This window comes from Monodon monoceros, unplaced genomic scaffold, assembly GCF_005190385.1.
Source record: "Monodon monoceros isolate NGI ecotype Baffin Bay Population unplaced genomic scaffold, NGI_Narwhal_1 Super_Scaffold_8, whole genome shotgun sequence".
In the NCBI taxonomy this organism is placed as follows: Eukaryota; Metazoa; Chordata; class Mammalia; order Artiodactyla; family Monodontidae; genus Monodon; species Monodon monoceros.
In genome coordinates, this window is record NW_021703785.1 from 438,022 (window position 1) to 506,833 (window position 68,812).

A 68,812-nucleotide genomic window follows, 5' to 3' on the forward strand; every position below is an offset into this window, starting at 1 on the left:
GTGGCTTCACTCCCTGCAGCCCGGAGCCAAGGTCCCTCCCCGCCCGGGCGCTTGTGGGTCCGGAGCCACCGAGGGGATCGACGTCTGGGACCACAGACCCCTGGCTCGGTTGGACGCTACGGTTCTTAAACTCTGGGCAGAAGAGGGACTTGCTGCGGGACCCCAGGCGGGTCAGTGGGCCGGGGTGCGGGTTGGGCGTGCAGTCGGCCCTTCATGCCTGCTGGCCGCGTCTGGTTTCCCCTCCTTGGACCGAGCGGACAGCAGCCTCGAGCCCTGCCGTCACGTGAGGAAAGCGGAGGCCGGGCACCTCGAGCCTTTGCTGGACGAGGGGCTTCTGTCTCCAGGACGCCCCTGTCCCAGGGCTCGCATCTGAGTGCAGAAACCGTAGGGGGCGCCAGAGACATGGAGGAAAGAGGATTTCCTCCTTGTTCCTGAGCACGGTCCAGCCTTGTGGAGGCAGGGGTTCTGGTCAAGCGTGGAGCCCCCTCCCGCTGGTAGCTCCGAGCCGAGTGCCCACACGAGCAGCTCTGGGGCTCAGCCCCTACGCCCCGTTCAAGTCCCAGCCCCAGTTCCTTTCTCCTCTCCTGCTTTTGCCTGGTACGGTTTGCACTGGGTTAAATGCCCCCTGAAGGGCAGGACGCCGAAGCCCCACAGAGCAGCAGCAGAGCCAGCACGGACACAGGGGAGGGCACGTCCTCCCCCCAGAGGCTCTAGCCCAGGGGCCGCAGAGGCTCCTGTGATCAGACAGTATCTCCACCTTGACCGACATTTCTAGGAGCAACAAAGGTGGAAAGAATAAAACAAGTGAAGGTATTTCCATGCTGCGATAGGGGGGCTGACCTGGCTGCGGGCAGAGGGCAAAGCCCACGGTCAGAACCACGGCCCTGCTGCCAGAGGTCGTTCCCAAGCAACACGGCTGCGGGCATTTCAATGTCACGTGTCTTTGCCCACTGAACCGAAAACACCAAGAACATAAAACCAAGGATCCACTGGAAAGTCACCCGGAGAAGGAAAAATCCCTCCTAGAACCCATCAGACTAGGCTGAGGTTTCCCTGGCTGGAAGGGACGCTTGTCCATCCAATACTGCGCAGCTTGGCTTGTGTCATCTTTTGATGCATCCGGGGTGGGCATGCAGGGAAGGGCGGCCAGATGGGCAGGCGCTGGCCCTGACCAGGCCGGGCTGGGCGCCTCACACGCGGAACCCTAAGTGCCTGTAGGGTCCGCGCAGGTGTCCCCAGTAAACGTTGACAAAATCTGTGCCAGTGAGCTCGCATCTCCCAACAGACGCCGCGAGGGAGAAACGGGACTGGCAGGACCTTATCGGATGCAGCAAAATGAACAGGTGATGAGGTGACGAGGCTGGGACGGCAGGTTTGGCGTCAAGCGCCCACACAGGGAGCTCTTGGTGGATTTCACCTGGATGAGCCTGAAGCCAGGCCTAGGCTTTGCCGCAGCGGCAGGCAGGCTGGAAGCGGGGAAGCCAGGATCTGGTCTCACCCCACTCTGGTCCCTGATGGTTTGTGATCTGCACTAATATCCTAACATAATTCTCAGCATAAGTAAACATCTCAGTGACTCTTAAGTGCTTAGATTTTATGGAAAGGCCCTACATTGATACACATAACTTTTGTAAAGTAATGAGTTTGCCTCTTTGCCTTTGTGAAGAGGACCGCCTGTGTTTAGGGGGAGTGTGCAGGAGCTCGTCCTGTTACCCGGCTCCAGCTGCCGCCCGGGGCGCCCCTTCCTGCCCCTGCCTGACACCCAGGCCGCAGGGATGCCTGCTGGGCCTCTAGCAGAGCTGAGGTCTCGAGTGGGCTGTAGAGGGTCCTCCTTATGCAAAACAAGACCCATCTGGGTCTAACGAGCCTCAGAAATAAGAACCGTCTTCCCTGTTCCCCGCACGATCCCGGCAGGGAGCACAGTCAGTCGCGTGAATTCTCCTTTCATACACCATTGTTTTACGTGACATTCAAACTAGGTTTCTTTGGTGAAAGATGGTCTCCCCAAGTCGCACAGCTGAGTGGGACTCGTCCTGCAAGAGCTGGCTTTGGGCACAGGGACACTGGTCCTGTGGTCACGCTAGGCACCCCCCCAGGCCCCAAATGCCTGCCACTGTGATGGCGAAGCCCCGAAAGGGAGAGCTTAGCCGCAGAGGCTACCGAGCAAAGCCGTGAGGAACTGGGACCCAGACTAGTGAGTCTGGTGACGGGGCGGACAGGTGGAGGGACAGCAAGCCCATCGGGTCAAAATCGGGCTAAAAGGGAGACAAAGGATGCTTCAAAAACTAACTTCACGCTGCCTCTCAGTGTGGCCACGGGCTCCATCGCAGCCAATGGAATTACTCCTCCTAAATTCTGCTAGTTTTGTTATTTTTTACGATATGCCCAAAGCAAGTCAAACAATTAGGGAGGATTGGCCACTTAAGAGTTTGACCTAAAATTCCAAATCGACGAGGAGTGACCTCGCTGTGCTCGTGGCTTTTGGAGCTGAAGTTCCGGGACAACAGGAGGTGGGGCCACGTCCTGGCCACGGAGGCCACAGAGGCCAGGGCCACGCTGGGCCCATCGGATCAGGCCAGCCTGGAAACACTGGGCTTGCGAGCCCACGTTTAACAAAACACAGTCACATCTCGCTTTACAAATACTGCTTTTTTTTTTACAAATTAAGGTCTGGGGCAGCCCTGTGCGAAACAAGTCTGTTAGCACATTTTCCCAGGAGTGTATGCTCACTTCGTGTCTCTGTGTCACATTTTCATAATTCTCATGATATTTCAGACTCTTTCATTATTATTATATTTGCATGGTGATTCGTGACCAGTGATCTTTGATGTTACTCTTGTCACTGTTTGGGGTTTTTTTGGGTTTTTTTTGCGGTACGCGGGCCTCTCACTGTGGTGGCCTCTCCCGTTGCGGAGCACAGGCTCCAGACACGCAGGCTCAGCGGCCATGGCTCACGGGCCCAGCCGGTCCGCGGCATGTGGGATCTTCCCGGACCGGGGCACGAACCCGTGTCCCTTGCATCGGCAGGAGGACTCTCAACCACTGCGCCACCAGGGAAGCCCCTACTGTTTTTGGTATTTTTTAGGAATGAAGTGTTTTTACTTAAGATCGTGGGTTGTTTCTTTAGCCATATGCTACTGGCAACAGACTGCAGGATGGTGTAAACATCGCTTTCATGTGCCGGGAAGCCAAGAATTCTGTGACTCCCCTCGTTGCGGTACTGGCGGGAGGCGGGGGGCGCTGCAGGGACCAAAACAATCTACATGCTCTGACCAGTGACCAGGTCCTTCCTGCCTCGTCTGTGACAAATAGCCTTCCCTAGGCCAAGGGGCCAGACGCATCCACGCGTGTCCTCCTCTCTAAAGAAACGGTCCACATGCTCAGAAAATGTAGTGAGAAGTGTTTCTGGATGTGAGGGCTGGGAGTATTCTGTCTGTTGGACAGAATTGCGTTCCCAGCCGGCAGCGGGAGAGGAGGCCACGCCTTGTTTAGACTCAACCACTTGCCTCCCTCCCTCTCTCCTCCGTCCCTTCTCCCTTCCCCTCACCTCTCCTCCCTCCTATCCCTCCTCCGCCATCTCTTTTCCTCAAACATCCATGACTGTAACTCTGTAACTCTGAGACAGACTCTGGTCTGTCTCTCGACCAGGATTTGATTGGCTCCAAGGCCACGCTCACCTGCTTCCTCAGGTGTGTCTGGCAGTGGGCAGGTGCATGTGGGGCCCTGGTCAGTAGCCATTGGTCTGTTCTGGGCATGGCTTCACCCAGGCCATGGCTGCTGGGCCACAGAGGGCCCCCCCCTCCAGGGGTCTCTCAGCAGAGAGGCTGCATCTTAGGGGCGCCTGCTCTGCGGGCGGGGGCCCACACAGGGTGTCCCACAGAACAGACCAGGCTCGCCTGGATTCTCCACGAAGGCTGACAGTCGGGGGCCTGGACACCGTACACAGGACACACGCAGCTGCGGGACGCGATTGGAACAGAGCACACGCAGACCTCAGACCACTTGCAGGCCTTGGAAACAGCATTTATATTTGAGCTGGGACAAGTTTTCACTCGAGTGCATGGGGACCAGGAGTGCAGCGCTGAGGGTGGTGACCCTGCCCTCGCCGGGGACACACATATAAATACAAACACAGTGCGTTTCCTCGAAAGTGGTCCTCACACGGGGGCACCTGCTGCAGTCCCCTTGATCATAATAGTGCTAACGAATTAGGAGGAAAATGAAACTGTTTTGTAAGTGATGTCACCAGAGCAAGGCGGCTCCGGCAGGCATTTTAGCACGGCTTGGTGTGTGGCTTCACACAGGGTGAGGTGGCCTCAGCCACCAGGGCTCCCCGCCACGGTCCGGCCTCTCCTTGCCCGGATGTGCCCAGGGAGGGGAGGAGGGCTCGGGCATCTCCAGGAGGTTGGCCACAGAAGCAGGGTTCGTAGAAGCTGCTCTGTTTTCTAACAAGCCAAAAACGAGTTTTCAGTCTCCACCCTCTGCATCACGGTGCGTAGGGGGGAGGCTTCTCCCCGGGGAGGAAGTGGGTGAGGGCGAAGATGGGGGGGGCATTCGGGAGGGGCCGGCAGCTGGAGCCGGGCTGGGACGGAGGCTGCACATCCTCAGACAGAGAGAGGTCGGAGCCAGGTGAGGCCGGGAAGCCACCAGGGGGCTGCAACCAAACAGAAAAAGCCTCCTCAGCCGATGGAAGCCCGGGGACATGCCCAGTGCCACTGGCGCCCCTCAGAGCCCACCCTGGCCCGAACCCCCAGACCCAGGCCCTCCTGGTGGGAACCGCTCCCTGAACAGCATGCATTCCCAGGGGGCCGCAAGGAGGCCCCGATTCAGCCCTACTGGGCCCCCTTCTCGCCTGTGGGCACATTGACATTCAGGTCTTGACATTCAGGAGGGTGGCTGGTGACATTCAGGAGGGTGGCTGGTGACCACCTGACACTGGGATGCACGGACGTGCAAACGCTGTCTAAGGAAGAGGCTGCCCAGCTCATCTGGGGCCCTGGGTTTACTCAACACTTCATATTTTACAGAAAAAAACAAGAACATCAACATTTTCCACATAGTGTGATGGTGAATTTTATGCATCAACTTGGCTAGACTACGGTGCCCAGATGTTTGCTCAAACTGTCTGGATGTCATTTTGAGGGTGTTTGGTAGCCGTGATGAACATGTAGACCAGCAGATCACCCTCTCTGGTGTGGGTGGGCCTCGTCCAATCAGTTGAAGAGAAAAAGACGGAGGTTCCTGAGGGAGAGGGAATTCTGCCTCCAAACTGACCAGGCTCAAACTGCAAAATCTGTCTTCCTGGGATCTCTAGCCTGCGGACTGCACTGCAGATTTTGGGCTCTCTCCCTCTATATATCTATATCTGTATCATCTCTTTCTATAAATATATCTCTACCTGTGTCTACTATGTGCACACATGCTATTGGTTCTGTTTCTCTGGAGAACCCACACTAATACACATAGATGCAAAAAGTGATTCTGCAAAGAGAATGTTGGGGCATGCCACAGACTTTAAATTAATAAAATTTCCAGTTTTCCTCCACCCGCCAACAACCTCTTAAATTTCTTTTTTTTTTTTTTTAACTTTTAGAGGTTAAAACTGCCTGCTTAAAACCAACATTAAATAAAGCAAGCAACCCCTTCTGTGATGGGACACAGGCGAGTGTATGCAGGCTCTCGTCTTCGGTGGGGCCAGGTGGTTCCTTGCTCTCTGCTCAGCAGGTGCCCAGGGCCCAGGGATGCTAGCCTGCCTGCCCCCTCCCCCTGGAGGAACCCCAGACCTCGGGCTTTGAGAGAGAATTTCCTCACAAGCCAGGGCTCTAGGGATCCAAGGGCTCTAGGGATCCAAGGGCCCTGGGCCCTTGCCCACCTCCATTGCTTTCTTTCTCTCAAACTCACACTTCTTTCTGACCTCAGGGGACAAATGAAACCTCTAGAGAACATCCCTCAGATCTGTGGGTCCCCAGCTCCCACCAGGCATGTGTGTGGTCAGTTCTTTACCAGAAATGAGCAGCTGAGAGAACCAGGGAGTAAACCACACTGACCATGGAATAAACCAGTGGGAACCACAAAGGAGCCAGCTGGAAATACATGGCAAACCAGCAAGGATTACAGGGTAAACCACCAGGAACCACAGAGCAAACCACCAAGAATCACAGGGTAAACCACCAGGAACCACGGAGTAAACTAGCACGGACCACGGAAAAAACCACCAAGAACCACAGGGTAAACCACCACAGACCACAGAGAAAACCACCACGGACCACAGAGAAAACCACCACAGACCACAGGGCAAACCACCAGGAACCACGGAGGAAATTAGCCTCTGTCCACACAGGCAATCCCATCGGGGGGCAGACAAAAAGCCTCTTAGTTACAGGATGCAAGGTCCTTAGTTACAGGATGCAAGGTCCTTAGTTACAGGATGCGAGGTCCTTAGTTACAGGATGTGAGTTAATCCTTGGCGTGTCCTTGTTCCTGCACTTCCTGACCAGGTGGCCCTGGGAATAAGGAAGGTGGGTTTTCTTCGAAGGCGAGTGTTCTTTTTTTTTTTTTTTTTTTTTGCGGTATGCGGGCCTCTCACTGTCATGGCCTCTCCCGTTGCGGAGCACAGGCTCCGGACACGCAGGCTCAGCGGCCATGGCTCACGGGCCCAGCCGCTCTGCGGCATGTGGGATCTTCCCGGACCGGGGCACGAACCCGTGTCCCCTGCATTGGCAGGCGGACTCTCAACCACTGCACCACCAGGGAAGACCAAAGGCGATTGTTCGTTTGACCAGCTGCTCCAGACAGCCCCAAGAGCGGCTCACTCCTTCTATTATGCGGCAGTGTTTCCCGCTGCTGATGACTGGACAGGACACTTGCAATATCCCTTTCCTCCTCTGATGGGAACGGAGTCAGAAACATCAATCTGTCGTTTCCCTCCCGACGAGACACAGCATCATTGATTTGCCATCTCCTGGAAATCTGATTATTGACGTGTATGTAATTACGCTCCTACATGTGCCGGTGATAAAAGCTGTTAGGCCCTTGTAGAGGGAGCCCAGGCCTCCCGTGGGAGGGAGAATTGGGAGCATCTGCTGTTTGTGACGAGCCAGAGGCCCGAAGGTGGATGAGGCTGGAGTACGACACCGGAAGAGAGCCATGTGTTCTCCAGCACCAGCGGTAAGGAGGGGAGACCGCGCCCGCACCCTGCAGCCCTGTCTCCTGGGGGAACAGAAGCAGGACACCTGCCAGTGCCTCAGGTCAGGACCCAGAGCAGCAGGCACCGGATGAGGTGCTGTCCTCCCTGGGTCCTCCCTGCGGCCAAGCTTGCGGGAGGCTGGTGCCAAACCAGCCAAACGCCGGGGCTCAGCCAGGAGGAAGGGCCCTGCGGGGATCGCCTCTGCCCCCTAGCCACGCCCCAGAGCTGCCTGGAGTCCCCGTGTGCGGGCGTGACTGTGGGGCCTCGCGGTGGACGCTGGGAGGACGGGAGACAGCGGCCCGCGGAGCACGCCCATTCCTCAGCGTCCGTGCATTTCCAAGCTGGTGTTTGAGACCACAGGTGGCCAACCAGCCATGGGTCCGGCCCTCCCTCCAGCTGTGGTCTCACGTTCTGGGTTCAGCAAACTAAGCAGATGAGGGGCAGAGCACAGCCCAGGACACAGGCCACGCCCAGATGACGTGGTCCTTCCCGTGATGGGGACCAGGGAGGACGGCCCAGAGGTGGGATGCAGGTGACGCTCCCAGGGAAGACGAGGGCCGCCAAGGACGGCCACCTGGGTGTCGGGGAAGCTGACGTACCCGCCGTGAGAAGTGACGCCACCGTGGGTTACTGGCAGCCAGCTCATCTCCTGACGCTTGGGTAATTCCTTTTCATGTCTTAGAAATGGGAGGACTCTCGAGCCAGGCCCCTCCCTGACTCAGGACTCAGCCTGCGGGTCCCCGTGCGGCCAGGGCGCCTGCTCGGGACTGGTGGGGCGGCTAAGGGGTTGCCCCTCATCGGCAGGAGGAGGCCTCCCATGGCACAGCCCGTGGGCCACCACTCCTCGGAGACAGACGTGGCACCGCCCTCAGGCCAGGCCGCTGTGGCACAGCCTCCTCTGGGAATTCCAAGGCCCCCGGAGCCCTGGGCGCACAGCCGCCAGCTTCACATTCACGGCAAGCGGAAGGAGCCAGGCGCAGAGAGGAAGGACTTGCGCCTCCACGGGGAGGTAGAGCGGCCCCTGAATCCCCGCCCAGCGGGCCTGCCCCGGGCAGGACGAGGCTGCAGGCTTTCTCAGCTCGCCACACCCGCTGCGCCCCGGGGCCCAGAGACCCCACACCCGCTTCCAGCCCCACGAGCTGTCAGGCCTGGGGAGGCCACCGTGGACCTCGCTGGCCGGACTTGTGCCACAGCCCCGGGCGGCCAGCCGGGCCGAGTCTGCGGGTTCCTCTGAGTCATAAGGGGCCGCGGAGACGGGCACCACGCTCCCCTCAGCCCCTCCTCAAGTCTGGCCGCCGCCTCTGTCCCTGAGCTGGTGGATACATACACCTGTCCTAAACAGCCGCTGGCCCTGAAAGTTCTCAGGCCCTGTCAACATCACTCCTCGAGCGCTGGGACCCCAGGCAGCAGGTGAAGATGTGTGACCTCACAGCAAACGGCCGGGCTCTCAGCACCCCACCTGCCCACGCACACAGACGCAGCCCCTCCGGTACCTTGACCCCGCGAACTTCCCAGAACCGCTCAGGGGCTGCTGTCATTGACACAGACCAGAGAACGTGCCAAGGCCACTGCCCCGCCCCCGCCAAAACAGAGGCCGACAGGCTGTCTGGGCCAGAGGTGCTCACCTCTGCCCCCCGAGGACACAGGGCAACATCTGGGGACGTCCTGGTCACCACAGTGGCAGCTGGTCGGGTGGGACGCTGCTCTATGAACAGGCTTCACCCCCGCGTGCCCCCTTCCACAGCAGCCCCAAGGCCACCAGAGTTGTACTAGGGTGAGGCCTGTGCACCTGCCGCTTTCGTGAGCGCCGGCAAGCCCTCGGCCCTACTCAGTGACGCTGCCCTGTCACAGGGGCCCGGCAGCTGGCACATCCCCGGCTGCTCTGGCCAGGAAACTGCAGCCAACTCGTGTGGGACCTGGTCAGGGGTCAGAAAATCTCAAGGCCCCAAAAGACGTGGCTGGCTGGGTCACCAGGGCCACACGGAGCAAAGGATGCCCCAGATGCCCCCGGGGATGCCGAACGTCCTGCGCGGGGCCTGGGGTGCCCCGCCATATCCCTCAGTCATCCCACCCCCTTTGCTGGTCCACACCAGCTGCATCACCCCATTGTCTAAATCGGCAGGGGGAGCCGTAGACCCCCCGCCCCCTTTTCCTTCAACCCAAGCCCCCCACCCCTGTGTCCCACCCGAGCTGCACTCCCTGGATGACAGCTGCCTGGGACGTGAGCACCGTCCGGCCCGGGGACGCTCGGCCTACCTGGAGGGGCAGCGGGTACGACGAGCAGGTGGGGACAGCCGGGGTCACCGGGCAGAAGCCCGTGGAGGCCAGGATCTGCTGGGCGGGGTTGTAGAGGGCCTGAGGTGCTGTGGACGGGCCGTAGGCCAGCTGGGACAGCGGGACCTGCCGCAAAGGATGGAGACATGTCAGCCAAGCCCTGCTCTGGGGAGCCCCGTCCGGCAGCCGCTCAGGAAGGCAGAGTCCCCAAGTGAAAGATTCCGAGTCCTCCCACCAACCTCTCTCCGACCAGAACTAAAGCCCAAAAACTGGGTTTCTTCTTGCTTTTCCTTTTCCTGTTTGTCCCGGGATCCGCCGAGAGGCCCAGCTAGGCCCAGGCTCTCTTGGGTTTTTTTTGGAAAAGTGAGGAAACCCCATCTGTCTGCTCCAGGAGCGTGTGTCATGGGCATCCCCGAGGGGCGCTGATTCCAAAGATGCCCCCGGCTCTAGTCAGCAGGGCCCTCTCCCCACAGGGGCTCCAGGTGGCATAGGCCAGGGTAGGGCTCTGGCCACAGGGATTTCTAGAGAAGCACAGCCAAGACCAGAGCTTCCCAAACTCCTCCAACTCCAGCTTCCTTAGCTCATGGGAGGCTCTGGTTCCCCAAAGGAAAACAGAACGTGGGCCCTGATTCTTGACCTCTCACCCGCCCCCAGAGAGGACGGGCCGTAGGACGGACCCCTCTCCAGAGGCAGGCCAGCCGCTCCCGATGGGGGCCTTGGGGGTTCCCAGACCAGAGGTGCATCCTTCCCTAAGAGCCCAGAACCTAGATTCCGCCTGACACCCACGGGGCAGGCCCTGCAGAGCCAGGAGGGGCTGCGACAGCATGGGCAGCAGCACAGACGGAGCATCTGAGAACTCATCAAAAGCCCCGGAGGTGCCAGAGCAGGGTCCTGAGGAGGGGGGAGGGCAGCGAGCCCCCCAGAGCTGCCTCGCCGCCCCTGCCCTCGGGGCGCAGGCAGCCCAGGAAGGAGGAGGCCTGTCGCGCTTCCTTCATGCCTCAGGCTCAGTGCTCCGTCCTTTCCTACCAGGAGCTCTGGTCTGCGCGGCGAGCCAGATTAACTCCGCGGAGTGAAACAGCGTGAAAGCAGGGAGAGAGGACGGAAAACTCAAGACGGGGCCCAAGCCCAGCCACCTCGATGCCTTGATGCCTTATTCACGAACAAGCACAGCTGAGGGCCGACTGTGTGCGCCCCGACATGGCCCGGTACCACCGGAGCTGGGCCCAGGGCTGCGGAGAGCGTTTCGGGCCTGAGGCCTGGCTAAGGGGATCCGGGCTGAGGGGGCTGGTGAGGGTCGTGGGTCGAGGGTCCAGACGGCGTCATGGGCTGGAGAGGAGCTGCCTGGCCTGGCTCAGCATTTCGGGGCCTGGGGAGGATGGGGTGGAGGTGTAGGGGTCTCCCAGAGGTGGCCTCACTCTGACTATGGCCACTCTGCGGGGGACGCTAGGTGCCTGCACTGCCTGGTCTTGTCCTGACCCCTCGTGCACCCTCTCACCTCCGAGCCTCCCATGACGGCAAGGAGACCCCAGCTGGGCCAGGAGGACTGTCCACCTGCAGCTCTCATACCTGAGGCCAACGCAGACCCTTCCTCAGCCAGGCCGGGCTGTAAGCATGGCCACGTTGCCAGGGCAACCCCACCTCGGGAGACCCTCTGTAGACCCGAGACTCCACGCTCTGCCCGCCCGCCCACCCAGCACCCCACGGGACGGAGCCCTGAGTGCCCAGAGCTTCGGGTGGTTAGTGACGTGTCTTCGTTCCTTAAGATAATTCCTAAATTATAAGATCCATGAACTTACAAGAGCATCTACTCGTAGGTGTAACATTTAAGGAATCACCTTGCTCGCTTCTTACAACACCCCTGAGCTCTGGGTGTGAGAGAGGAAGCTGTCCAGAGCGGGGCTGACACGGAACTCTGTGTCCCGCGTGACAAGCGGCCTTTCTGGGGCGTTGCTACATTCCCGAGAGAAGCTCCAGCAGTTTTATTAGAAACTCATGAGCACAGGGCCCTCTTCTGGAAAAGCCACCGGGCTAACGGCCATCCCTGGGGACAGCCAGCAGACTCCACCTGGGCTCCCAGGGGCAGGACCCGAACAAGACACTCTGTGTAGCCATTGAGTCTAACCTCGCTCTCCTTGAGAATCTGCCAAGAGAGAAAACTCCGACCTGGCCACAGCACGAAAAGCCCCACCGAGGGACCCCCCAGACCGCACTGTGGGCCCTGCAGACCCCAGGCGGCCCGAGGGACCCCCCAGACTGCACTGTGGGCCCTGCAGACCCCAGGCGTCCCGGGGGCAGGCTGTCCGAGGGACCCCCCAGACCGCACTATGGGCCCTGCAGACCCCAGGCGTCCCGGGGGCAGGCGGCCCTCGTCCTTGAAGGACGGGATGCTTGTTGTGTGCACACGGAAAGACACCTTGCGACCGAGCAGGAGCTGGGCCCGGCGTCTGCACCACGCAGAGTGGGAGTGGGGCGGGGGGTCGCCAGGGTCTCCCGTGGTATCTCGGGCTTTGTCTGGGGTCAGGAAACCTCCAAGAAACATGTCACTGATCTCAGGAGGCTCCAGGTGAGGCTGAGAAATGCGGCCAAGGGCCACAGTCTCTGGGGCAGAGGTAACAAGCCACCCCTCGGCAGTGTGGGCTGTGGATGGGGTCTGGCCTGCAGGGGTTGTTTGCACGTGCATTTGCACTGTCTCCTCGTTAAAACCAGGCGATGGATGGGTGGCTGCTGGTCTGTGGGCGGCTGTGGCCTCCCGTGCGGCACCTCCACGGATGAAGTGTCAGGTCGCGGGAGGTGCCATCTGGGCCCCGCGCGAGAACACGGCTTGGAACAGCCGGTCCCCTGGAGAGGACGCTGCCCACGGAGAGACTTGCAGGGTGGCCTCAGGCACGGGCCCTGCAGTGCGGTCCCTGCCCAGGGCCGCCCAGATGCTGAAGCACGTTCTCGGGGGCTCACTTTGGAGTCACCTGACTTCGGGAAGCCGGGCCTGAGCCCCAGATCTACCGGATTGGAGGCGCTGGGGTTCCGTGCTCAGCGGGCCACCAAGGGATGGACGCGGCCGTCAGGCGCCAGGTTCGGTGCCCCTCTCTGCCGCTGAACTCGCGCTCCCTGGACCGGCTCAGGTGGCGCGAGCCTCGGGGAGGAGGGACTGAAGTGCCCCCAGGCTGCGGTCAGCACGGCTGCCGCCTCCACGAGCCCACGTCCCCATCGCTGAGTCTGCCCAGTGCGCGGCGGGCGCTACTCACCATGTCCTTGAAGGCCCCCAGGACGGCCGCGGTGACGACGCCCAGGAACAGGCCTAGGACGTTCAGCGCCGCCGAGGCCCAGAGCAGCCGATATAGGTGGAGCACGTCCTGGCAGCCGCGGACGCCCACGAACTCGTAGTAGGTGGGCGGGTGCTCGGTGCTGTGCGGGGAGGGGCTCAGCGTCACCCACGGCTGCAGGGGGGCCACCTCGCCTCCTGAGCCAGCGGGGCAGACGCTCCGTGTACTGATGGGCCGGGGGCTCTGCTGGGAGGGCCCAGGCCCTCAGGTGGCGGAGGGAGGCCCTGGGGGCAGGGCTGTCCCAGGGAGCCCAGAATCCACCTGGGAGGGGGCCCAGGTCTCTGAGCAGGACAGCCTGCCCCAAACAGGGGCCCCGGCAGACAGAGCCCCGGCCCGGTCACCCTCGGAGCCAGCAGGGCTTAGCGGCTGCTGGCCACCCTGGCAGGGAGCACAGAGGGGTGAACCTCGGAGGGGGTCCGTCTTGGGCCCGTGGCCTGGGCCCCGTGGTCGTGGTCTGTGCAGGCTCTGGACCACAGCCTCGGGTTGGAAATGGGGTGAATTCCTGCTCTGGGGGAAGGGTGTTGCAGCCTACACCCCTGGGGTCTTCAACAATTCAGGGAGGGGTCTCCAAGAAGCAACACTAAACTCCCTGTTGGCTTTAATGTAGGTATTCAAGCTATTAACACAAAATTTAAAAGACGATGTGGGGAGGGTTCTGCTTCCCAAGGAGCTGGGACCTTGCACTGGTCCGGACGACAGGTGAGAAGCTGGACAGACTGAATAGAGCGGCCTTCTGGGCCCCATGGGACGGGGGAGGACACAGGGCAAACCGTCGTCCCCGTCCCCAGACCGGAGAGACCAGCAGGCAGAGACAGGGTCCCAGCCTTCCGGGTGGAGGCCCTGAGGGAACCAGCACCCGGGGAGGAAGAAACGGGTCACCTGTGCCGGCCACAGCCCACAGCAGGACAGGGCTCCCCAGGAGGCCTCCCCTGCCCCCCACCTCCCGGCAGCCCTGAGCCTCGATCCTCTCATCTGTGGAACGGAGCCCATGCCCCGGCCTCACAGGATGTGTGAGGGCTGAATGAGATATGGGTGCAGCGTGCAAGGACAGGGATGCAGAGCGGGGCGGGTAAGTCCGGGGACGTGGGGCTCGCGGCTGTCGGGCTCCCCCTGCTCACCTGTGGCAGTCGTAGAGGTCGCAGCAGTAACAGGTGTTACTCTTCACCTTCAGTTGGCATCTACCATTCAGGGAGTGGCAGGTGACCTGTGAGCAGAGAGTCCGGTCAGGTGCCCCTGTCCTCAGGCCGCAGCGGGCAGGGGCCTCCCTGGGCGTAAGGACCCACCCCTCTGCCCCACGAGCCAGGCAGCTGCCTCCCCTGAGTCCATGTTGACCTGCCCCTTCCTCCACCCAGTCCAGGTGCAGCAGGGCTGGGGGGGCCACAGGGACCCCCTGCAGGGAGAGGTAGAGGACCAGGCCAAAGCTTGCTGGACGAGGTGAGGGGCGGGGGGTCCCCAGGAGCCTGCAGGTGGGCACCCCTCAGGTGGGAGCCCCTTCCTGACCTCCCAGAGGACAGCTCCCGGCCGCCCAGTCTGACCAAGCCAGCCCTTCCCCAGGTCACACGGAGGCCTCCCCTCCTTGCCCCGGCGCTTTGTAACCACCCCCGTGTGGAAGGTAAGTGGGACAGAGACCACCCAGCTGCAGAGAGAGGACGGGGACCCTAGGGAGAAGGACTTGGAGGGAGGGCCGTGCACGAGTGAGGACAGACATTCGAGCAGGCTTGGGGTCGCCTGAGAGGCCAAGCACCCGGGGCAGGTCGGGGGCAGGTCGGGGGCAGGTCGGGGGCAGGTCAGGGGCAGGGCCTGACCCCAGAGGTCCTTGGGGCCTCCCTGAGGCCCCGGCCCCTTTAGCGGCACCTCAAGCCACCCTTGGGCTTGTAGCCTTTCTTTCAGGGTTCTGTGGGTAACTCCCGAAAGCCACCCACATCAGGAGTGGGAGGGCTTGAGCAGAGGTCCTAGAAAGATTAATCTGGGAAAACAGTCCCGATAGGGCAGAGACCAGAGACAGGCTGCTGGGAGCCATGGAAGTGAGCCCGTGTGACTCAGGCCTGCAAGGGGGCTGGGCAGACGGCCCGACAGGTGAGAACCGAGGGACAGCGAGGGGGGCAGGGGAGCAGTCAGGGCAACGCCGGGCTCTGAGCCTGGCAGCCAGCACACGGGAAGGTCGGAGCCACAGGACGGCGAGCTGGAGGTCGCGAGACCTAACCCTGATCCTGACCCAAGGTGCCCCCTGCTGGGAGGCATCCCTCCCTCCTGGGAGGTGTCACCTCTGTGACCCCAATACCGCACGGAACACACTGTGGTGAGCAGGAAGGAAGGACTGAGCAGCACGAGGGCGTGGGGGGCCCGGTGACCCCGCTGAAGAGGACGAGTCCCCAGGGCTCCCTCCAGCAGCACAGGCCTGGCCTTTGGAGAAGACGTGTGCCGCCCCCTGTTGAGGGGCAGTAGCAGAGGCCCCTTCTCCCCCGCCGCCAGCCACGCGGCCTCAGCCACGGCGTCTGCTGCCCGCCCTGCGTGCCTCCTTCCTGACATTTGTGCACAGTGTCAGAGGCCATGTTTAGTTAAACCGATAAATCTACACAGAGCTGAGTGAGACGGCAGGACAGAGGGAGCCATGCAGCCACCTGGGATGGTCCAAGAGGAGACGCCGGCCACTCTTAGAAACAGAAGTGAAATCACCCTGCAGACATCCTCGGCCCAGGGACAGCCGGCGAGTTTGGGGCCAGTGTAAACGTAGCATCCTAGATTTTAGTGCACTAATTACATCAATAAAAAGCTCATCGTGAAAGCCGCACAGACGGGGCCGGTGGACTCGGGGCTGCACCACAGGCAGTCGGCAGCTGTGACTCCGGAGTGAAGCACCTCACCGGGCGTGGTGAGCACGACGTGAGGGCGTGCTGGGGACAGAACGTCAGATCTGGACCAGGGACACAGGTTAACAAGCGGGACCAGCGCTGCACTCACCTCCGTCTGGTAGGCGTCGTGCAGGTAGCCGACCCCACTGGAGTAAAACTGGCACCTTCCTGCGGTGAGGGGCCTGGGCTCCTAGAGACCAAGAACCACAGATGGAATGGGACAGCTTTACCCCCATATCAGGAGGGACCGGAGGTGATTTCAGATCTGTCGCCGCAGGCTCTGAGCCCAAAGGAGAGAGGCCAAGGCCAACGGACCCCTCCCAGGAGGAGTACAAAGAGCAGGAAGTACCAGGGCTCATCCCAGAGCAGCTGGGCTCCTGCAGCCAGGAAGCAGGGAAGCAGGCACCCCATCCCTGCCGACCAGGGGACACAGCTCCCTCCATCGGTCAACACAGGGCAGCTGAGGGAGGTGGTCGTGCTCCCGTACAAGTCTCAACAAGGAGACCCCCTGGCTCCTGCCTCTTTCCCTCAAAGCACAGCAATTTTTCCACGAGGGAGGGAGCAAGGTGGGTTTCAGCCTAATCCACTCATCCATCCAACCAGCCAACCATCCACCTGATCACTTACTCATCTATGTATCCATCCTTCTATCCATCCATCCCCCTCCCTCCATGCACCCATCCACTCACCAACCACCGGAGCGTACATTCACCTATGTGCCCATCCAACTATCCATCCGTGGGTCTGTCCCCGACATTCATAGGGCAGATGGCGCCAAACCGTAAGGGCACCCGGGAGGGCCTCCTGGCTCTGGAGCTGGGAAGGGGGCCACTCCAGGCGTCCTGTGCAGCCCTGAAACAAGGCAGGGCCGGTCTCGCTCCTACAGAGGGCCGGGGAGGCTCTTCCACCCGGGAAGCCAGTGCGTTTGAAGGGAGGGCTGAGGGTGCTGAGGCCCGAGAAAGCCGCCCGCAAGGCCGAGACCCCACCTCTGTTGCCCCCAGGAAGGTGGGGCTCCCTGAGGCTGCCTCCCAGACGCGGGACCTCATTCCCCTCTGCTCGGTTGGTTACAGGCAGAAAGGAGGGCCTGGTCCAGACAGAGGCTGAGCCCAGAGGCTGGAATCGACCAGAAGGGCAACACACCGGCGGGCACAGGCTCACAGGCCCCTGAGGATCGGGGTCGTCGTGGATGTTCATGAAGTCTTCCCAGGCCTGGTGGGTGCCAGCCTGCCGGACCCCATCACACCCGACACGTCCACAGTGGGCTGGATGACAGCTCACCTGCCCTGGGGGTGAGGACAACGTAGGGGTCGTCCTCCACACATTTTTCTACCCCAGCTGTTGGCATCTTAAAGCTGTAATCTCGGAAGTGCCGATAGCCAGTTACAAGCTGCAGAAAAGGGCTTTATTTTTTTTATTTATTTATTTTGTTTGCAGTATGCGGGCCTCTCACTGATGTGGCCTCTCCGGTTGCAGAGCACAGGCTCCAGACGCGCAGGCTCAGCGGCCATGGCTCACGGGCCCAGCCGCTCCGCGGCATGTGGGATCCTTCCGGACTGGGGCACGAACCCGTGTCCCCTGCCTCGGCAGGCAGACTCTCAACCACTGCGCCACCAGGGAAGCCCAGAAAAGGGCATTTTTAATTGATTCTCCATAGTTCAACCACAGCCATCTCCCTGCAGCTTCAGGCTATGTGTTTTCAACCTGGAAACTCAGCCCCTCTGTTCACTTCCAAGTCCCTGACTGGCAGGCCAGCTTTGGCGGGACAGCCGATCCTGGGCACACTGGCCACATGCAGCTAGAGAAAGCTGAAAACCCATCTAAGGAAGAAAGAAAGAAAAGCACAGGGACGTGGGGACTGAGCTCCACACCCTACACCCCGGACAGGGGGTGCTCGTCACACCTGAGGCTCGAGGGAGGCTGCGGGAATCAACCGTACTTTAGTTGTAAAACCTGACTGGTTTTAGTTGTAAAACCTGACTGGGAGGGTGAAACTGCGCCTTCCTTGGCCCTTCGCCTCTCCTGGAGAGGAATCGGTAAGGATTCCCAGGGCCAGCACTCTGTAAGCCTTTTATTTGGAAATAATTTCAAACTGACCGAATAGTCCCAAGAAGAGCGACTGTAAAGCTTAGCCTAACGTTACCACCAGGGCCGGCACTTTTTATAACCTAAGAAACTTCATAAGCATAAAACCACTCAGAGTTCAATGTTAATTGACGTGAACGAGCGCACGTAAAGCCCTGAGCTCGTGTCGCATTCCCACCTGACAGGACCCGTTGGGGCCGCAGAGAAATGCCAGTGGGTCCTTCCCGGCCCGGACGGGGCGCCAGGTCAGGGTTGGTGGACAGAGCAGCAGCGCCCGGCCCTTCCTTCTGAGCAGGTCCTGGCCACCGCCCCACGGTTCCAAAGCATGAGTGTCTGACGTGGCGTGTCCTCCCCCCGCTTCCCCACCGTTAGGATGACAGAGGCAGAGGGACCTCATGGGCACAGCGTCCAGTGAGGAGGTCCCAACACACGTATTTGAGCAAAAAGCCTGGGAAGTCGTGGGGCACTGGCTCTGGGACATCTTTCATCTTACTGATTAAAGAGGGGCCTGAGAAGTGTTAGTGGGAAGTTGAGGACTTTGGTTCTAATGATGTGATGGCTGAGGTAGGGGGTGCATGTTGGGTCAGTTTTGGAGGAAACGAGGGGAGGGACAGGAGAAAAGACTGCGATTGGCCAGCACAATCTGTATTCGTCAGACTGTGAAGGTCACCGAGCTGCGTCCTGCAAGAGGAAGTTGAACTTCTGAATATTTCTTAAACCCACAGAGCAACTGAGAACAGAATGAGGGAGACTGGGAAGAACTCACGATGTGCCGTGCAGCGAACACGCCGTCCACGATGGCACAGCAGAAGGCGGCCACCACGCCGAAGCTGACGAACACGATGGCTGCCACCAGCTGGAAGCAGAGACAGGAGAGGCTCAGTCTCATCAGAAATCTTCCCCGAGCGCCCACCCACTCGAGGCCCCCTGCCCCGACCCCCGAAGTTGCTCTGCAGGGTCCTCACTTCCCACCACGGCCTCTCCAGAAACCCTCCACGACGGCCGGGGCGGCGCCCCAGGCCGGATCCCACTAAGCAAGACCCGTCCTGGTTGCCTTGTTTATTTCACAGGGTCAGAGGCAGGAGCTCTTGGATGGGGAGCTGTGGTCCCCCCACACGGCCTTGTGGGTAATGGTGGGCCTCCCAGGGTATTTAAACAGTTTGCAATCTCTTGCTTTTACAGACTCTGCTACAAAGACCCTAATTACATTCTACATAAAAGTCTGGGCTCACACATGCGTGTTTCTGCAGGACCATCTCCTGGAACACAAATGGAGCTACACTTGCCAGCAGGACAAGGTAGGGGGTCTCTGCACGTCAGAATCTGAGGGGGCATGTGTTTCGCTCCCACGGCCCACGGCCAGACACCCACCCCCTGATGTCCCAAAGGACACAGGGCTCGCTGCTCGTTTCTCGGTTCTGCCATCTGACGGCAGAAAAAGCCTCGCTGCCACTCCATGTGCATTTCTCTGTTATTATCAAGGCTGTGAACCTGTTCTTACATCTGTTGGCGATTTCTTTAAATCTTTTTCTCTCTCTCGGGGAACAATTTCAGGTTTACCAAAACAGACAGCAAAAGTGGTACCAAAATTCCTGTACGTCCTGCCACTGGCGACACCGAGTGTCCCCCCTGCCAACCACGGCAGGACCCCCGTGGCAGCCACGAGCCGCGCGTCAGTGCATTCACTCCATCCTAGAAGGTGTGTAAGGTAACCGGGATTTCCAGCCCAGACCTTGTGAGCAACAAGCTGCAAGCTAGAGCACGACGCACGCGTGCAGGTCGTCTGCCTCCAGCCTGGAGAACACGGCCAGAAGCTGCCTCCCACCACCCGCATTCCTTGGTTGCCTCTTTCTCCGTGGCCGAGTCAGGCTCTGGGGTTACTGACCTGCACGGCCTCACCCTCCCACCCTCGTCAGCCTGAGGGATTTGTTTCTTCAACAAAGCACAGGGATTGGCATGAAACGTGGGCTGGTTTGACAGACTGCAACTTTGATTTCCGTTTTGACGTGAGGCTCCTAGTGGCTACTCAAGGGACGGAATGGGCGGGAGGGCCACACAAGGCTGTCCCAAGGGGGAGGGTGGCCGGGCTCCCTCCTCGCAGCCCACAGGCCTGAGGCCCAGCCCCACATGTTGCTTCCAAGTGAAACCTGTCCCCTGACACCTCACGTCAGAGCTGTCGCCCAGCCTTGTGGGGGTCTCTGCCCTGCTGACCCCTTTGGTCCTGTGTCCCCATCCGGAGAAGGAGCCGTGCGGCTGACCTCTCCATGCGCCGGATCCACGCCCTGAAGGTGCTGTGTGGATGCAGGTGTGACAAGCCCGGCTGCTGCCGTGGGCCCTTCCCCCCATGTGACACTTCTGACAGTAACGGAGAATTGATCAAAAGGGACCTTGGGGACCCCCTGCGGGGAGCCATGCAGAGAACCCTGCCTGTATCTGAACAATGGCAGCGACCTCGCCTTGGGGCTCTGCGGAGCCCCGGTCAGACCCACGTTCCGCCCAGGTGCTCTAGGTCTACGAGGCAGGAGCTGCCCTGAGACACGAGGGGGGGTCCCACCCCAGCAGGGCCTCGATGCCAAGCAGGGAGGCCAGGGGCAGACCCTCCCTCATTTTGGGGGAGGAAGACCGCGTGGTCCCTTTCCGTGAAGTTACTGCACACAAATGCAACGCGGCTGGCTAAAGAGTGGTGGGAAAAATCACTGCAGAAACCACACCGAACCGAGCCTTCCCAGGCTTGTAACTGCCTTGTGACAAACTACAGGAAAACACATAAAAGACTCAGAAGGCACTTTTCCGCTGTCCTGGGAGCCAGGCAGGCCCGCGTCTCCAGCGAATGAAAGGCCTGCGTCTGCTCTGCCTGCCACGTCCTCCCGCTTCCTCCCCGGACCTTCCAGCCGCCCCGGGCTCGCGCCCTTCGCACAGAGACGCTCAGCCCACGGTTCATGCTTCGTAGATGCTGGAGCGCGAGGCCGCCCCGTCTCGTCTTAGCATCGGCCGGAGAGCAGGGCAGCTCCTGTGACTGACCGTGAGGGCCCTGGATGCCGTAGCCCGACGGGAAGGAAGCTGGGCAGAGCTTCCGGCCAGAGGGGCCCAACACAGAGACGCAACCTGAACAACATCGCTTTGGAGCTCCACGTCCTTCAGCATGGGGCACCCATCTCATCCTGACACCCCAGCCGCGTAGGGAGGGAAAGTACCGGTTCTGACCTGGAACTCCCACCCCAGCCTTACGGAGAGGCGACAGCTACAGTCAAGTTCAGACGCAGCCCCGGCCCCTCCCAGACCCCCAAGTAGTTGTGACCTCAGGAAGGGAGGACGACTTTCTGGCACAAAAGCAATGGGAGGGACAAACTGCTCCCCCAGCAAGTGTTCCCCAACACCTGCTTTGTCCCAGACGCTGGGCTGGCACCAGGTCCAGCCGTGCACTCGGTCCGGGATACCTGCTCCTGCAGACAGCCACGGAGCCTGCGGCCTGACACCCCTGGGATGGCACCGTTCCCCCTCCCCACCTCCCTCAGGGTCATTGCCAGTGTCCCTAAGGAGTGGAGCTGTCCCCAGCGACGGGTCTCCTAGGACCAGTGGGTCTGCGGCTAGCCTGGTCACCGGGACCTCGTCAGAAGTGGGTGTCTGCCCAGCCCTGTGTGCTCCAGCACGGGTGCTGGTTCAGGAAGTCCACTAAGAACTGCAGTCGCCTGAGACGCTCCCAGAAGTGGCCCCTGAGGCCCTGTTGCTTCTCTCACCACCAGCGGGTGAGCAAAGCCATCGTCGGACCCGCTGCCCTGGTGAGTCTTCCACGCACCGACTCAACGCCTCAGAGGACGCCCTGCTCCACGCTGGCCACTGGCCGGGTCCGCCCCAACTGTGGCTCGGTCACAGTCTCGGCCGAGAGACGCTCACATCACACCTCCACCGGATTTCATCCAGGTCTCCACAGACAGCACACAACTTGCAAAGTGTCTCCTAGCACACAGAGCTGCCCATAGCTGGGTGTGTAAACGTGTTCTGACTCTGTTTGCACACGTCCCCACGACTTGAACGTCCTCATCAACCTTCAGCTGACTCTGCTCGGCTGCCCTTCCTCCCACTGCCCTGGAAGAAGTAAAAGCCAGAGCTAGCACCACCTCACACGTGGTAAACTTGGCTCTGGGGTGACCGCACGCGTGCTACTGCCCGGGAACCACCAGGGTCCAGTTGATGGCGCTGGGAAAGACATTGGAAGTTCTCTCCTCCAGCGCTTCGGGCTGGAAATAGGAAACCGGCCAGGACGAGCAGCTGCCCCTTGGCCGAGGCCTGCGTGTCCTGGTTTCGGTCACAGCCGCCACGTCCTTTCCAGGCCTCGCTGCCCCTCGAGCAGCCTAGTGGTTTAACAACGTTAGCACAAGGACCCGCTCACGCCCCGAAGGCCCCTCTCTAACACGAGGGCTGCCGGGCCCGACAGATGTTGCAGACAGGGTCTGTCTGTGACTCTAGCAACTAAGGAAGGCACTAGATTAGGGTTGGGACTGTGTCTCCTTGTCCTGTCAGGGTCTCTTCTGGGAGAAGAGCAGCTGTTACTCAGTGGGGGAAGGTCATCTTCAAATCTCCGCTGGGCCCACAGAGTTTACTACATTCCAGCAGGGGAAAGTGATTTTCAAAAACAAACACCAAACAGATAAGGATGTGATAAGAAGGAGGCTGCCTGGAGCCAGATGAAGGTAGAAAGTGGAGGGGAGCAATTAGCCCCGACCACAGGGTCCGGGCAAGAGGCGACGCGGCTAAACCAGGACCGAGGGAAAGTGAGAGCTGTGAACACACACACTGAGGAGAAGGCGGTAACACCTTAGAGAACTAGAAGAGAAGAGCAAACTTAACCCAGGACCAGCAGAAGCAAGGCACTAGGAAACGCTTAAGCAGAGATAAAAGAAACAGAGCAGAAAAGCAGCAAAGGGAATCGAGGTAACTGCAAGTTGGTTCTTTGAAACTATTAACAGAATTGACACGCCTTGTTTGGTGGTTCTCAGCCTTATCTGCCAAGAGCATCCACCTTCCTGTCCCGGCCTGGGGATAGACCTTCCAGCTCTTCTCTGCCTTCACTGCCTCTCCCCTGTCTGCCCCAAGGGGCCCCCAGCTGCATGTACAGGTCGAAGCCCCATGAGTTCAGGGTCTCCCCCACCCCCCAGCCCCAGCCCCCAGCTCAGCACCGGGCAGCTGTTCCAGGAAGCATTCGTTGAAGAAAGAACTGGATGGGTGTGCAGGCCCTTTGGTGGAGCACGGGGTTGGAGGTGGGACAGCGTGTGAACCTGGTCACCACCCTCCCGCCCCTGCCTGCCAGGAACCCCATCACTAGTGGGCCCTCACGGGGAAAGCCCAGCCCCCCCTGCACAGCCTCCACATGGGTCACCGTGGACCTCGCAGGCTTCCTCCCCGATGGCCCTAAGATCCCCCAGCACCCCAATGTCTGCCTGCCCAGCCCTCGAGGCCTTGCTGTCTCAGCCCCGCCCAGCTCAGTCCTGGCGGAGCAGAGGCCAGCTTGGCTTCTACACGGGAAGGTGAAGGGCCGAGGAGACTCCTGTGATGTCAAGACCTGGAGCAGGGGGTGCCGGAGGGCACAGCCAGGACCCCCTAGCACAACACTCGAAGGAGCAGAAGCCCAGCAGACGGAGGCCGGTACCCTAATCCTCTGTAGGAAACGCGCTTCTACCGCTAAGTGACGTCCCATCGGTCCTTCTAGTTCAGGGGGTTTTAAACTATGTTCCGGGAAGATTCCAGTGTATGCGTCTGTGTGTGTATCTCTGTGTGTGTCTGTGTGTCCATGTGTGTGTCTCTTGTGTGCGTGCGCGCGCGTGTGTGTGTATATGTGTGTCTGTGTGTGTCTCTGTGTGTCCGTGTGTGTCTCTTGTGTGCGTGCGTGCGTGTGTCTGTGTGTGTGCGCATGCACGTACATAAGGCTGGGGGTGGGCAGAGGCGGCAGTTAACAAGCTGCTTTAAGCCCTTAACTTCTCCATCCCCGGCCGTGGGGACCAAGCTAGACTGCAGAGCTGTTGGTGAAATCAGGGACTCTGATGTCTGGGCAAGGAGAAAGCAAGAACTCATTCGTCAATGGGAAAATATCAAAAGCTGACTCCGCTGAGGGCATTCTTTGGACATCACTGGAGACTAATGCCATAATGGATAGAGATCGTGGACGAGCCATTTGTAATGATTAGATTCCACCCCTTAGCTTGAGCAGAGTAAAATGTTTACAGACAAAATGATACCATGTCTGGGACTTGCTTCAAAATACCACTCAAGATCGGTCATGAGTCGACATTGGATGAAGTTGGGAGATGGATACAGAGGGTTTATTATACTATTCTGTCCACTTCTGCATATATTTAAATTTTTCTATTGCAAAAACTTAAAATGAAGAGAAAGCAAGGGAAAAGAGAGCGTTCTTACAAACCTAGATGCATCTGAAACAAGCACTGTCTCCAGCTGACGTTTTCTCAGCTTCCTATTGTTTCCTTTGCTGCAACTTGAATGTTTTGACTGACCTCCGTGCTTCAATACAATAAGTAACAACGGCTACTAGTCTCCGAACACCCGTTACGGACCAGCGCGGCAGCATGTTCTCGCGTGCGTTGACTCAGATGCTCAACAATCCTGAATGTGAAGAAACTGAGGCTCACGACAGTCAGGATGACAGACATACTAATGGTTGACACAGGTTTCGGCTCTCACGAATATTAACTTAAATGTTAGATAGTGAAACACGTGTTTATTGTACAAGGTAATTCTGGAGGAATGCTTTCCTGAAAGGGCCGAAATGAGATTCTACGGGCAACACACGCAACCTCAGGCAGAAAGCTCTGGTCTATGGAACCTGGTGGCCCCGTCTTGCCTGGGGTTCAGGGTGGCTTCCTGGGAGGCTGGACCCTGTCTGGGGGCTAGGGTCAGTTCTGGATTTTTATCCTCCCACTCCAAGGCCCACATTTCTTTTGCCAAAGCCAAAGAAATAGAACTCCAGCAACTATTTTGGAAAGGAAGAAGTTACACTATCTCTATTTGTAGGTGACATGACCTCATAGACGGACAATCCTCAGGAATCCACTAAAAAACTTAGAACTAATGAGTGAGACCAACAGGGTTGCAGGATATAAGAGCAACATGCAAAAATCAATTATATTTTGGGTTTTTTCTTTGCGGTACGTGGGCCTCTCACTGTTGTGGCCTCTCCAGTTGCGGAGCACAGGCTCCGGACGCGCAGGCTCAGCGGCCATGGCTCACGGGCCCAGCCGCTCCGCGGCATGTGGGATCTTCCCGGACCGGGGCATGAACCCGCGTCCCCTGCATGGGCAGGCGGACTCTCAACCACTGCGCCACCAGGGAAGCCCCTCAATTGTATTTTTATACATTTGCAATGAACAATCCAAAAATGAAGTTAAGAAAACAATTCCATTCACGGTAGCCTCCAAAAGGATAAAATACTTAGGAATAAATTTAACAAAAGAAGTGCAAAACTTCAACTCTTAAAATGACAAAACATTGTTGAAAGAAGATCTAAAGAGATGGAAAACATCCCCAAGTTCATGGGGCGACACTCCCTCAACTGATCTACAGATTCAATACAATTTCTATCAGAAGCTCACAGATCACAGAACAGACTTGAGAGTCTAAAACTAAACACACACATCTATGGCCAAGTGATTATCAATTAGGGTCTCAAGACCATCCAACGGAAAAAAGGACAGTCTCTTCACCGAATGGTGCCAGGACCACTGGGTAGCCATATGCAAGAGCTTGAATGTGGACCCCTATCTCACACCACATACAAAATCAACTCAAAATGGACCAAAGACTTCAATGTAAGTGATAAAACTCTTAGAAAACATAAGGGTAATCTTCATGACCTTGGAGTTGGCATGAGATTCTTAGAAATGGCACCAAAATCACGAGCAACAAAAGAAAAACTAGATAAATCGGGCTTCATTAAAATTGAAAACTTTTGTGCCTCAAAGGACACCACCAAGAAGGTGAAAAGACAATCCACGGGATGGGCTAAAATCCTGGCAAATCATATATCAGATAAGGGACTTGTGTCTAGAATATATAAAGGACTCTGACAACTCAACAATAAAAAGGCAAGTAACCCGATTTAAAAATGGGCAAAGGACTTGAATAGACATTTCTCAACGACAACCGGAAACAGATATACAAAAAGCCAATCAGCACATGTAAAGAGGCTCAACATCTTTAGTCATCGAGGAAACACAAATCCACGAGGAGACCCCACTTCACACCCAACAGAAGGGCCAGACTAGAAGCAGACGACAGCACACGCTTTCCTCTACGGTAAGTCTACGCGAAACATTTTGAGGAGCTGCCACGCTGCTTTTCAAAGTGGCTGCATCACTTCACATTCCCGCCAGCTGTGTGCAAGTCTCCACCTTCTCCACACCTTCACACACCCGTGAAAGCCCAGGGCAGCCACTGTGATCCTGGTGATACCTCAGGATGATGGCCGGTGCAGGTAGAGGCGGACACGCCGGCACAGTCTGTTACGATGATTTGGAGATGAGACAGAAAGAGCATATGGTCCAACCGCATCCTCCCTGAACCCTCTCAAAAATCAACACTGGCTGGCACAATGATTTGGCAAAATTAACTATTTTGAATTCACTAAGAATTAACTATTCTCATAGCTCTCTTCCCCAAAGCACTGCATCAACACGACAGATTCCAAATTGAAATGATCAGTAAAAGTCAGGTTTGTAACCTGACTGATCACAGTTGGCACTCATACGTCCCACAGACAAACAGTTGTAGACGTGCCCTCTGCAAAGACCTCTGAACCACGGTTCTCCTGGTTTTCCACTGACCCCTTCTCTCTCCTCAGTCTGGGAGAGCCGTCGTCTCACCCCAGATGTAGGAGGAGATGCCAGGCTCCCTGACTCAAGGGCAGACGTTCATACACGCGTGTTTTTGCCTGAACCTTATACACCATGATTTAAACTAAATACCAACATTCCCAACCCACCCCATCCCCTAAACTTTTCTTCCCGTGGCCCAACCTTAGCTGCTAAGACACCGCATGAGGTTGTAGAATGTACCCTACAATCCCAGGGGTGATGCTCACTTAGCTTAAGATGTGAATGGCACCCACTCAACCCTGAGTCCTGGGGTGTACAGTCCACAGCCTGGGAAGCTAGCCACTGACCCTGGGGGTGCTGGATTGGGGCAGGGGCTTTCCCAGGAACACCCACAGCTATAGGGGCAGCACTCCCCACCCCCCGCCGGCATACAGCCCCACGAACCACATTTGAAAGAAACAATGTACATTCTTACCATTTGCTTTCTATTCTCCACCAGGTTGATGCCAATAATTCCTAAGAAAGATCCGAAGCCCAGCTGACACCAAAGAAAAACAAGGGAGAAAGTGCTCGGGTTACACGCCTGGCAGCCTAATGCCCACAGGGAACAGTGACCACCCACCTCAGGACATCCTATCAAAAAGCAAGTCCAGCCATCCCCCCCTCACAGAGCCCGAAGCATTAAGCGGCAGGTAGATTCATGCCCGTTGGGGTGGGCTTCTCGGGATCCATCGAAGCCAGTGATCGGGATAGAAGCTGCTGAAACAGACCTGTCTCATCTTCCGTGTTCAAATGTTTTAACTCCTACGTCAGTTTAACTCTCGATTCCGGGAAATGAGTGTCTCGTGCCCCCCACCCAGACAGGAGAACTTCCTCGTGGTGACCCGTCCTCCACGCCTGGTGGTCAGGGAGAGGCCCATCTGAGAGCTTCTCCTGGGCCGTCGTGGGAGGACGGCTGACCCCTCAGGGAGTATCATAGGAAGCTGGAACCAAGGGTGTTTCCGACACGCACACGGCTGACAGCCCTTAGAAATGAGCTTTTGACTCAGGTGAGCAGGCAGACATGTAGCCTTGGGGCAGGAAGAGGTGGGATGGGGGCTCCAGCCCAGGCAGGAGGGGCACCCAGGGGCTCCTGGGAACCAGTCCACTTGTTCCTCGGCCTGGGTGCAGGTGACGCTGCGACATTGGAGAAGCACCACGACTGTGCTCATCTCACATCACCCGAGTGTGCCCAGGGGTGCTGGCGGCCTCATCCCCCAACACCCGCCTGGGAAGAATTCCTAAGCTTTCCCTCAGCCTGAAGAACAGAGCTCCAGCAACGCCAGGGGAGGCACCGCTCAAAGCAGCCGGTGACAAGCCCCTCTCAGAGGCACAGGGCCGCCCCGAGACCCCGCACTGGAGCCCACCCAGTGGGTGACCCTCAGCTCTGCCCGGCCCGTCGGATTCTGAGTGACCGTGCGAGGCAGAGGCAGCAGCCTGGGGACAGCCGCGTGACTGACTCACACAGCTGTGGCATCTCTAACCATGGTGCCAGATTTAATGCACTAAAAATGAGACCTATTTATGTCCAAGGATGTCTTTACCTGCAAGTATTATATCTATGGAGATGGACGTGAATGCACAGATGTAGTTTTCACCAATAATTTAAGAATTCTCAAGGAGTGAGGAAAGATGAGCATTTTCTTCAAAATATCACAATCTCACTCCAACATAAATGTATTAAAATATATCTATTAAGTCTCACTAAGTTGCATTTTTTTGGATTTGAAAAAATTCCTCTTTCCAAAATGTTGAGGTGTTTACACCTTCTCACCCAGTTTCTTCCTGAGACCCGCCCTTGCTATAAGTCTCAAGGTCGGATGCCATGCGTCCACAGCAGTGACTTTTATCCACATTTTCTTTGAGCAAACCTCATCTGTTATGTCCACTGTTTGCTTTCAGAACCGTTGAGCTGAAGCCAATTTCACTCTGGTTCTCGCCCAGGAGTCAGGTTCTCTACAGAGCGAGGCTCTGAACACACCCAGGATGTTCTGAAGGTGACCTCCAGGTGAAATCCTGAACCAGTGAAGCGTAGAGAACACTGCAAAATCCTACTCAAGATTGACCTTCTCTGCCGGTCACCTGGGGGATGCGTCCTCACAGCCGCCAGCCTCCACATCCCTGGCTCCCCTCCGGTCCAGGACACGGGCTGGGAAGCAGAGTCTCATGGAAGCTCACTGAGAATACTACCTGCACAGACACTATTTATGTAGGTTTACTCAGAAAGTATACACAGGAAGATAATGTAGATTTATAAAGCACAGATAAAATCTAAAAATAAAGAAAAATAAAAAGAGAAAATGAATACTTGTAAAATATTTTCATCCTTGTTAAAATGTTATCAACATCATGACTAACCTGCATAATACCTCTAGTGAGAGTAATGAGATTAAATAAGCTTCATTTGTTAAAATCTTGGTTTAGCACTTTGTGACACAGCCCCTCAGGGCTCTGGTGCATTTGCAGGGCATCGTATCTGATAAAAAGCAATTTCACAGACGCTCCCTGAGTGTGATGCAGACGCTTGGAGCAAATTTTACTGCCAACAAATGGACACAATTCCAGAGTTCGGAAGTCTGGAGGATTCTGGATTTGGGGGCCGCTGTTGCCAGGTCTGGCTGGGCTGTGGGTTTACCTCGTGGGGTTATTGCCCAGAAGCAGAGGTGAGGACCACGTCAGCTCGTTTTCCTGCTGATCCCATGCGGTCCCACGAACGCACCTTCTATCCAGGTTTCGTGGCATCTTTTAAAGCTGAGTCCGGTTTCCGAGGGGTGGTTTGCTTAGCTTGGTCTCACGGGGCTAAAGTCCAGGCGTCACAGGGCTGGTTCTCTGGGGAGACTCTGGGCCAGGGCCTGTCGCACCTCTTGCCTCCGACCCCTCTCCTTCTCCTCCCCCACCTCTCAGGACCCTGTGCCCCACGGGGCCACCTGAGCATGCAGGATAATTGCCCTAAACCTCCACCTCGGGGGGCTGGGGTGGAGCGTGTCAGCAGCATACGGACATCTGTGTCCCCACGGCCCCCAGGCCCCCCGACCGGCAGACCCCAGGGACCGCGCCACTCACAATGATCCCAGGGTAGTAGCCGCCCATGGTCACGTTCTCCGTCCTGGTGGTGGCAGCGAGGCCGACGGTCAGGATGGAGGTGGACACCACCAGCAGAGACCCCACAAACCACAGGGAAGTCTTCTTTCTCCTCGCAAACCCTTCTGGGGGAGGACAAACAAGGAGCCAGCTGGTAAGGGGCTGGGCTTGGGGAAGGGGGCCCAGGACCTCGAGCGCATCCCGGGTCAGCCTGGCTCTCTGCTGCAGCCCCGCTGCTCGCTGGCAGGAGCCTGGGACGTGCTCCCCAGGGACCACCACCGCCTGATTCTTCCCCACCCATCCCCGTGCTTAGAGCGGGACCCCTCGCCACCCCTCCGCCCACCCTGAGGACTCACCGTCGTCTCCTACAGGGCACCCAGACCCCGCCGGTACCCCTGCACGGCCACCCTCCCCTGTGGCCCCCACCGCACCCAGGGGTTTCCAGGCACTGTCACCACCCACACGTCTGGATGATGAGCCCCGTGAGAGTGGGCGGGGGTCCTGCCTCGTTCCCCGCTGCGTCCCTGCCACCTGAGACAGTGCCTGCGCACAGCAGCTTCTCAGTAAACGTCAGGGGGTGGCTGAGCCCTCCCCGTGTTCCAAGTCCCCCGACGGCCTCCGTCCTGGCTTCACCCCACACGGCAGCAGTCACGCTGGCCGCTTAAGGAGCATCTGCTCCGCGCCTGGTCTTACTGAGCACGTTACCTGCATTAACAAGCACCCCTGGGCCTTGCCAAGTCCGTGACCCTGGACCCTGCCCTACTCCAAGACTGCGCAGAGGACCTCTGCACCCTGCCCTGGACCAGGCCGAGCAGGTCCCACACAGAGAGGGGGCACGCGTCTCTCTGCGATGGCCAGCACGTCCACGCTGCTCCATGGGTGCACTTGTGCCCCCGTGTCCACACCGAGCCGTTCCCCGGAGGGCAGGCATCCTGTGTTCTTCCACTCCTGTACCTGGCTCAGCGCCAAACACGCGAGTGATCAAATGGGAAGGGGTGGAAAGAAATTATAAAATTGTGCAGAGCCCGCCGCTGCCCACCTGCACGTCCGTTACCCTCTCCCCTTGTCAACAGGCCCCAATTATTGGATGTGGAAACACGCCAGCTGAAAGATGGCATTTTCCAGCCTCTGCTCCAGCTGGGTGATTATGTTCTCAGCAAATAATCTCCATCTCAACAAGGAATGTTGGGTGGAACCTACAGGAAATCTCTTAAAGGAGCCAGTCCCTTTGCCTTTCTCCCCTTCATCCTTCCCGCTGCCTGGAATGTGAACATAAAGGTGGAGCCCCTGCAGCCATTTTGCACCATGAGGGAACCTTGACAGTAGAAGTCACACACAAAGAGAGGCAGAGCACAAAGACAGCCCTGGGTTGTCCACCTCCAAACTTTTGATTAGGTAACAGAATTAAATCTCTAGACCATAAACCACTATTGTGGATGTCCTGGTATCTGTAGCCAAAGCTAATTTTAACTGTCACAGAACCCAAGAAAGGAAACCTTCCATCACTGGTGCCTTCCTCCCTCAGGCCTTGACTCCTGGATTTTGTGTGAACCGTTCTTCCTCTCGTGTGTCTCAGGGAAGGCAGGGAAGCCTCACTTACAATAACCGTAATTGTAATCATTATTACAGCAGTTCGATCGCAGATACGCCCGTTCCTACGTAGCCGTCAGCAACCGCACAACGGAGGCAGAGACACAGGCCGGGCAGAGGGCGGGACGAGACCCCGCACTGAACACAGCCATGCTGGTGTGTTTCGTTTGTTGGAAGGTTAACCGTCTTCATCCCTGTGACTCCAAAACAAAACAGGACGAGAGAAAATCGTGGTGCTTCTTCCCACACCGAAGCTTTTTAAATTGACGTGTGTGTGTTTGGCGGGGAAGCGGCTGTTCATTTGACCTCAACCACTGTCTCAGATGACCCCGGGCCCCCGGCCCAGACTGTGCCTTTGAAGATTTACACGCCCGTCCGCAGTCTCGTCAGCAAAGTTTAACGGCAGGTCAAGGTCACGCCACCCAAGAAAGGGATTGTCACGCACTCAGAAATAGATTACACACAACTCTGAGTCAACGTGCTCACTCAGAATCACTTGGCCAGCCCGGGAACGCCGCTTCTACCCACTGGTCTGGTGAGGGCGAAGCTCTCAGGAAGGTCACTTCATTTCCTGCGAGGCCCTCACCTCCCTTCACCTGCTCTTTCATTGCTGTTTTCTCGTACTTTTTACTGCAAATATATAAGAACTGTTGAGGGTGAACCATCTATAGGAGTGTCTACAGAAGCACAGCCACAAGTGCTAGGAGACGATTTACACCTTTGGGACCCAGCGGCCCTGGGGTCCCCTTGGTGGGCTTTTCTCTTGTTCACTATTATTCACGGCATCTTACTTGCAAAGTCGTGTGCATGCAGACAGCAATCACTTATTTTTCCCTTGCATGTATTTAGAGCCTGAAACCGAGGATACAAGTACAAGTTGGTTTGCCCCAGAGTCAGAAAGATCAGTGGTTACAGCCGATCTGGGGTGTCTGTAGGGAAACGGGACAGAAATGGCAAAGCCACTTCGAAAATGAGTGCGTGAGAGGAAAAAAGAAGGCTCCCCTCGGGCGACATTCTGCTCTGGGTGATTAACTTTAGAAAGGCGGGTACATTGGGAAAAAATGGACACAAAAGTTGAAAACCACCTTCTTCTATGTTTTGGAAGTTAGTGAAGCTGCTACCATGGAAGTTGATGAGACACTCATGCCAGGGCCATCCAGCAGTCGTGGGGGGTGGCATTGCAACCTCCGCCCGCCCACCCGCCCCTAGGGGTCACCCTTCCCGTGCGCCGCCCGCCCCGCCAGCCCCCGAGCCCCTGCGGATGGACCCAAGGCAGCACCGCCTCCTTATCAGATCTCCTCAACTGTTCTTCCCGAGGTTCCGTCCCCATCTCCGCTGTAAAATGTCTTTTAAGAGCAAGAAGCCTCTTGAAACTAAATTTTCTGGGACTAAGTATTTGAGAAAATTATCAAATGCCCTCCTCCTCAGAGGACTTCTTGCTGTTTTCCCTAATTTAATGCGTTACGCGTTTATTTCTGCTCAGAATAACTAACTGAGGCCCCAGCAACTGCTTCAAACCACAGTTCCGGCCCCTGGGCCTTGTCTCTTAGCTCCTGTGGGCCCGTCTGGAAGACCCCCTGCGGGGATATTCTGGTTCCGAAGGTTCTTGGCTCCGCTTTGACTTGTCCCTTTAGGGCGGTCGCGTGATGAGCGGGGACCTGAGGGGCCCCACCAGACAAACAGCTTTGCTGCGACCTTGTCAAGTCCGTTAGTGACATTCTGACAGGTCACGTCAAACATCTCTTTTGGGACCGTGTAAAGCTTCCTAGGAGCCATTTTCAGTATGACTTCACCAGGCTTTCCCTGTATGACTTTCCCTCTGAAACTTCTCCATGACAAAGATCACAAGATGCAGGCTGTCCTCCTTGTCACGATTCGTACTGCGGGTTCCGAGTTTACTGTGAGGTCTGGAGAGACAGGCAGGTGGGAAAGGGATGCTTCTGAGCGACCTCATCCCAATGACACAGACTGGAATATTTTGATTCCAGGTACAACAGGGGTGACAAAGAGAGGAGTCCCAACCTTCAATAGTCTTTATAAATAGAGGGTTTTGCATAAAAAATAAGACAATGAGAAATAACCTCGAGAAAAGGAGGTAGGGTATCCTTCTAATTGCCGTAAGACATATGCATTTTTAGGTCAAGTTTCGGAGAAAAGGGGGTCCACGCTGAAGGAAAAAAACAGAATTCCCTGAATTGTTCCCTCGACCTTCCTGTCCCATTAGCAGGAGTCCTACTGTGCGTGTTGTTACAACTGAAGCATCCTTAAGGCGATGCCCTGACTCCTAGTTAAAATCTCTACTATTAGGCTTATAGCACTGGTGGCAACTTACACGAACGCTGCCCGAGCTGTCGTGGGGCTGCCAGACCTGCTGAGTGAACGCGCACGGACCCCCGCCCTTTCCGAGCCCTGCAGAGGGAGGACCCTGAGAGCAGGGGCCGTGCGGATCTTGCTTGATGCCGGGTCCCCCAGCCTGTATCTCCTCATGCTGAATGAATGAGGGAACTTCGGTTTCCTGATCTGCAAAGCGCGGGGGTGGGGTGGGGGGGGTATGACAACCCCCTGCTTGCCTGCCTCTTCACTGTGATAAGGATGCAGTGAGAGAACATCCGTGAAATTCCAGATGCGTGTCTATGCGCATAATGGACATGTGGTCATGGGTGGTGCTAACGTTAAGGTGAATCAGCACTTACTCCTACCCGGTGCTCTCCACCTGGGAGCGGAGGGAGGGCGTCTGGGGCTGTGGGCCTGAGGCCAAATCTGCATCTCACCTGCCTGCTCACTGTTCTCCTGACTCCAGCCTGTGCAGAATGTCGCTCCCCAGGAGCCCCACCAGCTCCCTGCACTTGCCACCTCCCCTCCCAGCCTCCCCCCAGCCTCCCCTCCCAGCCCCCCCTCCCCCCCCCCCCAGCCTCCCCTCCCAGCCTCCCCGCAGCCTCCCCTCCCAGCCTCCCCCCAGCCTCCTCCCAGCCTCCTCTCCCAGCCTCCTCCCAGCCTCTGTGGCTCCACGACCAGGTGCAAGGATGGAGCAGACCTAGGGGCTGCCCCCCTCCACACCTTCTCCATTTAGTGGAGCTGAGAAGGGGGCGTCACAAAGACCCGGGTGGGGGCAGTCACCTCGTCACCCCCTCCTTGTCAGGAGGGCCGGGCCTCCCAGAAAGAAGAATGAGCTCATTTAATCATTTCATCTCGACAGCAGCCCTGGGGGCTAAGCAACCGTCCAGGGAAACAGACAAAGGCACAAGGACGTGCCCTGAGCCAACAATTCCCCTTTTATTTTTCTTTTACACAGAACACATCCCCCAAGGGCATGAGTGCAGACACGTAAGGTAGAAAATACCCATAATCCCATCCCAGTTACACTCCTGTTTAGTATTTTTAAATAAAAAACCAACTCTCAGTATTTTTTAAATTTAAAGTTCCTCCTCAGAAGAAAATTCTAAGTCAAAAATGCTATTTTTGAAATCAAGTCATTCTAATATAATGATGGTAATAATTGTAAGTAGTTAATAACTAGTCATAACAACTAGTTGTCATTATAATAAGTAACTGTTTTCCAGGAGGATGGAACACGTGCAGCTCAGTCTGTCACAGAGCATTTGGCTTTAGAGAGTGGTGGGTATAGAATTGTTTCTTTCAGGAAGAAGCCAGATGCCTTGATTATCATTTAAAAATCAAGCAACATCACTAATCTGGTTTTTTTAAAGAGACTTTGCAAAGCCACTGCACACAGGGCTGGGAGGTAAACCCCTGCGTTCTCCACTGGACCCCCTGTGAAGCGGCAGCCTGACCCCGAGGCATCACCACCCCTCCGCCCGTCCGTCAGAGCCCCGCTCGCCGTGGAACTACCTTCTTTGGCTGCATCGGGCTTGGTGGGAAATCCGCGAATTCGAGATTCCGTGAATTTATGGGGGAGAAGCCTGGGGAGGGCGCGGATGAGGCGGACAGCCGCGCCAAGAATGCCCTAAGGGCCTTGGTCACTTTCAAGCAGGAAGAAGCCACCTGGCCCCACTAAATGACCTTTTCTTAGAAATTTTTGGAGCCTGAAATGGGGTGGAAGAGATGGCAAAGGAGTGCGTTGTAAGGTTTATGCGGATCGTCGTCTATTGTTCGTAGTAAAGGACAGCGGAGAACGAGACGGGGAGAGACAGGCGCAAAGTCTGGACACTCAGGAAAAAGCGGAGGGCGAGGGCCTGTGCCCGCGTCCAGGGGCCCCGGCGGAGCTCGGGCGCCGGAAGACCGGAGCCTGGCTCACCTGTGCGCTCACCTGTCGTGTCCAGCAGGGCCAGGGGCCCGGGCACCGGCGGCGGGAGCGGCTGCATCCCGGGGGCTGCTCCGGGGGGGAGGGGCTGCTTGTTCTCCCGCTGCGACAGCGACCGTGGGGCGCGGCGGCCGCGAGGACCAGATGCCCGAGCACCGCCCCTCCGGTCAGCGTCTGTCCGCTCGCCTCCTACCTGCGCCCCGCCCCTCGCCCCGCCCCCCTGCCCCCTCCCGGTTTTCCCGGAGCGCAAAGCACCAGGGAAGGGAAGGCGATGCGGCCGGGGACTGAGAGCCAGTTCCCACCCACCACCACCACCACCACCCCCGCCCCGCCCCGCCCCGGACTTGGCACAGGCAAACCTTTAAGGCTGGGACGGTAATAGTATTGAGGATCTGGGGGAAGGAACCCGCGTGCGCTGCTGGTGGGGTTACGCCCGCTGTGACCACTTTGACAGCAGTGTTTGGGAAAGTCGAAGATGGGTCCCTACAAGCCAGCAATTCCCTGCTTAAGGACAAGCCCAAGACCTGTGGTTCCAGGCCCAGCTGCCCTGAGAATCAGCTAAAGACCTTCTTTTCAAAAATTACTGCTGTCGGCCTTCCCTGGTGGCGCAGTGGTTGAGAGTCCGCCTGCCGATTCAGGGGATACGGGTTCGTGCCCCGGTCTGGGAAGATCCCACGTGCCGCGGAGCGGCTGGGCCCGTGAGCCATGGCCGCTGAGCCTGCACGTCCGGAGCCTGTGCTCCACAACGGGAGAGGCCGCGGCAGTGAGAGGCCCGCGTACCGCAAAGAAAAATAAATAAATAAATAAATAAATAAAAATTACTGCAGTCCTGAGCCAACCCAGACGGGTCCAATCAGAATGTCTGACAGTGAAGTAATTGTTAGGAGCCCCAGTCATTCTGAAGGGGTTCCACTGAGGCAGAAAAACCCTGACGTGTGAGGTTTGCACACAAAATATGCTGCACAGCTCTGTGTGTAACGGCAACGAACACCAGGACGAGGGATAGATTTACGTATCCAGTGGTTCACTACGTGGTTAGGCTTCCCGCACCAGCAGGAAAAACTCAAACACAGCGTGGGGCAAAACCGCGGTTCGTGGTGTCGAGGTGAGTATACCAGGCGTGGAAAGCAGTACCATTCGCTCACAGCGGCCCCACCGCGGGCTGCATTGGGCACCCACCCCACATGCTAGACACTGTGCCCCGCACTCAGGAAGGGCCGATGGACAGAGGTCCTGGTGCAGCGGGCACCCTTCGGAGAAGAGACAGTGGCCAATAAATATAATCACCGAGGAAAATGCAGGAGGTCAGGGGTGGGGGGGTGCTGAGACGGCCACACCTGCTGCGGCAGGAGGGAAAGTGCGACTCGGAGAGGAGGGCTCAGGTCACTGGTCACCAGAGGAGACGTCCCGCCCGCCCAGAGGGCGTGAGGTGGGGCCGCTCGGCTGCCTGGGAAGGAGCCCCTGGGCAGAGCAGGGGCAGGCCTGGCATGCAGTGGGCGGCAGGAGGTCTCACCGGCGACGCCAGGGCCCCAGGGGAGCCCACGTCAGAAGGGTCACTGAGAGGGGCTGTAGTGCAGCACGATGGGAGCCAGGAGGCCGGCAAGGCGGTTAGGATCCAGGGAGACGTGACTGTGGTGTAGAGCGGGCGGTGAGACGTGGTCACACCAACCCCAGACCGTGCAGACACACAGCGGTGCCCCCTAAACACCTTGACTGCAGCCCAGCGAGCCCGAGTTTGGACTTCTGGCCCCAGAATTGCACGAGAATAAGTTGTGTTGTTTTAAACACAATACACAGTGGCACGTGTGAGGCTTAAGGGCTCTAAAGCAGAGCCTCCGTCTGGGGGGCGGGGGGGGGGGGGATAAGCAGATCCCGCTGGGAACAGGCCTCGGGGCTGCTGCATCTCCTTCCCCAGCCCACCTTCAACACGAAAGGCTGAAGGAAACCAGAACATGTCGCCCCGAAGTATGTGCGTCTTTGACATAAAAATTATTTGGAGCTGAAGGCTCTGAAGGAGCAGGAAAAGTTCCCCCTTCTGCCTAAAAACAGGAAATAAATTCTCCTTTACCGAGACCGACTCTCACCGGTCGAGAGGCGGCCCAGCGGCATCTGCGGGCCTCACCCCTTGCCTTCCCTCCCGTACCCGATGCCCTTGGAAGCCGCACCTGCTCCCCTGCCCTGTGTGTCTGAATCCGCCGTTTTCCCGGGAGTCGCTCCCCAAGCTGTGTGCTAAGCTGCTTTTCTCTTGTTACTCTGCCTTCTGTGTGGGGGTCTGAGCCGAGAACTCAGGGTGGAGGGAACATCACTCCCCTCCCCCACGAGGCCCCCAGGGGTGCAGAGTCCCCAGTGCGGATGACCCTCCGGGGCCCAAACAGAAGCGATGACGGAAACCACGACCAGAGAGCAGCAGCAGTAGGAAACACCTCTGCGAGCTCACAGGAGACGCGCCCGTCGCGCATCGCCCAGGAGGGTGTAGAAGACAATCGCGCAGTGAGCGGTTGCCGTGGAGCCGTCTATTCGCCCATTTGCTGGAAGTGAAGGGTAACCCATAACATTTTCTGACAGCAAGCAAGTCTGATTCGGTTGCCTGCTTTGAAAACCAGACCCGACTCTGCCGACAGGAGCCCCGTGTGTGTTGGGAAGGAGCCACACGGGGTCCAAGTGCTCTGTCCACACTCGGCCCTGCCAGCCTGGCCGCTCAGCAGGGTCACCCGGCCGTGGCCGTGCGTGGCCGAGCTCGCGGCCGCACCCCGAGGGCAGCTGGGTGGGCTGGACCTGTGTGTCGTTCCAAAGGTGCGCTGAAAATATCCTTAAAAAATGTGCATGTGTTGCCAGAAATGATACCTTTTTCCAACTAACACGTTGACCGCAGGAGATTTTAGATGCCAACTGGAGCTGGGCAGGTTTTTGGGAATCCTTTCAGGGCTCCGTGAGCAGGGGATCGTGAGAAAAGCATGGCAGGTGTTAGTGTGCCCCCCCCCACGAGCTCCCCCTGCCCAGGTGAGGAAACTGAGGCCCAGGAGGCTACTCGACGTGACTAGAGCAGACCCGGGCCTCCTCCAAAGCGTGCGTGTGGACCTGGCACGGACATTTTTAGAACTCAGCCCCAGGCACCCCCGGCAGGAGACCAAGCAGCACAACCACAGTGTAGGAGGCACTGGCTCTGAGGCTGACAGCGACTGACACCTGATCCCCCCACGGAGGCCTGAGGACGCCTGCATCCAGCCCAACTCTGCAGGGAGCCGTAGTCGGGGATCAGGGTATTTTTAAAACGTAATGTAATTTAGCTCTTGCAGAGGCAATTATGAGACGATGAGGAAATCTGTCTTCTATTGGTCTGAGGACAAGCAGCGGGTCTGGACCAATTATTACTGACGTTAAGAAGATAATTGATTAAAACAGTTATGAACCCTAGTGCCAAGTTCCTTCCTGCTCAGTGTAATATGTTTGAAGTATCCTTAGTCCCCTGCCTCCACTTCCCTCACCTGAACTCAAGTCCCCACTCCCCCCAGAAACAGCCACATCCCCTCAGAGGGTCTCACCCAGAGGTCCTGAGTTGACCTGGATTCACCCTTCAGATGGGCGGGGCAGGTGGAGATCGGGGCTGACGCTGGTCGAACACCTATCAGATGCCTCTCCCTGTGATCACCGCTGCTCACGTCTGCCTTTGTTAATCGGTACAATGTTCTACCCATTTCACAGATGAGGAAACTGAGGCACTGAGAATTTAAATAATTTTTCTGAATTGAAGTAGCTGGTCAGTGGCTGAGATAAGATACGAACCAGGTCAGTTCCATGTCAAGTCGTAATCACATTCTCCAAGTGGGAAAGCACGTATTTACTTCACTACGGACACTTAATTTAATCTTTCGTTCGTGCAGTCAACATTTGTTGAATTTCCTCTATATGCAAGATACGAGGAGAGCCGTGAAGACAAGTCATACAGACCTGCCCTTCAAGGGCTGTAAAAGTGCGAAGCAGGAGAAATAAAGCGCACACTGTGTTATAAAGCAGACGGTGATAGTAGCACCGGTGAGAGCAGTCACCGTGCCAGAGAAGGAGCAGGGGTCCCGGGGGCGCGACCCGGCCCCTGCGGAGATCCAGGCCTCCCCGGTGACCTGCTCGTGACCCTGCCTTGCATCGGGACCCCCTAGGGGCCATTAATAATCCTGGGGCCTGGACACTCGAACCAGGGCCTCTGGAGGGAAACGAACGTCTGAGGTGCCTGGGTGGTCCCTGAGCAACAGGAATGGGAAGCAGGCTTTCAGGCCGAGGGGATGCTGGGGGTGGGGGGGGTGCGCACGGTGTTGTGTCCGGCTGCCTGCGGGGGTAGCTAAGTCGGGGGGCAGGCTTTCAGGGGCCCAGGAGCAGGGCTGGCGGGAGGGCCAGCAATCACCGTGAATCTGAGGATTCTGCACTGTAGGGTCTCCCTGCATCCTCCTCACGCCCGGGCAGGGAGGGACTCTTCCCAGCACGAGGTCCAGCGTGACCCCAGCTGCCCCTGGAGACCCGTCCAGCACGGAGGAGCTGACGGGAGGGGCTGGCTCGGCCCCACACTGCGAGAAGAAGGACTCATCTTTCCACAGGCCCCGTCAGCCTGACGTCCTCGCAGGCCCCGCACGGCACAGGTGCACACACGCCTGGCTGGCCCCCTGCTCCCGTCGGGGCTCCACTCTGTCACAGTGGCAGGTGAGGGTGTGGGCACATCTGGCCGTCGGTCCTTACGGCCTGCCCCCGGGGGCCCCCCCGCCAAGCTCAGATGGCCTTTGGTGGCTGGCAGCCAAGGCTGGCCGGGTGCCGGCCCACCTCCCCTCGCCCTCCGGTCACTGCCTCCCAGTTACCTGGCTTAGGCTTTGGAGAAAGCAGAGACGGGAAGTGCCCCAGGGATTTCCGCCCATCCACCCTGCCCTGCCTCCCCCCTCCAAGGATGAATCTCACAGGCTCCAGCTGGAACAGGGGAGAGGGAGAGGAGTCTAGAACTTAGTTTCTTAAATTACGATCAGGGTGATATGAAAGTACATGACCAGCTGCCCAAGAAGGGAGGCTCAGCCCTCGATCCCGTGCAGGCGCGGGTGGTGGGCAGGGTGACCCTGGCGCTCACTCAGTCCTGTTATGAAACTGAATTCATCACGGCCCTTCTTTTGTTCCCTGCTTAGAACCACGTCCCACTCACGGCAGGCGCCCAGGAACACTTTGCGGATGGAGACTGAACGAGCATGGCCCACACCCCTCTCAGCACCTGCTCCGACCCAGGCGGGGGCCCCAGCTGGACGCACCCCTCTCCACGGGGTCCTCCCGGCCCGGCCCCCTCGAGGAGACCCAGGTGGAGGACCCTTCTCCCCAACCTGTGTGAGCAGATAGGGGTCAGCAGGCTCTGAAACCAGGACCAGCCCTAAAAAGAGAGGGATTAAAAGACCCCTAGGAACCATCCAGGAAGCTCCCCTGTCAGCCACAGGCCAGGCGGGGTCCAGATCCAGGGCCCCTGGGCCCCTGCGCAGGCAGGACCCCTGTCCATTGTGGGAGCGCGTGAGAGTCTGGTCTCGGGCTTAGGGGCCCCGCGGTAACCGAATACCCTGCGATGAGCCGGGAATGAATAATGCAGACCGGAGGCCGGGGAGACTCAGGGCCCCGCCTGCCTGTGCCCGGCGAGGCGGCCAGCCAGGCGGGAGATGTTCTCAGGGACACAAACGGTGTAAGTTGCAAACACTCCTGGGGCTTCGCGGGAGGCCTGTAACCGTGATCTCCCTGCCCCTCTAGTGAGCCCAAGCAGGGAGGCTCACCTTTCCAGGCTCTCAGTCCCCACGGGAAGCGGGAAGCCCCCCACCGGCTGACTCCCCGGTGAGGAAGGGGGAGCCTTCCCGGCCTTGGATTGGCCACCACAGCTTGCCTGCCGTCTCCTGGGACGTGCAAGCCGTCGCCCTGAGAGTGAGGCCTTGCCCCTCACAGGCCTGGCCTAGCACCCGCGCCCTTACCAATTCTGGTGTGTCGGCGAAAGGCGGCGCCCTGAGCGTCCAGGACCCACAGGGCTGGGAGCGCCCAGGCTGGCCACCCCCGTCGTCACACCCCGAGGCCCTGGACCTTCATAAGCTTTCTCCCCTCGGCCCTTTGTCTGGACGTAAGGAGCGTGAACCTGGAAAAACAGTGTTCTACCGTCACTGAGGGACTGAGGTTTGGTTTCCACAAAATCAAATCAAGCCTTCTTACCTTCATTTGAAATTGTCTGGGTAAAGCCTGGGAGCCTATCTCATGGTTATTTTAATCCCATGGCCTCTCAAACTCTTCTTCTCTTAGCCGGCAAAATGCCTGTAACGTGGACGCTGTATTTTCACTTGGGGCCCACTTGTGTGTCTAAACACTCGCAGGAGGGGCTGGGCCCATCGTGAAATAAGAGGAGGTGACCTCAGCCTTTGCTGAGCTCGGGTTGGGTAATGATATTTGCAGTTATATTTAGTTAGTTATTGTGTTGATCAGAATCAGCCCGTATCGCTTGAATCACCCCGGAAAACCCATGGGGCTGCCTCTCCCAGGCTGCAGCTCCACTCAAACAAGTGGAAGAAAGGGGTTTATATGTATAGACAGCAGGGCCTGACGGGCTACCAGGAGCAGCAGAAGGAAGCCACACGGGACCCACCCAGACGGGGAGCAGAGCAGAGGTGCAGACCCAGGGGCCGCAGGGCTGTGCCAGCAACTCTCTGAATCTGGAGGGAGATGGGGACAGAGTGTGTACATGTATGTGTGTGCATGAGTGCATGTGTGTGCATGTGTTACGTACGTGTGTATCTATGTGTACATGTGTGTGTTGTGTGTGTACATGTGTGCACGTGTCCATATGCATCTGCACACATGTGTATGTGATTTTTTTAACATCTTTTTTGGAGTATAATTGCTTTACAATGCTGTGTTAGTTCCTGCTGTATAACAAAGTGAATCAGCTATACGTATACATATGTTCCCACAGCCCCTCCCTCTTGCGTCTCGCATCCACCCTCCCTATCCCACCCCTCTAGGTGGTCACAAAGCAGCGAGCTGGTCTCCCTGTGCCATGCGGCTGCTTCCCACTAGCTATCTACCTTACGTTTGGTAGTGTATATATGTCCATGCCACTCTCTCACTTAGTCACAGCTTACCCTTCCCCCTCCCCATATCCTCAAGTCCACTCTCTAGTAGGTCTGTGTCTTTATTCCCGTCTTACCCCTAGGTTCTTCATGACCTTTTTTCTCTTTTTTCTTAGATTCCATATATATGTGTTAGCATATGGTATTTGGTTTTCTCTTTCTGACTTATTTCACTCTGTATGACAGACTCTAGGTCCATCCACCTCACTACGAATAAACCCAGTTTCGCTTCTTTTTATGGCTCAGCAATGTGTGTATGTGATTTTGAAGGAGAGTGTGCACCAGGACCATATCACAATCTAGAGAGTCTGCCGTGTTTTTAAACTTTTATTTTTACCCTTTTCTACTTGGATGGAAATTGCATTTTTTGTCTTTTACAAAGGAAAAGTCGCGGTGAAGGTGTTTGCAGATTCTCCATAAGGAAATATGCGCTTGTGGGGGGCCCACATCCTCACCACAGTTCACGTTGGAACGCACCAGGATGGAAAGGTGGGATCTCCTCTGGCTCGTGGCACGGGAACGACGGCGAGGGCCAAGTGCCTGAGCCCAGCACCCCTCGGGGATCCCGAGGCTTGTGCTCGGAGGATGAAAGGGCCCAGGGACGAAGGCTTCTCCACAGAGGGCCCCCCAGCTCTGGCCTGGCGGAACGCCCGGGCAGCCCCGTTATCCAGCCTGGATGGCGTGTCCCTTGCCCAGGGGAGCCGGGGAACAGCTGGAGTGACAGCGAGACCCCTCAGAGTGTGCCCGGTCAGGGGGTCTGCACCCGAGACATCCCACAGCAGAGGCCCCCGAAGGCCCATGAAGAAACCCCACAATGAAGAGTCACCATAAGCATGAACCCAGCAGACGGGAACTGCCCTGTGCACCCTCCGGCCTCCCGGCCTTGCCCCCAGGCCCCAAGGCTGCGGCTGGACGGGAGGGTGGAGACGTCCCTCCAGCCCAGCTGGGAAGACTGGAGCGGCTGGGGTGGCTGGGGTGGCAGTCCTCCCGGTGGGGCATTTTACGTTAGTGCTTTGGTTGCTCCCCACGGTGGCCGCAGGGCGCCTCTGGGTCGGGGTTGACCAGCGGGACACCGGCGCATCCAGGCTCCTGCACCTGTGCAGCGGTGTCCGTATCACAGTGTGGGCGTTGCCAATTCCTTTGTTTCTATGTGAAAATTTAAGTTTCAAAGTGTTTTAAAATAAAAGTGAAGTGACTCCGCGACTTTTGCTGCCTGTGTGCAACTACATGAGGCTGGCTTGAGTTTTACTGGGGAGCGGGGGGCACCCCTGAGCAGACCTCGAGAGAGAGACAGCGGAAGTCACACGTAACTCGCTTTTGTGATTATATCCCCGCAGACCTGCTAGTTCGTGGAATAACCACTCATTCGTAGGTTGAGTAAAGCACCTGCAACAGCTGTGCCAGATTTAGCCAGAAACGTTGAATCAGGTTTTAGCGTTAAGTATGTCCCACGCACGAAAAAAGTTACTTGTTGTTCATCTGAAATTCAACTGTATCCACGCCCTGTGTCTCCTCGGGCCGTCCAGGCATAAGATGAAAGCAGAGGGGTCCCCGCCGGGGCTGCTGGTCCCACAGGAGGGGCTGCACTTCAGGCGCCGTGGGCCCCGGGCAGGCACTGGGACGGCGGCCAAAGGCCAGGCCACACCCACCCCCTGAGGTTTAAATCACTCTGCTCAGGGCCATGGGGACCTAGAGCAGATTAAATGGGTTTAGAAAGACCAGAAGGGGTGTGTCTTGCACCTGAATGTAGTGAGGTGAGATTTACAGCTATTAGATAATCCACGTGTCTCATCCTAGGACACAAAACCGGCGTCAGGGCCGACCCAGCGATTGATCCTGCCGACAGCCCGGCCTCCCTTGGCCGTGGGCCCCCATCTTAGCCTCCCAGGCGATGCTCACGTGGCAGTTTCAGGTCACAGACCAAAAGCACGGGACGGCTCTTCAGGGCTCTTCCAGGACATTGTGGGTGCAGCGCACAGGAGAGAGGGTCGTCCTGCAGGTTTATTCACCAGGAGAGGGGCTTTAATGCCCTCGGTGCACAAGGGACCCGAAGATACACTTGAAACATCCCCACCAACAAGCCGGCCTCTTACACCTGACGGCTGTCTGAGCCACAACAGCCCGGGGCCAGCCTCCTGCAGTGGCTCCAGGCCAGCGGGGCCACTGGTCCCAGGTGGCTGAGCCGCAGCCTCCAAGGTCGTGCCCCTCAGGGTCACTCCTCTCCCGAGGCTGCTGGGGGAGCAGATGGCAGGGGTGCTAGCCACACTCAGCGTGACACTCTGAGGGCAGAGGCGCTCAAGAAAGGGAGGGGACTGCTCCCGGCCGTCAGGCAGCAAACCCCACGCAGCAACACCAGCCCTCCTGGCCCCAGGAGGGAGGCCAGGAGAGGGCCAGGCCTTGCAGGACAAGAGGCAGAGTCGGGGTGGGAAGCAGGTGCTGGGTGCGGGGAGACAGCCGCTGGCCCGTCCTGTCTGCCGGGGGTGGGCAGCTTGTGTCCAGTTGTCATCAACCGGCGATGGTCTCAGGATGAGGAGAAGCCAAGGGGGTGACCGCCGCGGTCAGCGTCACCCCCAGGCCCCTGGCCCTTCCCCTCCTCCTGGACGCCCAGGCCCCGGCCGGCAAGGGGACCCCGCTGGAGACTCAGCACCAGCAGACGTGCAGATGGCATCCCCAACGTGTGGGCGGGGACCAGCTCAGCCCCAGCAGTGACCCGACGGCTAGGGGTGGGGCCAGGAGCTGGGCGCTAAGGGAAACCGGGTCGGCGCACAGTCCGGGCCTCTCAGCGGAGCCCGCAAGCCCACAGGCCAGGGTTTGCCGACCTCTGAACCAGCCCAGAGAAGGCAGGGCCTGCGAAGCTGCAGCTGAGGTGCCAGGGAACCCGAACGGAGTCTTCACTCTCGCCACCCAAGCCGCCGCCAGCCTGCACGTCTGCTCCAGGGCCTGGAGAGCCACACGTCGCTGGTGCATTCCGTCCTGGGACCACTGGATCCTTTTTGAGTGAAAGGGTGCAAAAGAGGTAGGCTATCTACTGCTGGCACTCCTGACCCTGCGCGGGAGGCCGGGCTGGACTGGCCTCCTCTGTCCTGCCTGTGCTGAGCGCCGGGCCACAGCCACGCGGCGGCCTGGCGGGAGGGGCTCAGCTGACCCATGAGGCGCTGCAGCTGGTCTAGCAAACCAGACACAACCCCGACTTGGACGAGGGGGCCGCCTCCTGCACGGAGATCCCCTTCATGTCGTCGGGCATCTGCCCGTCAGGCCGCCACACGTTCAGGTCCCCAAAGATGCCCTTCTCGATCATCTCCTCCTGCCAGGGGATGGGGCAGGTGCCGGTGGCGAATTCCTGGAAGAATTCTGTGTCCTCTTTGTCAAAGGCCACACCCCTGACTGTGGAAAAGGCACCCACATCCTGGATGTTCTTTGCATAGACAGTCCTGGAGTCTGGGACGAAGGGGGGGGGTCAGCATCCCTGTGAGAGGACGGAAGACACGGGGCGTGAAGGGCCAGCCAGCGGGAGGAGGCGGCCGCACTCAGCCAGCAGGGCCGCTGCCCCTCATGCGGCCCTGGAGGTGACAAGGAGAGCGACACCCGCCACAGGGCGCTGAGCCAGGCTGGAGACTCAGAGTCCGGTCTGGACACACGTCGCCAGAACCCAGCCCCCATCTGCGCCCCCTCCGCCCCGCCCAGAAGCCCCGTCATGAGGGTCGGCGGGCCCTTGGCTGCACTGCCCCCGACGCCGCTGTGCCCACCGTCTCTGCAGACCCCCCAGCCCCAGTGCCGGCCTCCCCGTCTGCAGGTCTACACCTCGATCACAACATGCTCAGAACTGAACTCCCTGTGCCTTCACCCGATCCCTCCTCAGCACAGACCCTGTGGCCTCGGGACTCAATCCGGCTCCGGCTTCCCGGGTCCTGACCGCTCGCTCGGGCTGCCTGATCTCCCCGGGCCTGGGGCTGGTCTGGGCAGCTCTCCCTGGCACCCGGCACCTTCAGATCAGCCGGGGCTGCCACTGCCCTGACCCTTCCCCACCAAAGAAACTTCTCCTACTGGGGCGTCGGGCCGTGAGGTCACAGGCTCGCACTTCCTGGGTGTGGGTTCTGGTGGGTGTGGCGGGTGCCACGCTTCTCTCCCGCAGACACGCGTGTACACACACACTCGCACACACCAGCTTGCACGAGACATGACAGCAGACTCTGGTGGAACGAACGACGGCTGGAGAAATCCCGCCTCGACTTGGATCGCAGGCTCCTTCAAGGAACCGCCTGACAGCGGGTTCAGATCTTCAGCTCACAGGTGTTTCCCGCACACCCCATCCAACCCTCGCCGCCTCCTCGGGTCCCCAGGAGACCCACCCCGTGAACGTCCAGTCCTGGGCGCGCTGGGATGAGCAGGGAAGAGGGACGGTGGTGTCATCGGGGGCAGAGGATGCTCCAGGGGTGGGGTTCGCCCAGGCCGCCCGCCCCCCGACCTCACGCTAAGCTGCTGGACGCCAATGGGACGGGGCGGCCAGCGAGGGTCGCCCAGGAGCCCCCAGCCCCAGCTCCCACACGCGGACAGTACCGGCCTCCAGTTGCCGCCAGCTGATGTCTCTGAAGAGGGGGCTGGCGCGGAGCCCATCACAGGAGCCGCCCCTGAACCCCAGGCGCCTCTCGGGGTCCTTCTGCAGCAGTGCCTCGCAGAAGTCCTTGCAGGCCTGGCTGAACTTGTCGGGGTAGGTGACCACCTCCTCCAGGACCCGCTGCTTCAGTTCCTTGTTCTCCACCTGCACGGCGGACACAGCACCGTCAGCCCACGTCACACCCCCGACACCCACGTCACACCCCGGCCAGGCCCACCCGCATCGCCCCAGCTGCCACGGCAGCTCCGGACACGGCAGCTCCGCGGGCCCGGCCGGCCCTGCTCTCGGGGGTGCCTGACGCCACCCTCCCGCGTGTTAGCACTTAAGGGCTCAGTATCGCTGGTCAGGGCGTGAGACCCTGAAGGTGGACACCTTGCACTCCCACAACCATCGCCCCCAGCTTGCCCGGCGAGGTGGCAGAGGTCCACCGAAGGCAGACGCCCCCTGGGCCCATGGAGCCTTAGTGCAGACCAGCTTTCCCGAGCACGACTTCCAGCCCACAAAATTCACTTCCAGTGGCTCCATCCCCAGGGAGCTCCCCGACAATCAGCCGGAAGTCTCCAGCCCCACCTCAACCAAACGCTGCCCATGTCCTCTCCCTGTCGGTCATATTTGCCCTTCCTGAAACGTCCTAAAGGTTCACGGAAGTGGGATCGTCCAGAGTCACTCTTCCGGGGCCAGATTCTTTTATTCATAGTGGGGGGTTTGAGACCTGTCCGTGTCACGGGTGTACCCGAGGCTCCTTCCCATCGAACACAGGGACCTCGGGTGGACCACAGAATGGAGGGACCACAGATGCACTGAAGATGGACCCCAGAATGCATGACCCAGAGATGGGCCATAGCATGAAGGGGTCACGGACGGACCATGGAATGGAGGGACCACGGATGGACCATGACTGGACCACGGATGGACCAGGGAATGGAGGGACCATGGATGGACCATGGAATGGAGGGACCACAGATGGACCACGATGGACAGACTATGACGGTTCACTTTCTCATGAAAGCGTCTCCTGCTCATTTTCACCAGAAAACAGGGATCCTTTCAGGGCTGTGGGCTCAGCCAGGGCTCTGAGGTGGAGCTCCTGTGGTGGCCTGAGGCCAACGTGGACCCCACACTGTGTTGCTTTACTCTGCTCGTCTGAGCTGAGGTCGGGGAGAGACCCGTTGCGGGAGTCTGAGGCAGAGGTGCACACGCACAGAGCGACCCTACGCGTTAGTCAGCAGAGGGGCTCTCACTCTCGGGGGACTGGAGACCAGACCGTCCCCACGACTATCTCAGGAGAGCAGCGGGGACTGGGCGGGGGCCCTCGGGGAGGTCCAGCAGAAGAAACTCATGGCTGCGACCCCCAGGCAGGCCGAGGGCCACGTCTAAAGTACGGTTCACCCCAGGCCTCCCTCCTCAGCCCCACAGACAGCCTTAGCTCCGAGCAGAGTCAGCATGGGGTCCGGGGAAGAGGCTGCTTTGCTCCTTTTGTGAACAGTGCTGGCGGCTCTGAACGACACCTATTCGCGGTTCCGCTGGGCTGGCAGAGCTCCCGGGGGAGACGCGGGGCCGCCACGCGGACAGGAAGCAGGGGGCACGGGAGGCAGGGCCCCAGCACAGCCACCCCCGGTGCCCACTGCCCCCAGGACGTCCAGGGAAGCTGCCGTGCCTGCAGCAGGGCCTGCAGCTCAGCATCCAGGGAGGCGAGCGCCTTGGCCTCCGGGAAGGGCAGGGAGGCCGCCAGTGGGTGAGCCACGCCCCCCAGAGCAGCGCTGCTCGTGGGGGCGGGGCTGGGGGGGGGGGTCCGGGCTCCTCTCCTCCTGACAGGCTCCTTGGCACACGGAGACCCAGGAGATGAGGTCGCCGTGTGTACCATGAGAAGCCTAGTGCTCCCCGAAAAGAAGGTCACCAGGTCAGCTGGGGGACACTGCTCCTGTGACCCCAACAAGGACGGTCACCAGGTCCTGTGGGGACACTGCTCCTATGACACACACACACACACACACACACACACACACACACACACACGGAGCTGATGCCAGCTCAGCTGCAGGGACACCGCTGGTCACCTCCTACCTTCTCTCCGCGGGCTCGGAAGGGGCCTCTGGCCGCGATCATCTCGTACAGCGTGACCCCCAGGGAGAAGTAATCCACGGCAAAGTCGTACTCCTCACCCCGCAAGAGCTCCGGGGCCATGAAGCCTGCGACAGGAGCACAGCGCGACTCGGAGACCAGCACACGGGCTCGCACCTCCCATCTCCCCGGAACCCAGCAGGGTCCTCGCGCCGGGACATGCGGGGCTGCCCCGCGCCCACCCACTAGGGAGCGCTCCCCCGGTTGTGAGTGTCCCCTTGGGTACAGCTATCCCTGGCTGGAGCCCCCTCCACCCAGGGTGGATCTCACCCCCACTGTGGTGCCCATGGCGGACAGAGCCAGTGTCTGAGGCTCACGCAGGACCTGTGGTCAGAGGCAGGCGCTCAGACCCGAAAGGGCACAAAAGGAGAGGCTGAAGCCCCGACGCTCCTAAGAGCGGTTTGGACTCCCAGTGGCCCGTGCACTCCACTTCTGGGGAGTCGGGGCCACGTGCTGGGCCCTGCAGGCTGAAGGGGACACCCTGAGAGCCAGCTCTGGCTTCCGTCCCTTTGTGCCCCGTGCAGAGGCCAGCCCAGGGCATGGGAAGGGTAGACGGGCAGCACCTGGGGCCCGTGGTCCACTCCCCCGGGGCCGAGTAGGCCGTTGAGGCTAGGCGCCAGGGTGGCTTCTGTGCTCAGATGACTAGGCATCCCCCCAAAGGCAAAGTTGAGCATGTCCTTTTGTCTCCAGCACCGCCTGGTCCTTCAGCGTTTACCTGCGTTCGCGGCAAGTTCCCAGGAGGGACATGGCTGGATAACACGGGCCACGCTGCTGTGGCCACAGGACATTCCCCCGGAGGTTACAGGAGCCAAGTTCCAAAGAACCCCCTGGCCCTGAACACAGCGTCTTTTCAGGGATTACAGTGCTGGCCAGACGGCCCAGACTCTGGAGAAAGACACGTTCCACCAACCACAACTTCTCCATGAAAACGGGCCGAGAGGAGGGCCCACCGACCACAGAGACGCAACATCCCTGCGGCGAACAGCCCGCTGGCCCCTCCCGTCTGCTCCACCCGCTGGGACCCAATGACACGTCTGCCTCGCGGCGTCTCACGTGGGGATAATGAATCTCCTTCGCGGGAAAGACGGCACGAGCGGGCAATGGGTGAGTGCACGCAGCGTCAGTCTAGGCGCCAGTTCCTCCTCCCCCCGCCCCGAGCCCCGCGGTGCTGGCACAGCGAGTGCCGCTTTGGGTGGACTGCGGCTGAACCGGGGGCGGAGGCTCGGCTCTGGGGACCTGGGCCGGAGGGAGCAGGGGTCCAGGGCAGAGGGTACGGAGGGCTCCCCGAGCCTTCGCTGGACGCCCCACCTTCTAACTCACACCGACCCCAGCCTCCGCTGCCACTGCTTGAGGCCCCCGCGCCCGCCTGACCCCAAACGCACAGGTCAGCACAGCCCGCGGGCAGAGCCACGCCGTCCAGGGCTCAGAGCCGCTCGGCGGCCGCGGCAAAGTCTGGGCGCCCCCTAGCGGCCGGTGGGGCGTCGTGCAAGCAGGGCCGGTGACACCCCAGGTCCACCGACTCCAACCCTGGACCTGATCCGCCGGGAATAGGCGAGCGGCATTTCGCTCACGCGCTCACGCCCTGGAGAGGAACCTCAGAGGATCCGGAAAATTCACGACGGGACCTCTTCCTAAATAAAGCCGCAGATGAGGCAGACCCGCTGTGGCAACAGGCACAACCCCCAAAGGAGCCCAAAGCGCAGGATGGGGGCCTCGGGGACAAAGCAGGACCCGAACGGCCCAAGTCCCGGGAGCAGCTCTTTGTCCCCGAAGCCGGACACACACGGAAGAAGCAGATCTGCTGAGAAGTCCTACAGAAAACCCGGGCCATCAGGAGGGCAGAGCGCTCGGAGCGCCCGCTGCGCCGTGTGTGAGCGTGAGCCTGTCTATCACCCCAGGCCCCTGCGGTGAGCACCGAAGCCCCCCGCCCCCACCTCCCGCTCGGATGCCTCTTCTCTGCGCCCACCTGCCTGGGGGTGAGAGGAGATGGGGTGGGGACAGGAGGCGCCACGCACGCACATGCACACAGACACACACACGCACACGTGCACAGTCACGCACACAGACACACGCACGGTCCAGGGGCCACCTCACAGCTGAGCACCTGCCAGGCCCTGTCCCACCCACCCTGCCTCTGTGCTGCTTCCCTCGGTGCAGACCCCCAGGCTCTGCCCGTGGCCGGCGCTGGGGAGCTTCCATCACAGAGGGCACGCGTGGCAAACAAGGAGTGATTGTTCAGGGGGTCGGGGGTCGTCCCTGCGTGGGTGCCAGTCCCGCAGTCTCACCCTGAGAGGGGACGGATGAGGGAGCATCTTCCTGACAAGCCCCAGCCCTCACCGTGACGCCCACCCCAGGCCGCGGGACCCCAGGACCCCGGGCCTCGTCCCCTTCGCCCCCATAGCGGCTGCCCTCACCCCGGCTCTCAGGCCCTCACCTGGCGTCCCCGCATAGCCCTTGGTCTTGGCCTGCCCTTCCTTCAGCTCCACGGCCAGCCCAAGGTCAGAAATTCGGATGTTGCCTGGAGAACAAACACGGGGTCAGGTCACACGCGGCTCCGCAAACAAAGGCCCCCGGGGCTCCTGGACACACACACGTGCACAAGCAGGGCGCACACACGCAGGGGCCGCTGCTCCCCGTTCAGGCTGCGGAGGGCCCGAGGGTCCCAGCAGCGCTCGCAACTGGAATCCGGGGCATAGTCCCCCTAAAGCCAGCCTCCTCGTGGCTCTGTCTTCCCCGAGCTCTGCAGCAACAGCCTTTGGGGCACCAGTGTGTGCGTCTGACCTGTGATGGGGAGGGAAGGGGGGCTCTAAAGGGACTTACGGGAACCTCAGTCTTGGGGGTTATTTCCTGATGAGAATCCCAGTTTGACTCCTCACGAAGACAGCAAACAAAGGGATCGAGTGGGGACTCGGCCACAACCGTTAGCTGTTTACTAAGAGTTCCACACACACTGGCCTCCCGGACTAAGTCCCTGCTGCCCTGGCGCCTAGTCATGCACCAGATTTCACCGAAGTCCGTTAATAACCTCCACTCGGGGATAATGCCATGCGGTCGCAAAATGGCTGAACGAGCAGTAAACAAACTTGAGACGTGTGTTGGTGCCGTAAAACTGTAACGAGCATTTATCAGAGCGGGTCCCTCCCCTACCGACGCCCAATCAGGCTACAGAGGTGAGCAGGGCGAGGGGAGGCCGCGAGGGGGCCGCCTCACCGTCGTCGTCCAGGAGCACGTTCTCGGGCTTGAGGTCTCGGTAGATGATTCCCCGCTGGTGCAGGTGCTCTAGACCACTGATGATCTGGGCCGTGTAGAAGATGGCGCGCGCCTCCGGGAAGCCGGGGTTCTCCTCGTCCACGTTGTAGATGTGGTACCTGGGGGCAGACCGCGTGGAGCCTGTGCTTCTCTGGCACAACCAGGAGCCGCGTGCCCACGGTTTTGACGGGAAGTAAAATCTCGGGAAAGCGTTGAGGCCTCCAAATCCCACGTTGTGTCGGCAAAGCGTCCGTCATTTCAGCCTCGGCGTCCAGCCTTAGGGGCCCGCGGCGGAGCCTGGACCGCCGGCCGCCGGTGTCTGTGTCCTCACAGCCCCTCAGCACAGCTGTTACAGGGGAAAGGCAGGGCAGCTCTCCCCACCCCACCTCCCCTGCTCCGGCCCGCGGGAGGGAACAGGGAAACAGGCCCCAAAGCCACCTTACAGCCACCAGTGAAGGAGCCAGGCAGAGGGAGCCGAAGGCGGGCCACGGGACCAGCCCAAGCCCCATCCAAAGTGAGCGGCTGACCCAGAGCCCAGGAGGCATGTGGGCCGTTTCCCCAGAGACACGCAGACTCCCCGCTGGGCCCTCGGAGGACTCCCCCCCGGCCTCCCGGACTCTCCTATCTCCCGTTTCCCTGTCACATTGTACAGAGACGCAAAACCTAACAAGCAAGGTATTTAAACTAGAGAACAACCAGGGAGAGGGGAGTCAGGCCAGTAATCTCGAAGAAAACAAGAGAGAAACCCTCACGTCCGCCGGAGCGACAGCATGAATGCCTGTTATGCTACGTGTACCTTTTACTACAGTGTCCTGTAGTACAGTGTGGGGCAGTGCCACGTACAGTGTGCCACGCGTGCGGTGCGGTATAGGACGGGGTAGCGCGGGGCAGCGTGGTGCAGGGCCGTGTAGTACTATCGATACGGTGTAGTATATACAGTGCAGGGGGACATAGCAGCGTGTATAGCGCAGCACGCTGTAACAGCACAGCATCGCGGCCCAGCGCAGCGCCGGGCAGGGCAGGCGAGCAAAGCGTCACGATCTCTCCGCTCTCCAGCTCGTGCTATTTGCGCTTTCCAGACCCTTCGCTCCTCCTCCGTGAACTTGCACAGGTGGCTCAGTCAGGGCCTCAGAGCCTCACCTGGAAAGTGGGGCCAACAAGCCCACCGGCAGAGTTCCGGTGCAGGCGAACCCAGGCCCGAGAACGGAGGCACAGCGACGGCCCCCTTGTGTGAGGGCCGTGCGAGTCGCCTAAGTGTCTCAGGTGTGTCAGCTAACTCTCCACAGCAACCTCGGAAGGCCAGTATTTCACCTCTATCCCCGCTTTACAGACCAGCACGCTGGGGCAAGGGCGGCCGTGTTGCCCAGCTGGCAAGTGGGTCTTTTCCCCTCTGAGAGCCAGTGGTCCAACTTCTCCCGGGAGCCCAGGGCCGGGCCCTCAGGTCTCCGGCAAACCCAGGCCCCGTAACGGTGACGACGCCCTCTGGTTCTCCCTGCGGTGGGTGGCCAAGCCACGGTTCCCGAAGTCGGCCGCACAGTGCTTCCGCTCTGCCACCACCCCCAGAGTGCATCGTTGACGAAGCTTGTCTTTGTTTGCCATCCCTCTTAAAGCGCAGCCCTCGCCCCCCTTGAGGCCCCTCCCGCCCCTTTATCCGCCGTCCAACTAGCACTCGATTCGCAGCTCCTCACGCCCTGCTGCCCTCCCTGCTCACCCCGGCGTCCGCCCGAACCCGAGGCCCGCAGGACGGACCCATGACCAGAGAGCTTGACCGCCTCGCCCAGGGTTCCTGCACTTCACTGGGACTGAGAACACGTCGTTTCGAGGACCCGCAATCCGAAGGCAAAGCGGAGGACTGAGATGGGGGCAGGGCTTGTCTTTACCACCACGTCCTCAGCACGTGGGAAGGAGCCCCTCTGCGCACTCGGCCGCGTGAGCCCTCCCGTCCCGATCCCACAGCCGAGAGGCGGGCGCTGACCTTATGTCGCCTCCATTCATGACGGTCATCACCAGACAGAGGTCGGTTTTGGTTTCGAAGGCGTAGGCCAGAGACACGATGAACCTGCTGTGGACTTTGGCGAGAATCTTCTTCTCCACCATTGCGCCCTGGAAAGCAGGGTGAGCGCCCAGGGTTAGGCGGGAAAGTGATATTGCCAAAAACGGCCAAGCTCCACAAACCAGAAAATGTCACGATAAAACGGAAACAGGGCTTCCCTGGTGGCGCAGTGGTTGAGAGTCCGCCTGCCGATGCAGGGGACGCGGGTTCGCGCCCCGGTCCGGGAAGATCCCACATGCCGCGGAGCGGCTGGGCCCATGAGCCATGGCCGCTGAGCCTGCACGTCCGCACGTCCGGAGCCTGTGCTCCGCAACGGGAGAGGCCACAGCAGTGAGAGGCCGCGAACCACAAAAAAAAAAAAAAGTGGCTGTACAGAGCAATTGCAAATAACTTAGAGACATGCCTCACATGCCCCGTTTCACAGAGACAAGATAGGGCCTGGGAACCCATCACGTGCAGAGGACTCCGGGGTTCCTAGGGCCGCCAGCAAGGGGGCTCCTGCCAACCAGCCTTAGAAATGTGGCTGAGGGTCCCGGCAGGTCCCCAGGCAGCCTGTCGGCACTGACCTTCCCTTCCAGCTCTTCCTGCTGCAATCCCAGCCCTTCTCCTCCCATCCAGGCCTCTGAACAGCACCTTTTCAAGCCACCCCGCATCCCTGTTCATTTTCTATATTGATTTTAAGACCCCATGAAGTCCATTTAATGTGTTTTTGAAAGCTGTGCTGGGTAAGGAGAAAGAGCCCTGTTGAAGGAGGAGTTCTTGATGTTGAGAAGCCCTTTCTACCCACTGCGTGGGAAGATTTTAGGCGGATTTTACTTTGCAAAAGTTTGGTAAGTTTCCTGAACTCGGGAGAAGAGAGGCTTAATACCCTAACAGTTGGATTCAAATTGCAGGTAGATGGCCCTGAGGGTTCCTGCTGCCCGCAGAGGCCGTCAGGCAGAGCACCATCGAGGGGCCCCGGGTGGGGTGCTCGGGGGTAGCTGCTGTTTGCCCCCAGTGTGATCTGTCCTGTGCAGCGGGAACGGGAAGGAAGCCCGCGCAGGCAGACGCGCGGCTGGAGGTTAAGCAGCTTTGGCTGACCCCGCCCGAACGGGGCCTGAGGCCAGACGGAGAGTGGGCGCGCTCAGAGCAGATACTTCCACCACCCCCAACGCCCGGCCCGGACAGCGCTGCAAGCGGGCACCTTGGGGCCTCCCCACACCAGCCCCGGGGAGACTCCCCCTGCAGCCTCCTCCCAGCACAAGCCAGGGAAAGTTCCAGAAAGTCAGAGTAACGAATCTGGAGACTCATCCCAGCACCCTCCCTGACACCGGCTGCTGCACTGCGTGGCACTGGTGACAAGCCGAGAAGCGTGGTGCCATGTGGCACAGGACCCACGCCAGCCACGCAGAGGCCGCCCTGCCAGGAGGGACGTCCCGGGCACCGAGGCTGGTGGTTTAGAGCGGCTGGACAAGCAGAGCGTCCGAGCGCCACCGGCGCCTGCCGCTCCGAGCCAGGGGCTTGGTCACCAGGCAGACAGGCGGACTCGACGAGGGGGCGCGGGGCACTGACCCCGCCCAGGGCCGCACGGCGGGAGCGCCCACCACAGGGTGAGCCGGCCCAGGACGCCCCAGCCCCTACCCGCTCCCCGGAATGCCTCGGCGGCCCACCTTGTACCCCTTCCTCTTCTTCAGCCGCTTCTTGTTCAGCTTTTTGCACGCGTACATCTTCCCGGTGGCCTTCATCTGGCAGGCAGACACCTCCCCAAAGCCTCCCCGCCCCAGGACCCTGAAGTCCAGGAACCAGTCCTCGCCCACGGGCTGGGCCTCCAACCACTTCCACTGCAGGAAGCGCTGGAAGTACAGGCTGTCCAGGTACTGCTGGAAGGGGGCCTGGCTCAGGTGCGCCAGGGTGGCCTGCAGGAGGGGCTGGAAGAGCCCGTCCCCGGCCCCCGCCGGCCCCTCCCGGACCTGCGCCACCATCTCCTTGTCCAGGAAGCCGCAGAAGAGCTTGGCCTGGGGGTCCAGGTACTCGGCCCGGATGGCCTGGGCCTTCTGCGGCCGGAGGTCGTCACCGGCGGTGTTGTAGACCTCGATGTCCCTCCAGAGCTCCAGGGCCGGCACGTGCTGCTCGTGGGCCTGCAGGAACTGCTGGAAGAGCCGCTTGCCGATGGGCTGCTCCGAGCACACGTTCTCGAAGCCCAGGTCCAGGCTCGCCTGGAGCGCCCCACACTTGGACAGCGGGGGCAGCTTGAGCCGGGCCAAGTACTTCCTGTCCCGGGAGGTCGGGCCGCTGCTCGCGTCGAAGCTGGCCCGGGCAGCAATGAAGGCCGAGTTGGCCACCACCGTCTCCAGGGACCCGAAATCCATCCCGGCGCCGGCCTCCCTCCGCGTCCGGCTCCCACGTCCCAAGCCGGCCTAACCCACTGCCCTTGGCCTCTGGCCCGTTCCCACCCTCTGGGGACAGGAGGATGGCCGGGCACCGGGAGCCCCAGGAAGCCCGCTGACCCAGCTCAGGCGAAATCCCGGCTGGAGTGGAGGACGCGCAGGGCGGGAGCAGGTGCCAGAAAAAGACAATCCCTAAGCCGCTCGCAGACGGATTAGACGGGCCACCCTGCCCCGCTCCTTCCCACGGGGAAGGACACACCTGGCCCCAGGCCCAGCACACAGGAGCCCCGAGCCTCCCCGTCTGGCCCGCTGGCCCACGCAGATGAGCTGGACCCTCCGCCTGTTTCCTGGTGGGGACACGGGGCCCAGGTGAAGGGAGGGAGCCCAGGAGAAACCTGAATTCACAAAGATGGCTGGTGTTTTCCCCACTATGTGTCATTTTTTTCTTTAGAAAACCCGCGAGTGAGAATAAAACCAGCTAATGACAGGAGTTTAGGAATAGGCTTTCTGGGCGTCCACGGGTGAGACCCCTGGCCAGGGGACTGGTCACTACGTGAGGACCAACATTTGTCCTGACCTGACACTGACAGCAGCTGTGTCATGCTGGTGGCTCTGATGACCTGAGGTAACCCCGGCCCTTGCCGAGGGATCAGCTTCACATCAGCCCCCTGCCCTCACCTGGGCTGTGCTGGCTGGTGAAGAAGAAACGCCAAGAGAAAGGTTCAGGTGAAATTAGGACGGGGATGCAGGAGACCCCAGCTATACCCAGGCTGAGGTCCCACACAGAGAGAGGCAGGAGAGAGAAGGGAACGAAGAGGCCAGGGACGCACCAGGGGCACACCTGAGACACACCTGGGGGACACCTGAGACATACCTGGGACATACCTGGGGCACACCTGAGGGACACCTCGGACACACCTGGGGCTCACCTGAGACTCACCGGGGGCACACCTAAGACACACCTGGGACATAGCTGGGGCACAGCTGGGACACAGCTGGAGGACACCTGGGACACACCTGAGGCACACCTGGGGGATACCTGAGACATACCTGGGACATACCTGGGGCACAGTTGGGACACACCTGAGACAGCTGGGACACAGCTGGAGGACACTTGGGACACACCAGGGGCACACCTGAGACACACCTGAGACATACCTGGGGCTCACCTGAGACACACCGGGGGAACACCTAAGACACACCTGGGACATAGCTGGGGGCACAGCTGGGACACACCTGAGGCACACCTGGGGGGTACCTGAGACATACCTGGGGCACACCTGAGACACACCTGGGACATACTTGGGGCACAGCTGGGACACAGCTGGAGGACACTTGGGACACACCTGGGGCACACCTGGGTATGGCCTTGTCTGCCTTGTTCTAGTACACAGTAGGTGCTTGGTACATGTATGGGAAAGAATGACAAGGAAGTGATGGGGGTTGGTTACAGTTTAGAGAGGGGAGGAAGAGAAGGGCCACAGAAATGAAGAACACCCCAGCCAGAAGAGGCCAGGTAACCAACTCCACGCGGGGAGGAGAGGGTCGAGAGGGCAGTGAGATTCTGCCAGTGGGTATGAGGAGACAGGCGGACTCTGTGTAGCAGTCGGGGAAGCAGAAACAAGAACTTGCAGCTGAGCAGGTGGGTTGGTGCGTCCAGCCTGGCACTTACTAGCAGGCGACCTTGAGCTGACCTCTTCAAACCCTTCCTGCCTTTTCTTTAACCCGTCAGTGTTCAGACAGGTCGGCGGCTCCGGCTCCAAGGCGTGTTGTAGACTGGAGCCCCTTCTACGGTGTCTCTCACCGTGTGTCCCCAGACAGCGCCTCCCAGCAGTGCCGGGGACACAAATCGCCTGGAGAAATAAAGATCTGCTTCAGTGGGCCTGGAGTGGGTCTGGCACCCAGATCAGGAACCCCTGCGAGAGGCGGTGTCCGAGGACGGCAACTCCCACTGGATTAACGCTGAGCTGAACGACCTCCTGGGGAAGTGGGAAGCATTCAGATAAACGGCGTTAAACATGTTTCCGATCACGGGACTCAGAGATTGAAGAGTGAGCTTGGCTCTCTAAGAGGGGCCAAGTACGCAGAGCTTCCCAAACTCACTGGGCCCCTTTTTTTTAAAGTTTTTATTTAGAGTAACTGTAGATTCACGTGCAGTTATAGGAAATAACCCAGAGACCCCTGCACCCCTCACCCAATCCCCCAGTAGTAGCATCTCCCCAAACTGTAGCTCGGGATCGCAGCGCGGATACCGATGCCAACACAGCAAACGCTCAGGAACCCCCGACACCACACGGTCCCCCTTTATAGACACCTGCCTCCCTCCCACCCCAAACCCTGTCCTGAACCCTGTCAACCACTAATCTGTTCTCCATTTCCATAAAGTTGTCATTTCAAGAATGCTTTGTAAGTGGAATCACGCAGTGTGTCACTTTGGGGATTCGCTCTTTTCTCTCAGCATGACTCCCTGGGTTCACCCAGGCGGTTACACGCACCTGTAGGTTCCCTGCTCAGTAGTATTCCATGGTGTGAATGGACCACGGTTGGTTTAACCATTCGCTTGTTGAAGGACATCTAGGTTGATTCCAGTTTGGGCTATCATGAATAAAGCTGCTAAAAACATACAGACATTCGTGCAGACATAAATTTCAGTTTCTCTGGGATTAATGCCCAAGAGCATATGTGCTGAGTTGTATGGTGTTTGCATGTTCAATTTTTTAAGAAACTGGCAAACTCTTTTCCAGATGGCGCTACCATTTTATATTCCCGCCAGCAACACACGAGTGATCCAGTTTCTCAGCATCCTCACCAACACTTGGAGTTGTCACTATTTTTTATTTTAGCTCTTGTGATAGGTGGTACCCCATTGTGTTTTTAATTTGCATTTCCCTACTGGCTAATGATATTGAGCATTTTCCCATGTGTTTGTCATCTGTGAATCCTCTTCGGTGAAGTATCCCATCATGTCTTTTGGCCACGTTCTAACTGGACGGCTTGCTTTTTTGCTGTTGAGTTGGAGGTGCAATTTTTCAATTTTCTCTTTTATGGATTGTGCTTCTGGTGTCAGGCCTAAGAACTCTCTGCCTAACCCTAGTTCTTGAAGATTTTCTCCCATGTATTTTTCCAAAATTTTTATACTTTTACATTTAAATCCATGACCATTTTGAGTTAACTTTTTTGCAAGGTGTGAGGCTTAGGTCAGGGTTCATGGATGTCCAGTTGTTCCACCTCCATGTGTTGAAAAGGCCGTCTTTGCATCATTGAATTTCTTTGGCACCTTTGTCAAAATCAGTTGGGCACATTTGTGAGTCTACTTCCGAGTTTTCTGTTCTGTTTCATTGTTCACTGTGTCTGTCCCTCCACCAACGCCACACTGTCTTGATGACTGTGGCTATATAATAAGCCTTGAAATTGAGTAGACTGAGTCTTATTTTTCTTTTTAAGAAATATTTTCAAAAAAGTATTCCAAATAAAGAAGAAAATATTTATTCTAGTTCCTTAGCCTTTCTAAATAAATTTTAGAATAGTCTTGCCTATAGATACAAAAAAGAAAATCCTGCTTGGATTTTGATAGAAATTGTGTTGAAACAGTGTAGCAGTTTGGGGAGTACTGACGTCTTTACTGTGTTGAATCTTCCAACCTACGAACACAATGTGTGTCTCTAGTTACTGAGACTTTTGTTTCATCACCATTATGTAGTTTTCAGCATACAAGTCTTACACATGTTTTATTAGATCAACACCTAAATATTCCTTTTTGTTTTGAGCAATTGCTTTCTAGGGAATTTTTGTGTCTGTCTTGGATATTCAAAGTTTAATCTTCATGCGACTTGGCACGGATTTGGGGGGGTATCTTGTTTGGGGGTTCTCTCAGCTTCTTGAGTCTGAAGGTTTATGCCTCAGCCCCACTCTTTCTTCTCTCCTTGCAGGACTCCAGTGACACAGACGTTAGGCCTTTCCTACGGCCCCTGGGTCACTGAGGCTGGGCGCTTTTTTTCTGGTTCTACTTTCTCTCTATTGTTCAAATCCGGAAATTTCTATCGTTTTTTCTTCCATGTCAGTGATTCTTTCCTCTGTCCCTTCCCTTCTGCTGCTGAATCCATTCTTTGAGCTTTTTATTTTGGTTATTGTATTTTTTGAATCTAAAATTTCCATTTGGTTCTTCTTTATGTCTTCTATTTCTTTCCTTAAACTTTCTACTTCTGTTTTTCCATTTGTTTCAAGCACAATCACCATTGCTGGCTGAAGCATTTTACAACCTGTCAGATGATTTCAGAATCTGTCACCTCAGTCTGGCGTTTGCTGATCATCTTGTTTTCACTTCATTTGGAGATCTTCCTGGTTCTCGCTCTGATGAGTGATTATCCGTCGAAAGCTGGGAATCTTCCTATCATCCAGTCCTTCGGCGTTCGCGGGCTTCCGCTGACCCCACGGCAGCTGTGGAGGGGTGGGCTCCGGTCCCTTGCTGCGGGGGGTGGGTGGGAGTCGAGCCCCCCGCATAGGAAGGGTGAGCTCCCACATCGCCTGGAGCTCGCTCTCTTTGGGGCGTCCGTCCCACGTTGCCTATTGCCCAGTGCCCCCCACCCCGCCCCAGGCCTCCCCTCCCCACGGGCACGTGTCCCAGGAAGGTCATCATGACAACGCGTGTGCAGCTCAGCACACACGTTCATGCTTCTGGGAATTCAGAGACTAAGTGTGGAGGGTTTCGTTCAAAGACTTCCAGGAAGAATTCATGCTGTGCTCGTCCTTTCCAGACAGGGCGGCACCGATTCTCTGCACAGCAGTTCCTACCCTGTGTCTTCAGGCCTCGGCGCAGGCGTCCCAGACCCACAGGCTGTGGACAGTGAGACCGCAGCCTAAGGCCACACTCTGTGTTTTTACCGCCCTGAAGTTTCAAAGCTGTGAAGGGGAACAGTGTGAAGGAAAATGCCTAGGACTGGTCCATTAAGAAACTATGAGTCCAAGCTAAAATGCTGCGATTCCATCTGAATTTTAGGATGTTCGTTTTGCTGACAAACTCTAAATCATCCTAAAGAAAATAAACATAATGGCTAGAGGGCTTTTCACTATCTTTATCCCCGAAGAACACTTCCAATTTGCCTACGTCGGTCCCTCAGAGGGAAAGTGACAATGGATGGACACCCAGCTCTTTGTTTACAATCCCCACCCTTTCAGTCGGGTCCTGACTTAGATACTTGTAAAGACGCCTCGGTGCCACATCCTGTTTGCCCGGCGCTGTGCTTTCCTCCTAATCTCAGAGATGGGCCCCAGCTATGTAGACCGCCAAGGCTGCTTGGTTCTGGCCACACATCAGGAGGTCCGGGGGCTCGTAGCTGTCCAGACGCTCAGGCCGCCCGGCAGGTCAGCTCCCTCAGAAACTCGGGGGTAGGACAGGCGTCTCAGGTTTTCAAGGCACCCCAGGTGGGTTGGACGTGCTGCCAGGCTGAGCGTCCCCTGCCGAGACACTGCCACAGTCCTGCAGCCACAAGCAAGGCCCACGGGAGCTCCCAGGTCCACTGGGTCCCCGCGGGGTCAGAATCTGCATTTCAGCAACTCGCCCGGAGACCGATGTGCATTCGGTTCCGAAAACACTCCTAGATTGTACGGCTGTGAATTCCTCCGTGGACACAAAGTCCTACAGGGCCCCAACACTGGCTCTCAGAGGACACCACGCTCGTCACCGAAGCTCAGCTCAAGAGCGACGGGAGCCCCTGCGGCCCCGCGTCCGGCAGCCCTGGGCACCGGCAGGCTTGGCTCTCCAGCACCAGGACTGACAGCGGCAGGAGCCCCCCACCCAACCCCGCCGGGGTCCCAGCCATCGCCTCATCATGGCCTCGGGCGCCTGCTGCAATCAGCGCAGAGCAGGGAGCATCTCGGCCGCGGCTGAGCGTCAGGGTCCAGGCCCCACCTCGTGCAGACCGCTCTCTTCACACCTCCCCCCCCCAAGGAGGTGCGAGTGGGCAGAGCTGAGCACCTGGCAGGCCTCCTTGCTCATAATCAGAGCAGATAAGGCTCTGGGCCAAGGGCACCCGAGAGGAGGAGTGAGCCACCCTGATTTGCCCAGGGAGGGGGTGGAGGGGCACCTGACGGCAGTGGAACCTGCCAGGCCTGCCCGGGCGTCGGTGCTTGACGGCCGAGCAGCGATAACACCCTGCTGGGCTCGCCCCGGAACCCAGAGCCGCAGTGCCCTTGACCTCTGAGGGGGAGACCATAAAACCCAAGGGGACGTCCTCCCCCAAGTGTCCCTTGGCAGGAGCGGGGTGATGGCGGCACTGCAGGAGAAGAAGTCATGCAGCCAGAGGATGGAGGAGTTCCGGCACTACTGCTGGAACCCGGACACGGGCCAGATGCTGGGCCGGACGCTGTCCCGCTGGGGTCCGTGCGGCAGGGCAGGGGCGCCAGGGGAGGGCAGGGGACCAGCAGCAGCCGCGTGGGGCTGGCAGGCTCAGTGCCCAGACGCAGGCCCTGGCCGGCCTCTCCTCCCCCACTGGGTGATTCCAAAGGCCCCCCCGCAGCCCCGACACCCGCCGACAACGGGCACCTGAGAGCAGCTGAGGATCAGCCCCAAAGGCTCAGCCTCGGATTTGAGAAGAGCGGTTTTAAAGCTATGTTCCTAAAACTAAAATTTTTTAAAAGGCTTTTAAGTTAAGGGGTGCAGGGTTATCGGGGTGATGAGAATGGTCTGGAACCAGATAGCGGGACGGGTGCCCAGCGCCGTGCGTGAACGTACCCGACACCAGTGCAATGCTCACCCTGAGAGGTGACACGTTTGGTGAGCTGCACGCGCGCTCCCCGCAACCAAGCAGCTGTCTCCGCGTCTGATCTGCCTCTTCCCGCAGTGTGGATCAGCCTCTACTACGTGGCCTTCTACGTGGTCATGACCGGCATCTTCGCCCTGTGCATCTACGTGCTGATGTGCACGATCGACCCGTACACTCCCGACTACCAGGACCAGCTCAAGTCACCAGGTACCGGGCGTCGGGCCCTGCTCTGCCCTGGGCTGCCGGGTCGGGACACAGCCCCTCGGGGAGGATGTCGGGGAGGACGGTCACCAGGGGATCAGGAAGGGGGGCGAGGGGCGCTCGGTGCCCGTGTGGCGTCACCGGCACCGAGGCTGCTCTCCTGTGGAGGCCTCGCCTCCCCAGCAGCAAATTAGGTCCAGAGCGCGAGTTTCGTCTAAGTGCAAGGTGGCCCGTGCGACGAGGGGACTGGGCCAGCGCCAAAGAGCGGGAGGTCGCTGGTGACGAGACTCCCAGATCCTGGGGAAGGTGTTCGGACCAAAACTTCCCCACGCAGCCAGCTAACCTGCGGTGCCTGCAAAAAGCAAAAGCAAAGGGCCGGGGGAGAAACGAAGGAAGGAAAGCTTCTTCCAGCCCAGCTACTCAGAGTGTCTGTCACCCCTGCGTCCTTAACTGTTTCTGAGGAAGACACTAACCCGAGAACATCCCACAGCAGCGCTGAGCTGGGTCAGCGCCCGGCGGATCCTCTGCAAATCATCATGACAACTGCGGGTCAATTTTTTGAATCAACCAACGGACAAAACATGGAGGATTTCTATGTCATTTCAGAACAGAACGTAATAGATTACAAACTTGAGAACACACTGTGATAGAATGTGCCCCAAACCCAGAGGCTGGCAGGCAGGCAGGCCTCCTGTGGGAGGGACCCGCAGGCCCTGGCCAGGCCTCGTGGGACGGCGCGGCCCCCCGGCCGATGGGCAGCGTCCCGGGCCCTGCTGGCTGCCAGGGGCAGAGGGACCCTAGAAGGCCTGGCCCCGAAGCGTCCCAGGCACGGCCTCCCCCAGGCCGGGGCCAACCAAACGGCAAACGACCTGATGTACAACCAAATGCCAAGGTGTCACGTCCTTTTTCCAGGGGTGACCTTGAGGCCAGATGTCTATGGGGAGAAAGGCCTGGACATCTCCTACAACGTGTCTGACAACAGGACCTGGACAGGACTAACGCAGGCCCTGCACCGCTTCCTGGCAGGTAGAGCGCAGAATGCACTGCAGTCTCCGTTCTTTCCTCATCTCAGGAACCCCCCAGGGGGTGGGGGGCAGAGGGGGGCCACAGCTCGGGCAGGGCCGCAGGTGTGCCTGTCCCCCAGGCTACTCACCCGCGGCCCAGGAGGCCAACATCAACTGCACGTCCGAGAAGTACTTCTTCCAGGAGAGCTTCCTGGCCCCGAACCACACCAAGTTCTCCTGCAAGTTCACAGCAGACATGCTGCAAAACTGCTCGGGCCGGCCGGACCCCACCTTCGGCTTTGAGGAAGGAAAGCCGTGTTTCATTATCAAGATGAACAGGGTGAGTGAGGGGATCGGAGGTGAGAAGGGAACCGGGCCCCCGCCTCTCCTGCACGTGTGCTGGCCGCGAGCGTGCCTTCCCTCAGACACAACTGGGAGCCACCATCCAGACCCGCCACCCACTTGACCGTGGCGTCCGCCACCCCCCGAGCCGCAGAGCCTGGGGCAGCCCTGTGAGCACGGCGGCTGGAAGAAGTTGGGCCGCGGTCAGCGCGGGGAGGGCACCTGGGAACCGTCTGAGGACAGGCGCAGAGGGAGGCTGACCGTGAGAACACAGCCAACCACCGGAGGCACGTCCACGCTGCGGGGAGAGGGGACATCTCGGCAGGGCCCCGGGGAGGGTGGGACCTGGCGGCGGGGTGGGGAGGACCTGGCACCATGCTGGCGTCTGCGTGGCACCCTTCATTTTCCTCCCTAAGAGGCCGGGGGGCCACACACTGGCACACCGCGCTGGGCCCCAGGGCCCAGCTGGGCTGCGGTCCCGGCCGCCTGGCTGGTGTGCAGCAAGGGAGGGCGGTGGTCCTCACGAGCCAGGAGGGCACTGCACTGGACCCTGGGCACCAGCAGGCGCATCCGGGGGCCGGGCCGTCTGCACAGGTGGGCTCGGGAAGCTCAGACCCCCGTCCAGCTCTGCCACCTGCCGGCCAAGACCACGGCCCCAGCGTGGAGCTTCCGGCTTTGAAGCAGGAGTTGGTACATCCGCCCCAGAGCCTCCCCGGCACCCGTCCTTCGCACTCACAGATGGGCACAGAGGCCACGTCCGAGCCTTTCCCTTCCAGATCGTCAAGTTTCTCCCCGGCAACAGCACGGCCCCCAGGGTGGACTGCACCTTCCTGGTGAGTGACCGGCCACAGCTGTCTTGTTTAGGAGGGAAGCCCTGTGGGAAACACTGATCTGCTTTTCCCTAAGCCGCCAGGGGCGCGAATCGCAGGAACCTTCACTTAAGAGTGGCTTTATCCCGGGGGATTAAAAACCCGGTAAGAATTATCAAGAAAAAATGTTCTATATGGTACTGCAAGATGCCAAATGGCACAGCTACGTGATCCTGGAGAGTAAAGGTTTACACTGTCTCTGGAAAAAGCAACCTGGTAAGAAAAACAACGCTCGTCACCGTTTTGCTTCAAAAAGCATTTGCGACCGTGTATCACTGACGTGCTTCAAAATGTCTGTGGCTATTTGGAAAAACCAAGGCACATCTACTACGCTGCTTTGTCCTTCTTACTGGCTTATTTACAAAAATATGCAAGTTACCGACAGCTACTGTTGTCTGGCAGCGTGTGTACAGAAATGCTGCCAACAGTCACCATTAATTTAGTCCAGTTTTTCTCAAAACATGTTTTTAAGTACAACATGAAAAAACTAAATTTGTCTTCGTTGAATATTTTCTAAAGCTTGTTTCCACAATCACGCCCTCAGCCAGGGCTCTCTGCCGTCAGCACGGGTGCCCCGCTGGGGTGACCACCGCTCCCCGCCCCCGCCCCGCCCAAAGCCTGCAGTCTCCCCGGAGCGCAGCGTTCGTCCTGTTTGGTTTTTCCTTTTCCTTTTTGAGTTTCCTCGACCACGCATGTGTAGGCTGACCCGGAATCTGCACAGACACCAAAGTACCCTTCCTCTGCCCTCGGACGAGCTCAAGCCGTTGGGCAAGTCGCTGGCTCTGACAGTGAGAGGAAGCAAACCCCACGGCAGCGTGTGGGTCCTTCCCCAGTCTCGGCAGATCAGCCGCCAGGCCTTGTGGGCCTTCATTCCCACACGCTCAGCTCTGTCACCTTTTTTATCCTAAGAGGGTTTAAAATGGAAAAAAACACAAGCTTGAAAAGTCACCCGGGGTCTTGCAAATGAACAAATTACACCCTCAATGGATTCTTGGCTGATGATAAAGATTAGATCTAGCGCCAACTGCACGTGTGGTCACGGTGCACACGTACGCACACACGTGGACCTGCGTGCAGAAGCATGCGTGGCACGGACACGAGCGCGCCAGATCCGGCCTTTCTCACAGCGGCCTCTCGCCCGCAGGACCAGCACCCGGATGCCCCGGCCCTGCAGGTGGAGTACTTCCCACCCAAAGGCGTCTACAGCCTACACTACTTCCCCTACTACGGGAAGAAGGCCCAGGTACGTGTGCGCCACTGTCCCCCACAGCTGCTCCGGAACCAGACGAAACTGAGCAATCACTAGCAGAAGGAAAGCCCTAAATGTTTCACCTGCAAAAACGAAACAAGGCCGTACTTAGCCCAGCCGGACCACTTAATCTTCGGGTGCTTCCCAAACCCCTGTTCTCCTAACTACCTGAAAACACATCGTTCTCACACAAAATAAATATCACATCTAATCCTTTACCTCCCAAGGGCCTCCTTAGAAGGCCCTTAGACAACTGCATATCCATTTAAAATCATTTTCTCCAAATCTCTTGCTTTATCCTCTGTTGTTTTTATATTAATTTTCATCAACTGTAACTTGAAGTTGAATCTGTCACTTGTCTGTCCCCGCCCCCCGCCCCCCCGGGCCAAGTCTCCTCGTTTCTAAGCAGGGAGACATTTGTGTCCCAGTGAGTCCCGGGCGGCTCTCGGGCGACGTGAGAGCACCCAGCCAAGCGCCCGGCCGCCCTCGAGGGTCCTAACGCACATCCACCTCAGCCCCACTACAGCAACCCGCTGGTGGCCGCGAAGCTTCTCAACGCCCCCGTGAACAGGGAGGTTGTCATCGTGTGCAAGATCCTGGCGGAGCACGTGACCTTCGACAACCCCCATGACCCCTATGAGGGGAAGGTGGAGTTCAAGCTTAAAATCCAGAAGTAGAGGAGCCAGGCGGCTGGCCCCCAGGTGCAGGGTGACCGCAGACGCCGCGTCCAGCTAAACCCGGCACCGAGGCAGCTCCGCACCAGACAGGCCCCCGTGCGCCCAGCTCTCGGAGCCAGACTCCTGTGAAACCTCTGTCACTTTTTAGGTAGAATTGTAGCCACGATAAAAACGCTGGGCTAACACGGTGACCCTAGGGCAGCAGCTGTGCAACTAACAAGACCCCAAAAGGACTCATCTCTTCCGCGCGGACATCACCTTTCCTGCTGTAATTTATTTTTTCTATACGTTAATATGAAGACCGGGAGTGCGTTGATATGAAACGTGACTTAGGATTTCATGCATTCTGGTTGCCGGCTTTAAAAAACACAATTCCTAAACTGTAAAAATCAAGTTTATTAAATTCACTCTTAATCTATGTAAAAGAGTCGTGTCTCTCCTGATGAGGGGGAAGAATTAACTAAAAACTCAAACTAACAAATTCAGTTAACTAAATTAACTAAAAAGAATTAACTAAAATTAATGAACTAAAAAACCTCTCCCTTTAACACTTTCAGTTGCAAGTCGGGGACATTACAAACCGGAGTGGGAGGGGCTGCCCCGAGAGCGCACAGTTCTGGGACGTAAGGGTGTCCCCACGCAGCGGAGCCCAAACCCCAGAGGTGACCTTCCTAGGAGCA

General features: G+C 58.5%; 3 protein-coding genes across 7 annotated transcripts; 1 reads left to right on the forward strand and 2 right to left on the reverse strand.

The window, feature by feature from the left end:
- Window positions 1-3,947: 3,947 nt before the first annotated feature.
- TMEM255B (transmembrane protein 255B) lies at window positions 3,948-41,843 on the reverse strand. 5 transcript variants are annotated; one of them, XM_029210384.1, is made up of 9 exons: window positions 41,715-41,843; window positions 29,642-29,784; window positions 27,015-27,077; window positions 18,481-18,570; window positions 15,742-15,822; window positions 13,899-13,984; window positions 12,703-12,862; window positions 9,443-9,586; window positions 3,948-4,654 (listed from the first exon to the last, which is right to left on the reverse strand). In XM_029210384.1, the coding sequence occupies exons 2-9, from the start codon at window positions 29,666-29,668 to the stop codon at window positions 4,487-4,489; spliced, it is 819 nt and encodes a 272-aa protein (XP_029066217.1). In that variant the 5' UTR covers window positions 29,669-29,784; window positions 41,715-41,843; the 3' UTR covers window positions 3,948-4,486. The 5 variants fall into 5 exon arrangements, with proteins under 5 accessions (XP_029066217.1, XP_029066213.1, XP_029066214.1 ...); XM_029210380.1 differs by lacking the exon at window positions 41,715-41,843 and adding an exon at window positions 35,517-35,702; XM_029210381.1 differs by lacking the exon at window positions 41,715-41,843 and adding an exon at window positions 35,517-35,652 and having other exon boundaries at window positions 29,642-29,781.
- A 3,303-nt stretch (window positions 41,844-45,146) lies between these two features.
- Window positions 45,147-57,011, reverse strand: GRK1 (G protein-coupled receptor kinase 1). The gene is given in 9 exon segments (XM_029210491.1): window positions 45,147-45,342; window positions 45,445-45,614; window positions 45,801-46,091; window positions 47,172-47,384; window positions 49,305-49,429; window positions 51,796-51,879; window positions 52,572-52,729; window positions 54,586-54,713; window positions 56,313-57,011. Coding segments are annotated over 9 exon segments (2,064 nt in total).
- Window positions 57,012-63,281: 6,270 nt separating this feature from the next.
- On the forward strand, window positions 63,282-68,133 carry ATP4B (ATPase H+/K+ transporting subunit beta). The gene is made up of 7 exons (XM_029210600.1): window positions 63,282-63,404; window positions 63,869-63,997; window positions 64,904-65,017; window positions 65,136-65,335; window positions 66,114-66,170; window positions 67,351-67,449; window positions 67,971-68,133. The coding sequence occupies exons 1-7, from the start codon at window positions 63,293-63,295 to the stop codon at window positions 68,130-68,132; spliced, it is 873 nt and encodes a 290-aa protein (XP_029066433.1). The 5' UTR covers window positions 63,282-63,292; the 3' UTR covers window position 68,133.
- Window positions 68,134-68,812: the final 679 nt, after the last annotated feature.

Coding starts and splice junctions, on each gene's coding strand:
- ATP4B (XM_029210600.1), top strand. CDS start 63,293: ATGGCGGCACTGCAGGAGAAGAAGTCATGCAGCCAGAGGATGGAGGAG. Junction 63,405..63,868: donor CCGGACGCTGTCCCGCTGGG/GTCCGTGCGGCA, acceptor CTCTTCCCGCAG/TGTGGATCAGCCTCTACTAC. Junction 67,450..67,970: donor ACTACGGGAAGAAGGCCCAG/GTACGTGTGCGC, acceptor CATCCACCTCAG/CCCCACTACAGCAACCCGCT.
- TMEM255B (XM_029210379.1), bottom strand. CDS start 35,571: ATGCAGCCGCTCCCGCCGCCGGTGCCCGGGCCCCTGGCCCTGCTGGAC. Junction 18,571..27,014: donor TGGAGAATAGAAAGCAAATG/GTAAGAATGTAC, acceptor CTCTGCTTCCAG/CTGGTGGCAGCCATCGTGTT. Junction 4,655..9,442: donor CGTACCCGCTGCCCCTCCAG/GTAGGCCGAGCG, acceptor GTTTGGTTGCAG/CCCCCTGGTGGCTTCCCGGC.